Below are 72,089 nucleotides of genomic sequence, written 5' to 3' on the forward strand. Positions count from 1 at the left end.
AAAGTGCTCCGACATCCTACAATGGTACGAGAGATGCTATAAAAGAAATTAAATACATGAGACAACCGGGGATATGGAGTGATGAAAGACACTGTTGGAGGGTGATAATAAGGGAACCATCAAGAACCCCAACAAAGATTGCCGTATCCTGGTGCATCGTAAGGACTTCATTTACTATTCGTTAAAAGCTAATACAATTCAATAGATAATGATAAATGCCCCCTTAGTAGTCAGGGTCACTCACTGCACTTGGTGTGCACCATATGGGGACTGGTCTGAAAACATTTACCCAGGCTTCTTTGGGTTTCCAGTCTGGCCCTGGCAGTAGCAGGAGCCTAGTACTGAGAAACAAAACCAACCATTTAAAAGTTATTCACAAAGATGCAGCACAACCTTCCCATTAAAATTTTAGTTTTTTTTGCAAATTCTTTCAATATAAAATACTAAAGGGGATATTTACAACAGAAGGGGCGGAACATGTCGTTAGCCTCCTTGGCTTAACAACATGCTCCGCCACTTCAGAAGCGCAGGACTGGACCATATTTACAAGAATAAGGCACAGCCCTGCGTTTCCTCCCGTGCTGGCGCAACACTTAGCAGTGTAGCGGCAACACAGGCACCCCTGCACCATAGTGCAAGGGTGTCTGCGTGCAGGGGAAGATTGTTTATGTGCATCCTTTACATAAACAATCATGAAATGCAGTTTTGACACTTCTATATTTGCTGCTTAATGCAGCACACATGGAAGTTACAAAATGCTATTTTAAAAAAAAGATTTTTTATGTGCAAGAAAGGTCACCTTCCTGAACATAAACAATCCAACGAGTTTTGCTTTTTCCATGTGTACTGCACAAGGCGGCACAAATGGAAAAAGCAAAAACAAGGAGAAATGAAGCATTTCCCCTTGTTTAGCCAAGTTAAGATCTGGCTTTCCCTGGTCTTAATTTTGGCGCTGCCTCCTATTTACGCTGCCCTTTAAATAGGGCAGCATCAAAATCAATGGGTGTTGCGGTAGAACCCCCACCGCAACACCCACTGCCCACCCCTTTCACGCTAAGCATTGCATGAAAAGGGCGATTTACAAGGCAGTGTTAAGCCACTTGTGTGTATTTTTTGTCGAATTACTGTTATAATGTTTGAAATTTAAATCTTCCAAATTGCTTGGGGGTCCCCAGCTTCCAGTGGTTACTCAATGGGGGTCCTCAGGAGTCAAAAGTTTGGGAACCACTCGAGTAGATGATTGACTTTAGCTAATTGGTGCACTACCTAGATATTTTCCCCAATTGTTCCAGTCGGTCAATAGTCTGCTTTAAACCCTGGTGTACATCACTAATAATCAAAATATAGTTGTATTACATGGTTCCGCTGAATAACTGCAAACCATCTTGTCCACAACCAACCATTGTATAGTTGCTGCATGGGGCACCATCAAATCAATCAGGGAATTGTAAGTGCGCTACTCACCCGTGAGGGTCGCGGGTGGGGGGGGGATCCGTAGATCTGTCTAGCCGAAGAGCCAGGTCTTGAGGGTCTTCCTGAAGGTGTTCATGGAGGGGGCTTGTCTGATGGTTGCTCGTTCCAGGTTTTGGCTGCAATGTGGGAGAAGGATCTTCCACCTGCTCCGGCTCTGTGGATGCGTGGGGTTTTGGCCAATGCGAGGTTGGAAGATCGGAGGTTTCTTTTGGGGACGTGGAAGTGGATTCTGTCATTAAGGTATTTGGGTCCGTTGTTGTGCAGGCATTTGTAGGCTTGAATGAGGATTTTGAAGGTGACTTTTTTCTCCAACAGGGAGCCAGTGGAGTCTTCGTAGGTGATGGGTGATGTGTTCGTGCTGGGGGATGTCGAGGATGAGTCTGGTGGCGGTGTTCTGTATTATCTGGAGTTTGCAGAGTAGGGGACTTGTTGATGCCGGCGTAGAGTGCGTTTCCGTAGTCCAGTCTGCTGGTGATGAGTGTGTGGGTGACTGTCTTCCTTGATTCAGCGGGGATCAACTTGAAGGTCTTGCGGAGGATGTTGAAGCAGCTGGAGGTGACGGCGTTGACCTGGCGGTTCATGGTGAGTGATGTGTCGAGTACGATGCTGAGGTTCTTGGCGTGGTCTGAGGGGTTAGGTGGGCTTCAGAGGGCGGTCGGCCACCATGTGCTGTCCCATGCTGAGGGGGTGGTGCCGAGGACGAGGACTTCTGTTTTCTTGGCATTGAGCTTTAGGTAGCTGTTGGTCATCCAGACTGTGATGTCTTGCATTCCTTTTGTGGAAGTTGAGTTTGGCGGTGGTGAGATCTTTGGTGAGGTAGAGGATGAGTTGGGTGTCGTCAGCGTAGGACATGATGTTGAGGCCGTGTTGTCGGATGATAGCTGCGAGAGGGGCCACATAGATGTTGAAGAGAGTCGGGCTCAGTGATGACCCCTGTGGGACTCCGCAGGTGATGTTTGTCAGGTCGATGAGGAAGGGCAGCAGTCTGATCCTTTGGCTTCTTCCAATGAGGAAAGATCGGATCTAGTCCAGGGCTGTTCCTCGATTGCCTGCTTTGTGTAGTCTGGTGGTTAGTGTGCGGTGGGAGACGGTGTCAAAAGCGGCTGATAGGTAGGATGAGGGCTGCGGAGTGGCCTTGGTCCAGGAGGGTGCGGATGTCGTCTATGGGGGCCAGTAGGGCGGTCTCTGTGCTATGGTTGGTGCGGAATCCGGATTGGGACGGGTTGAGGACGACGTTCTCTTCAAAGAATCGTGTCAGTTCTTCTTTGACTGTTTTCTGTGCAACTTTGAAGGCGATGGGCAGATAGTTCTTGAGGTCAGTGAGGGGAGTCAGCTGTGGGTTTCTTGAGCAGGGGTCTAACTTCCGCACACTTCCTGATGTCTGGGAAAGTGACTGTTTTGAAGGTGGTGTTGATGGTGCGCTGTAGTTCAGGTGCGATGGCGGCTGTGGTTCTGTTGTAGATGTGAGGGGGGGCAGGGGTCAGTTGGGGCCCCCCGAGTGGATGCCTTTCATGGTCGAGGCAGTGTCTTCGGCCGAGATCGGTGTCCAGTTGGATATGGTGGGCTGGCTAGAGTCTCGGGGGGGGGGGGGGCGTCTGTGGCACCTGGTGGAGGGTCGACAAAGTTGTCGTAGAGGATTTTGAGGTGGAAGTAGGTTCCGAGCTTGTCGAATAGGTCTTGGGATGGGGTGATGTCTTTGGCTTCACTGCTTGGGTTGGTGAATTCTTGAATGATGCAAAAAAGTTCTTTGGTGAAGGCGGAGTTGGCAGGGATTTTGTTGTGGATGAAGTTCTTCTTGGTGGCTCTGATTTGGTTGTGGTAGTCAGTCATGGTGTCTTTGTAGGTGGTGTGGTTTTCGGTTGTCTTGGTGTTGCTCCAGTTCTTCTCCAGGCGTCTGGCTTCTTAGAGAACAGTGGTGAACCAGGTGGCTTTCCTGGGGTGTTGTACGTTGGGGTTGTGTAGTGGGGCGAGCTTATCTGCGCAGTTGGCTGTCCAGGTGTGGAGTTCTTTGGCTGCCTTTTTTGCGTTGGATGCCCAGGTGTAGTTGTCTTGGGTGAGGGTGGAGTTGAGCTGCTCGTCGGTAACCATGCTCCAGTTCCTTCGTGGTGGGCATGGGGCTGGTTTTGGTGCCTTGGGTTTGCAGACGGTGAAGTGTATGCAGTGGTGGTCGTTCCATGGTTGTTCTGTTGTGTGGCTGAAATGGATGTGGTTACCTGCCGTGAAGATGGGATCTAGGGTGTGTCCTGCTCTGTGGGTTGACGAGTTGTTTAAGTCCGATGCTGGTGAGGTTGTCCCAGAGCACGGGTACTCATAGTACGGGCCGCCAGCAGCCCGGCAAACCTTCCATGGCGGTCTGCGGACCTTGCAGATATTGTGCCCGTGTTTAAAAAAAAAATGGACTCTGAGAGACTCTGCTCTGTGGGGGCCGGAGGATTCCAGCGATTGTCAGAGGAGATGCAGGGGCACTAAGAAGAGGTGAAATACAACAAAGCTTTATTAACATGTAAATGGTCTTTGAAAGCCCTGTGAAGTACTCTGGTGGCTCTGTGTGCGCGCCAGGGAAGCTGTCTCAGCCCGGGCTGAGGGCTGACACACACACACACACTCTGACACACACACGGGGCGAGATGACAGAGGGAGGGCGACAGAGAGAGGCAGTCAGGGGGAGACAGAGGGAGGGAGACAGAGGGAGGGAGGCGGAGGGAGAGGGAGACGGAGGGGAGGTAGAGAGATAGAGGGAGACAGAAAGAGGGAGACAGCGAGGCAGTCGGGGGGTGACAGAGGGAGAGTGACAGAGGGAGGGAGACAGAGGGAGAGAGGCAGGGAGGGAGAGGAAAATGGAGGGAGACAGACAGGGAGGAAGGTAGACAGTGAGGGAGGGAGGGAGATGGGGAGGGAGACAGAGGAAGGGAGGGAGACAGAGGGAGAGAGGCAACAGAGTGGGGAGGGGTACAGAGGTTGGTAGGGGTACAGAGGGAGGGAGGGATACAGAGGGAGGGAGGGGTACAGAGGGAGGGAGACAGAGGGAGGGAGACAGAGGGAGGGAGATAGATATATGTATATATACACACACACACAGCAATTGAGTTGTCCTCTTGTAGGAAGCTACACAGCAGGAGGTAGGTATTTAGCAATTTATTGGTGAACAGCTTACAACAGTGAGGCGAAGACCCTCCATTCACATCTTCCCGACGCGTTTCGTGCTTCCTCAAGCACTTCTTCATGGGAAAGGTCAGCAAGCATCAAGCCTCAAATACCGGCACCTTTTCAATAGTGACGCTCGCCTCAGTGGGCGTGGCTCCTGAACAGCCTGCTGGTCATCGTAGTGCCGGGCAAATCATACTTCAGTGAGCAGTTTGTACACTAACGCACAAATACTGCATACCTATGGACATGGCAAAAATCAGCAGGTATGAGGAGAACCCTTCTCATACCTCTACTGTATGACACATCTCTGAGATCAGTCTGCTTGTATGCACCCTAACTATTGAGGCAGCATTTAACCATTGTCATTGTCCTAGATGCAAAAAGCACTCAGTACTGCAAACGTGTACTACCACCTAAGGCTGCTGAAGGTCTTTTCAAAGGTTGATTGCTTCAAAAGCAGATTTTAGAACCACCACCACTCTTCTTTCTTACAGAATGAATTGATCTGTATAAACAATTCCTCAATGGCGGATTAGTTAAAGAAAAGGACGAACAGCATTGCAGTACCAAATGTGTGGCCAAATATATATATATTTTTTTTAATGAAAACTACAAGTGTGGTTTATTTCTGCCTTCACAACCCTAGACCTAACGTTTGCCCACATTAACGGTGTCAATGGGTGAATGTCCAGGTACCATTGACACCGTTGATGTGTGCAAACGTTAGGTCACGAATCTGCTCGGGCAATGACTGACGCATCTCTGTTCCAATGGCTAGCCTCCATTTATGGAGCTAGCCAATGGAACAGAGAGGCGGGACAAAGCCCCCTACTGCTTCTCAAAAGATTTCGCCTGTGCGAACGCTGCTGCGCAGCGAACGCCAGGTGAAACCTAAAAATGGGGTGTTTGCAGGAGAAGAGCTTGAGGTAAAAGAAGCCACAGGGAGAAGCCCAACCCTACATTCAATTAATAATGCTCCAGGTTCTGGAGGATTAATGTAGTCCAAAAATTCTTTGTATAATTGGTCACTGTTGAAAGATAAAGGGATCTGACGCTGCCAGGCTAAGGGGATGCTAATAATTTCCATATGACACATTCCCACTGTCTTATTTTTAAAGGTTTGGGACCAGAACATGAAATCGAGGTTGGATCCTCTGCCATTTATTTATCTGTTTTCAAAACCAACACATAAATAAAAAGTTTGTCATTTACAATGCCAATAGCTCTAACTTTTGCAAAGGCGAGACCGTTACATTGTAAATGCTTGTTCTGGCTTGTTATTACATGGAAGAGAGCAAGGAACATTTCTTGTTCTTTTGCGGGATACACCACCAACTTATATGCAACTGGATTGTTCTCTTATGTGACATTTTTCAGTTGACGGTGGCTTTATGGATTTGTATAACTGATTCTAATGTCTGTGTGAAACTTGCTGTATCCAGATTTTTTCAGTCTGCATAGTACACAAGAAAGAAAATCTACTATATTGCACTGTCTGCAAATGTTGTACATTCATTTCTTATATTTTTCTCATCTAGTATTTGATGTACCTATTTTTTTTTCTTCAAAACTCTTTTTATTGACAGATCTTATATGAGACACAGCACTCCGTACCCCGGAGGAGCTGCAACAAGTACATCATAGCATAATCAGCGATCCATAAAACAATTGAATACATAACCCCTGCCCCCCTACCCCTTTCCCCCACCCCTATGGCCCATGTCCTCCCCCCTGCACAACGTCTCTACGTTCCTCAAGAAAGTCTGTAGTCTATATAGAACATAGTGTGTATGATATCGCCACCATGACACCATCATATCAACCCCGCTTCATCTTCCAGCGGTGCCGGGGGGTTCCAACCAAAGACCCCTGTAGTCCGCCCCCTTTTTCCATATTTTGTGGTGTTTCTTAGGGCAGCCCCTGACTTCAAATATCGGTCGCTCTCACCCCATACAGAAATCCAGGCCTTTTTTCCATGTAACCACTTTGGGAGCCCTGGGATCTTTCCAAGCCTGAGCTACATCCCTCTTAGCTTCTGTAAGACCCAGTAAAAGTAAATGTCTCTTGTAGATGTTACCACCCACTCCCTCAAGCACATGGAGCAGTCCTAATTTGGGGGTACGGGGGAGGTCCCAGCCCAGCACCTCCGACAGACAGTCCCACACCCCAGTCCAGAATCCAGCTAAGCGTACACAGCTCCACACAGTATGTATGAAGGTACCCTCTTCATGTCCACACCTTAGGCACATTGGAGACTCAATCAAATCCGCCCACCACAATCGCTCCCTGGTGTAATAGGCCCTGTGTAAGTACTCGAATTGTATAAAGCACAGGTGCATGGCAATGGCCGCTCCTCTAGGAGCCTCAAGGGCTTCCCTCCAATCTTCCTCCTCCAATTCCCCCACCCAGCGGTCCCGTAAGGTTTGTAAGTTGGAAGAGCAGTGTGTAACTAGTGTTTGGTAAATGCAGGATATTTTCTATTCCTCTAGGTCCCCCATGAATATCTTCGCCTCTATCGGGCTGAATTCAGGCACGGAGTCAAGTCCCTCCAGCGCGGGCGTGATGGCATGCCTGAACTGTAGGCACTTAAAGAACTGTGTTCGGGGCATACAGTATTCAGTACTAAGCTCTTGAAAGGATTTGAGTATCGTGCCCTTCAGGACCTGCCCCAATGTGGAGATTCCTATCGAATCCCAGCCACGGAAGCCCCGCAGCGATGCCAGTGCCGGCAGTTGTCCATTGTGCCAGAGCGGGGTCACCTCCGGTAGTCTCCCCCACCATCCCATACGACGCAGCGACTGTCACCAAATCTGAAATACCACCTGGGTTGCCCTGGGCAGCCCCTTCCTCAGCTTTGCGGAGTATAAAATAGTGTGTAACGTATCCGGGTCCATCAGATATCTCTCAAGGGCATACGCTGGGTCCCCTCTGTCTCCATACCACCATTTATTTAGGACCAGTAGGTCGGATACTGGATAATAGGACAACATATCGGAGGTCGCCAGACCTCCGCAGTATGTGGACAAAAAGCAGGTACGCAAGGCCACTCGCGCCACCCCCCCTGCCCACAGGAACCGGCCCAGAGCCGAGTTGACCTGCCTGAACCATTGCGACGGGATCGTGTAGGGGTGACTTTGCAGCTGGTAGAGAAGGCGCGGAAGGGCAACCATTTTGAAAATAGCTGACCTACCATAGAGGTTGAGGGGCATACGGGACTAAGCCTTCATCGCATTCTGGACCTTGTCCCAGACCGGCAGTATGTTTCGTTCCCAAGCCACTGCCGGCGAGACCGTCAAAAACACTCCCAGGTATTTGAGGCCCCCCGCTGCCACCTGCAGCATCGACGCCCATGCCCCAATCCCCGTGCGGTCACCTAGCACCCAAAGGGTGGATTTCCGCGGGTTCAGATACAGTCCTGAAACTTCACCAAATATTTTCATTATTTCTAGGACTCTAGGTCCCGACCGATTCACATTCGTGATGAAGAACAGGACATCGTCCGCATATAGTGTGATTCTGTCTGACGGCCCTGCCTCCCATTCGAATCCCCGCAGCTGCACGTCCATCCAAACCCATGCGGCCAGCTGCTCCATAGCCAGAGCGAACAGGTATGGCGAGAGGGGGCATCCGTGCCATGCCCTATCGGGAAGGCCTCCGATGTCGCTCCCGCCACCCTCACCGAGGCCGTCAAACAGGTATACAGTAACTTTAGATTTGACATGAAGTGCGGCCCTAGATTAAGAAGCGGGAGGAGCGCAAACAGATAAACCCAGATCAGGGAATCAAAGGCCCTGTCGATGTCAGCCAGTAGCAGCGCCGCCTGGGCCCCAGTTCTCTCCATTGCCTCTACCGCCACATGTGCAAGTCTGATGTTGTGTCTCGTCGCCCTACGAGGCATAAATCAGGCCTGATCCAGGTGGATCAGTTCCGTGATATAGGGGAGGAGTCGATTTGCAAGCGCCTTGGCCAGTATCTTGGCCTCGATGTTTAGGAGGGAAATTGGCCGATAGGACTCATGTCTGTCAGGGGGTCTTCCAGGTTTACAGAACACCACAATTTCTGCGAGTTGCCAGTCCGCTGGCAAGAGACCATGTTCCCTCGCCGCTTCCAAGGCCGCCTTGTAGTGGGACCCCAACTGGAGATGGTACTTCTTAAAGAACTCGGCCGGAAACCCATTGGGCCCAGGGGCCTTACCGGTATTAAGCTCCCCCAGGGCCATGCCCAGTTCCTCGGCCGACAACGGAGTCTCCTGCGGGAGCGCGCAAGGCGGAAGGTCGGTAATGAACTTGGCAACGTCTAGCTCCGGGAGACATTCCCGTGGAGCATATTGGGCCGCGAAATATTGGGCGAAGCTGTCCGCTAGCTTCTTCGGGGCTAGGATTGATACCCCAGCATCATCTCTAAGACCCGGCAGCGCCTGCGCTTGAAACGTATTTTGGCAGAGCCTATGCAGCATCGTACTCGATTTCTTCCCCCATTGATAGATTCTGCTCCTTGTCGACCCTCGTCCAGTAGCAGGGACGTATATGACTGCTGTGCCAGGAGTAGATGTCCCACCTCCCCCCCGTCTCGCGCAGCCCCGCACCGAGTCTCCAACAGCTCCACCTCCGCTGCGGCCCTCATCAGCTCCTCCTTTTGTTTTCGCCGCGCACCAAGCAATATCCACCCCACGGAGCGTGGGTTTCGAGGCCTCCCATATCGTTCTCACGTCAGTCACCGTACCTATATTCTCCTCCCAATAGTGGGCTATAGCCTTCCCCATATGACGCTGGTAAGCCTCCTGTTGCAGATTCCAAGTTGAGAGGCGCCACCGAAATGGCTGTCGCTCCTTATCCAATGTAACGTCGATTGTAACGGGAGAGTGATCTGACAGTCCGCGTGGCAAGATGGTCGCCGAGTCAACCATCCCTATTACGGCGCGAGGGACAAAGATGTAATAGAGTCTAGAAAAGGATTTATGTACAGCAGAAACATATGTGTATTCCCGATCTTGTGTATGTAAATAGCGCCACGTGTCCACCCATCCCATTCCCTGCACCAAGTTTCCCAGTTTGGTGGGTGTATCTGCATGTTGCTCACTGCCAGGTCTACAGCAGTCTAATCGGCATTGCATTACATCATTCCAATCGCCTCCTATCACTGCCAGACTATCCAGAATTTCGGCCCATATGGTAAACAATTTCTCAATTAATGTCCACTGTAGTGGGGGCGGGGTGTAGACACTCCGGAGTACAGGCGACTCCGTACCTATCGCCCCTTTAATAAACACATATCGGCCCGGTAGATCGATCAATTGCGTGGAGTGGATTTAGGACAATCTGCGTTGCACCAGAATCGCCACACCTCTCGACCCCCTCACAAACCCGGCGTGGTAGACCTGGTCATAGCCATAGCGCGTCAGGCTTAGCGCCTTATTACCAAACAGATGCGTCTCCTGTAGCAGGAGAATGTCCGCTCTTTCTCTCTTCCCCTGTCGTAATACTGCACCTCTTTTTAGCTTATCTAACATCCCCCGCACATTCCAACTCATCACTCTCATTGAGGCTTTAGTCAGCCTCCGTCCGGGGTCCTCAACCGCCATCCAATCGCAAGCATAGCAGTGGGTTCAGCAATGGGCATAAACACATTCTAATCAACAAACGAAACAGCTTTGTGCAGTGCAACTCGCCCCCCCCCCACACTTCCCTTCAACCTCCCCTTCTCCCCCCTCCCCCCCGTCCCCAACCCCAAAACTCCTGACCTGGTAACTTTTCCCTCAACACCCTCCCAACTCCCCCCATACCTCAGCAACGTTGTAGTAACTGTCGCAGCATAGGGTATCGCCAACCCCCAACGGGAGGCTGGAGACCATCTATCCCAATGGATCCCCATAAACAGCCCCCCCAATCCCCAACTTACCCCCCTGAAATACGAACTCCTCTAAACCTGGGGAATGCGTCCGCCCTCCCTCCCTCTCGCTCGCTCCCCCCACCCACACCTGCATCCCATGTTTGCAAAATCATAGGCCTTCACACCATTCTGTCTGTGAATGTCAATGTCTCTTGCCATTTTCTCAAGGGTCTCGCTCAGCACCGCATGCCACAGATTCAAATCATACTTTACCATCTTTCACGGGTCCAACTTCTGAGCATCTGGAGCTTCAGTCTCCCCAGCCCCCTTCTCCTTTGAGGGCGATCGTTTCGACGTTTGGGATCTCCAGTTGCTCCTACTCCGTGAGCGTCTGGGGGTCCGCTGTGGTGCCGCTGACGAGGACAAGTCAGGATCTCGGGCAGGCGGAGTATGCGCCCTGATTCGAACCGTTTCATCGGTCCAGGTGAACACCTCCTCAGGAGAGTTAAAGAAATGTGTGCGGGACTGATAAACTACCCGCAAGCGGGCCGGGTAGAGCAAGGCATATTGAATCTTCAAGTCCCAGGGGTGAGCTTTAGCCGCTGTAAAGGATCGCCGTTGTTGTTGAACCAGTTTCGTGTAGTCTGGGAATATCAGGATTCTCTGGTTGTCGCACATAAGGGGCTCCTTCAGTCGCGCTTGCCTCAGGATAGTGTCTCGATCGTGGTAATTGAGTAGTTTGGCTATTACCGGCCGAGACCGCTCCCCAACCAGCGGTTTCTGTGTAAGCGCTCTATGTGCTCGTTCAATTATGAAACAGCGAGAAAGGGACTCCGGCGGGAGCCAGCCCTCCCAGCCACCGAGTTAGGAAGGCCTCCATGTCTCCCTTCTCACAGCCTTCCGGAAATCCAGCAAACCTCAAGTTGTTTCATCGAGCCCGCCCTTCCGTGTCCTCTGCCCGGAGCACCAGGCCCCTCTGAATCCCTTCCATGTTGGCTACCTTCTTCTTCAGGATCGCCACGTCGTCCTCTACTCCCGGGTTTCTGGTCTCAGCTTCCGTTATGCGGGCCACAGCATTCCTCAAATCTTGTCGCAGAAGGGTAACGTCCGCCCCAAGGGCCCCTATTTTGGCATCCAGCATGTCTCTAGATTGTGTAATTGCCGCCATAAGTGCTGCGTTGTCCGGCCCCGGCGCCTGGTGACTTCCCCAGGCTCCCGCGGTCCCACTCGGGCCGGTAAACTTGTCAAGTGTCCCCTGTTTCGAAGTGCAGTCGCCGCTCCCGCCTCTGGTCATTGTCAAGGACGGTCAGGGTTGCTCCTCCGGATTCCGCTGTATTTAGCTCTCAACTCCCAGTACTGTTCCACCAGAGGGGGGCTCCTCGCTAGTTTTTCGCTCGTCCTCCAAGGCCCAGCCGGTCTCGCCAGCCACCCCCCCAACAGGTTTCAGGACCCAGATGGTCAGGCAGCCGCTGTCTCAAGATGCTCTTGGTGACTCAGAAACGCAAATGTCCGTCTCTAGGTGTTGCTCTGCCCGCTCGTGGTGCCACTCAGCTCCTCTTCTGGTTCCCGCAATGAGGCGTCTCCAGGTCCCCAGACTCGGGACTCGCACCCACTGCCCCCGGGCCCTGCCCCTGTACGCCCGGTTTAATCCGTTGCACCGCTGCTACGCTCCATGCAGGCCACTTCGCCACGAGCCGGGCGTTTTCTTAGATTTTGCGCCACGGTTCGACTCAACCGCCGAGCGGCTCAGCACACTTCCCTTCCCGGGGAGGCACACTCACCCCCTGGGAGCTAGGAGGGGTGGGGTCCCCTTATTGTCCGCCGCCACAGGCCCGTTCGTCGCGGTCCGATACCACCGCCGGGCCCCTGCTAGTCGCCCCTCCGCTGTCACCACTCCACTGGGCCACCACACCTTCCTCCCCGGGTCGGCTCACCGTGTGGAACGCTGCGTCGTGCCCCAGCCGTACCTCGGAGATACAACCATCGCCTCCGGCCAGCCGATTCTCAAACTTTAGGGCCCGGCTGCACAGCGCCTCCCAGGCCTCTCCACCGCCGTGTCTCCGGGCTAACCAGGCGATTCCCGCTGCCGTAGGCGCCTCCGTGACCCACTGTGTCAAGGAGCAGTTAGCGCCACCTAGGCATCTGCCGCTGTCGGTGATACCGCCTCCGTGCCGCCGGCCCACCACTGCGCGCCGCCGGCCTTCAGCCGTCGCGAAACTCGAGGTCCCCGGAGCCTCGTCTCGATAAAGGCCACACCACCTCTGGACGTGGTTTTCGGTCTTCCGCACCTCTGATTTGGCTTAGCTTCGCTCCAGGTCCGCCAGCCCCCTTCAACTACACGGCACCTCACCGGGACGCCCTTGGGTGAGGGGAAGGCAGGATATTTCGTTGGATAGTGAATCGGTGGGACGGAGCTCTCCTAAGCTGCGTCCGCCATGCTGGCTACCTTGGCCACGCCCCCTGATGTACCTATTTTAACTTGGTTTTGTTATTTTGTACAGTCTTCCTGGGATGTAACTGTTCTAGCCAAATAAACATTGCATAAAACAATTACACTAGCCACTTAAGCATAGTGAGATACATGTAGAAGGGAAAAATTATCGAAGTGTTTAACATACGGGGGACAACGAAGACAGTGTGCTACTTTACTATTTAATTGTATAACCTGTGCACCTCTGGGACAATACCAACATCACAATTCTCACCTCGGCCAGCAGTTCCATTATAATTTATAAAGCAGAACATTGTGCAAATCAAGGAAAAACAGCTATGCCTTTGATAACATTTATTAGACTATTCAGAAGAGATTTAGAAATCCGGACTAATAATTTTCAAATATTCACAGATTGAATCCGAGCATTTTTAATGAATAATAACTTAAACACATAAGCTTGAACTATTAATCCATCTCTCTTGTAGGGAAAATGATATGAAAGTAACCAATGGGGAACATTACAAAGGAATTCATAATACAGTTACCAATTAATGACAAACTGCTTGGCTCATAATGTAAATGATTCCGATCACATGTACATAAGAAGGAAATTTCCAAGAAAACCCGAGTGAATAAATAATTATTTAGAGTACTGCCTGAACACTGAATTGCTCCAGTGAACAGAGAGATGTGCAAGAGTTTTTAGGTAAGAGACGTTTATCTGTATATATCAAATGCGAGTACACTTCCTATATTCATGACCCAGTAATGCAACGGTCTACTTAAATGTGTCTGGTGAGATGGAAAGGCAAAGTATAAGTTTGGATTGCTCCAATATTGCAATTCAATTATTTTGAAGCAAGTACATGATTCCATAACAGCAAGATAAAGTAGGATTAAGAATAATCTGATCTTCATTTTTTGGTACTACAGAATAAAACAAAAGAGTTTTCCATTGTAAAGGTCATTGCTAGCAGTTTTACTTTTCATTATTGCACTTTTGTCTGAAACGTTTTTCTTACTGTCTCCAGCTCAGATTATTTCATGCTGCACTCTTTACATAGGTAGATGAGTGGACTTTTTTCAACGTTATCCTTGATGATACTGTACACATCAAGTAACATATTTTAAAGGCTGGATCTTTTCTAATAGGTGCAGAATTGCAAAAACCTCTTACTATAAGCCATTTACAACACCCAAATGTTATCAATACATTTTTTCAACATCTGGATGATGTTGGAAACATTTCAGGTTTCCTTGCACACAGTGGTTAGGCCTATGTTTATGGGCCTGGAAAACTGTAAAAGTGGCAGTCTTATGGTGGAGATCCTCCAATTCCTCCAAAAAGCATATTAACATTCCTTTACTGTCCCCATTTGCCCGAATAATTAGTATAAATCATATCCTTGTTTGCTTTGTGATGAGTGTCTCCAAGATAGAGGGCTGTATAGCTGGTGTAACTGGAAAACGACTCATTCTTCTGGCAGAGTACTAGAGAGTTCTCACAAATTAATGGCAAGTCCTCATATGTTTTACTGTGATTGTGTCAAGAATAAATTCATCTCTAATTTTCACATGGCCACTATATACTGCAGTTATTAATATTTCTATTCAAACTTGTTATAAATTAACCAGCATTGCCACTGCAAAGGATTTCTTGGACATCATAGTTATAGCTATCTTTTTCTGTTTTGTGAACATGCAGTTCAGTGGTGATTGTATAATAATGATCAATTGTTATCAAGATTCAAGGCATGGTCACAAGCTCACGTTTTCATGTAATACTGTTTCAATCATTTCCGCTGTGTATTTTTTATAGTGTGTGTATATTACAGAACTTTCAGTTCTAATGGATCAATTGAGGTACTTTGTATTCTTCATGTGTGCATTCTACCACATCTGTATCGTTCTATCAACCTGCGTGTAATTATCATAGCTTGGCAGCTTCTAACTACATTACATACACCATGTCTAAAACAGGAATTAAACTTCTTGAGTTTGGTCAGGTTATATTAGTGCTCCCGATTTACAAGTGCAATGGAGAAAAAAGTTAATATATTTTTTAACACCCACGAAAATCAGTAATTGCTGGGATCAGACTGTTGGGTGTGATAAAGAGTTTGTGTAACTACTTTTACCCGAAACATGAACACTTCATGCACATTTAGGTTCTTTCTCTACCAAAATGTGCATCTGATGGTATTTACCCTCACTGAATGTTGGCATGTTTGACCTGCAAAGTTTACCACAACAAATGATGGGTGTTAGGTGTTTGCCATGAAACTCGTTGTGGGTTAGAAGCTGCACACATCCGAATTAACCGTGCCACCCATAATGGGATCCATTTTTCTGAACAATCAAAAACAAAATTGTAGATTTTGGTGGACTTCTGACACCTTTCTTGGAAAGATGCTGGTAATTAATCAATATTTATACATTCCTGAGGCTGTCTCTCTTGGAGTTTGAACAATTTTTGCCTCTCCATATGTTGAATGTAGTAGTCATTGGGAATTGATACTTCTATGAGTTTCACCATTGTTTTGTGTGGCTTTTTAAGCTTCTCACTTGTGTGCATGTTCTTGTGTGTAATCAGGTTCCCAGATTGACTAAAACACTTTCCACACTCATCACATTTATACTGCTTCTCTCCGGTGTGCGTTTTCTTGTGGGTCATTAAGTGCGATGACTGACTGAAACACTTTTCACATTGATCACAAATGAATGGTTTTTCTCCTGTGTGTGTTCTTTTGTGAACTATAAGACTTGATGAGTGCCTGAAAGCCTTTTCGCATATAGTGCATGTGTATGGCTTTTCTCCAGTATGCTTTCTTTGGTGAATGATGAGGCTCGATGTTTGCCGGAATATCTTTCCACATTCAGTGCATTGGTATGGTTTTTCTCCAGTATGTGTTCTCTGATGAAGAAGCAAGCTTGATGCCCAGCAATAACTCTTTCCACATTCACTACACTTGTAAGGTGTTTCGCCTGTGTGTCTTCTCTGATGAAGCATCAAGCTTGCTGACCGACTGAAACTCTTGCTACATTTAGCACATGTCCAGGTTTTCAATTCTTTCGCTTTTTTCTTTCTTGCCATAGTTCTAGGTGAATGAACAATTGTTTTAAATTCAGGGCGGAGAGTTGTTATGATTACTGCACAGCTCATTGACGTATTTTGTGAAAAGAGCTGTGCTCGGCTTGCTTCTTTCTCTTTTAGGCATTGTATGACCTTCTCTTTCATGTTTCTTGACAATATCTCACGTGTCTCCATTTTACAAGTTCTGCTATTCCAGTATTTATTCTTTATCTTGACCCTAGATCCATTCACTGAAAGATAAAAAAATCTACATATTAATTTCAACAGACTCATCACTTAACTTCCTCATGTAGTACCATCTTAACATTTGGTTTAATAAACTAAAACTCCAACAAAGGATTCATCTGTGAAGGAAAAAAGATTATGCGTGATTCTAGCACACTGAGTAGCTCTTATTGTAAACACATTCTCAACCACTAGAAGAATGAACCCCACTTACAAGACAAGCATCTAAATAACTATGGGTCTGATTCAGAGTTTGGCGGATGGTTTACTCCATCACAGCTCCAGTTAAACGAAGTGCAGAGAGTACCCAGTCCATCGGTCCTGGGGGCAATTTAAATGTAACACCAGCTAAAGCCCCATTGCAAGTATACCCTATTTTTTTTTTAAATGCAACATAATACATCTAGCATCACAGGTTTCTCGATTAATCCCCATTTTATTGAAAAATCCACTGTTCCTTTAGTTGCTGTGCCCCTTGGGGAGATTCCCCCCCTCGAGAGAAAGCAACGGCCTACAAGTTCAGAGTGGGAAGAAGAAGAAGAATGGGATTCGACGTATCCCTAAACGGAAACAGAAAAAAACTGCGGTTCCCCACCGTACTTGAGGAGTTAGATAGCACAAACCCGCCATCAAGTAGAAAAGTCCCTGGGCCCTCGGGCCACCAGTATTGTCTGATGGCCATAACTTAGGGCCTGTTAATGAAAATCAGCTAACCCTTTTAGACCCCTTGCAGAACAAGTTAGGGAAGCAGGGAGGTAGAGGGATGCCTAAAGTCACTATGGATGGCACAGAGAATCTGAGGTACTCCTTCAATCAGCTTACCAAGGACCCAGTAGAGACCCTGCACCAAGAAATGTATTAACACATACTTATGCTACGGTGTTAGAACAGGGCTCGGCTAGCAGAAGTGCCTCTCTTTCCCCTTGCGGGCGGGATACTCTCCCAGTACGGTTTGACCCCGGCCAGGAGAATGTTAGGGAGGAGGGGGTTCTATCACAGCTACTAGTAGTAATAAGTTTAGGTCAGTGAGGGGATCGGACTATAGGTCAACTGATAAGAGGCACACTGGGCCGAGTACCAGGCAAGTGACTAGTATTTTGACTTCTGTTTGATACTGATTCGGCCCTAGTGAATAGAAGTGCCCTTTTGCAGCTCTATTTAGAAATAGAGGACTTGCAACTGGTAGCAAGCAAAGACATTGAGTTGGTTTATCGAGACTTTAGGAGTGGCACCCCAAACACAAGAGTCACATTTACTTCAGGGGTAGTTGCAATGCTAGTCGTGCCAATGTAGACACTTTTAGGAAAAAAGGGATGGATGCGTTTCCATTTGAGAATCCCCGGATGGTTCCGTTTGAATCCCCTGGGAAAATCTATTAGGAACCAGGTAGTAGGTTCCCTATTCCCATGGGCATCATAAATCCTAAAATATCAGTAGGGAGTAGTTTAGGAAAAAGAGAGATCAATATTATAGGCCCCTAGTTTCAAAGGCCCAGTAGTCCCGTAGTGGACCAGGGGAGTTGGGTAGCTGGTTCCCTGAATGGTTCAAAAGAAATTACAAAATTGCCCTTGCTGCAGAGGTAGCCAATTGGGAAGAATTTTATCCTGGAACCTAGTGGGGGTAGGAAAAACCAATTGTAAGCTTCGCTTGTTATTAGAACACAACCCTAAAATAATTTGTCTACAGGAAACATGGAACTGTGGCGATTTTCATTTTGAGAATTTCTTTGTATATTGTTGTGCAGCAAAACCCTCCTTAGCTATTTTACTTAGCTGTACCATAAAATGGAATCCTGTGGTTTATATTCATCCCTCTAAGTGCTGTATGGGAGTGAAGTTGAGGATAGGTAAAGATAAACTAGGGCAGACTGTTTCCCATTGTCTGGTAAATGTGCATATTCCCCCAGGGAGAGCATCCAATTCACTGGTTGATTCCATTTGCCCCATGTGCAAAGGATAAGTAGCTCTGAAGAGTGCTCCTAAATTATGATGGTGGGTGCTTTCAATGCTGAATTTTTTTTACGGTTCTGTCACGTCTTTCTCAAACCCTGAGTTAGAGGAAGTATGGTCCATTCCAGAATCTTTACTGCCCTACCATTTAAGATCGGATAAACAAGGCTTGTCACTCTTGCATAATCTGAGAATGTTTGACCTTGTGATGTTGAATGGCAGATTCCCATGCCTCTTATACTTATTGGGGCCCATATGGACACTCACTAATTTATTATATGGCGGTGTCATACCAATTATTTGGTGTATGCTCACAATTCAAGATACTGCCAACAAGTGTGAGTGATCATGGAGTTTTGGCTGTGGATGTTAATATGAATTTGAGCAGCCGAAACTTTGGAATCAAAGGGATGAAAGCATTGTATATAATTGTACTAATGGGCGTACTTTTTGGTCAAATAAAACGTTTCGAAAATGTGGTCTCCAATCACATACAGGAATCCCCCATTGCCGGGTTTGAGAGAATTCTGTCTGTAATCAGAAAGTGGGGAAGTAAAAAACAAGTTTTCAGTTCTGCATTAATTAATCCCTTAATCAGGGAACAATTTAGGCAGTCCTCAATACCCAGACAAAGGGAAATTACTAGATTAAAACAGGTAAGGAAAAGGAAAGTGGTATGAGACCGTGGAAGGGTAGAAGACGCAAACTGGGTCAAACTATGAGAGGCCGTCCAGTCCGCTGACACCAGGAAATATTGGATGTTAATAGCAAAATTTTGAGATGAGAGAGATAAGGCAAAGACCATTCTGGTATCAGTTGAAGAATGCAAAACCTAAGGGGAAGAGGGGCGGAGTGTTGAACATTGCAAGCACTCACCCCCAGTCAACAGATCTGGGTTTAATCCATCATCATTCTTTAGCTCACTCCGCCACCCCAGTTCAGACATGGCCATATGCAAATCAGTCTGACCCTGTGCCTCATGGGAACAGTCCAGTCCGAACTGCCAAGGCATGGCTTCCCTGGCCCGGAAACAAGCTTCCTGGGACCGGTTTCTGGCTAATCAGCCAGGCTAGCTTGAATCCAGTGGCAAAGTGAGCAAGGGACCCGCTGCCTGCTATACGTGGATGACGCCATATTAATGGATTTAAGCCCAATTGTACTCCAAAGACAACTTGCTGAGTTAACTAGGTACACAAAAGAATACTACTTAAAAATAAATATTTTGAAGAGCAAAGTTGTGGTTTTTAGATATCGGGGATGTAGAGTCAGAAAGAACATGCATTGGGTATTGGAGAACGAGAAATTTGAGGTAGTAAAGTTTTACCCATATGTAGGAAAAAAATTCAAACAGGTGATCCAGCAGCAATCATATGGATCAATGCGGAGGCAAGGCAATTTCTCAGGACTCTGCAATCAATCTATTCTAAACATACTGCGGGGAAAAGACATTTTGCACATATTTTATCAGTTTATAAAATAAAGATACCGCCAGCACTGAGCTATGCCTGCGAAACAGTAGATGCACAAGAATGGGATAAATTTGAGAAAGTAGAGGGAGGGATTTGCCGCCAAATTTGTAATCTGAATCGCGCTGCTCCTATAGCAGCGGTTCGGCTAGAATTCGGTTTACTATCCAGGTACATGCGCTCTATGGCTGCGTGTTTAAGAAGGAGTAACGCACTAGGGAATAGCACTGAACGCCGAACGGGTAGCATTGTGCGAGGACATTTTTGTCATCATAAAGGGAAAAAGTGTTCTTTTTAGGAATTATCAAACAGCCAAAAAACTGTTCGGTTTGGATATGGACAGTATGGTAGTGCTTCCCAAACAAGTTCTGAAAACCAAAATTTATTTAAAAAAACAATCTTTGAAGTATCTCGTAAAAGAGACATTTTATTGTGCGCAGAGAATAGTAATAATGAATGTATAGCAGGGAGTAGTATCTTTAAAAAACCACTACCTTTATGTTTTATGGAATCTCCAACTTGTAGTATGTAGAGCTTTTTTGCTACTTAGGTTGAATTTAATCCTGTTAAGAATTGTAACAGGAGCTTGGGAGGGCCTTAATAGATATGAAAAACTCTGCCACTTATGTAATTCCTGTGTACAAGACTTAAATCATGTTCTATTTGTTTGTCCCATATTATAACCTTTACACCATAGATACGTAAGAATTTTTTTTTTTTAAAGTACAACATTGCAACAGCAGAAGAAGCCCGTAACGGTCTGCTGCCCCCCCCCCCCTCTGAACTAGTTTGTTTTAAAATGTTTAGCTTTTTGAAACAATTCTTAAATATATTCTAGAACAGTATTGGTTTATTAAGAATGTATCCGAGCACTTGCACTTTTTTGCTACTCACTATGCTGCTAGTTATCGAGTACTGTATTCTGAATCGTAAAACCTTGTTTTTATTACGAGTCTTAATTCCCGCGCACTTTTACCATGCTGCTAGCTATTGTGTACTGTTCCCCGAGTCGTAAAGCCCTGTTTTTTATTATGAGGTTTTTAATTCCCATGCACTCTTATTAGGCTGCTGGCTATTGTGTACTGTACCTTGAATCGTAAAGACCCCAGTTTTTTTACTATATGTCTTTAATCCTTAAGCTCTTATTGCAGTATTGTGTAAATATATATTTCTGTAATTACCCAAAAAATGTAACTAAAGTTCTCTAAGAATCCCACTGCGGTAATCTGATTGGTTACAGCTCTGTATACTTGGCACTTGAAAGGTCTTTGGATCGGTTTCTGTACATATGCTCTTCCTCTGTTTTTATACAGAATGATGAATTTTATATGGTAAAAATTAAGAACATTCTTCTTTTATGGAAGGGTTGTGATGACTTTGGAAGTATATCTTCTATTTTATGTGGAGCTCATCGGAGACCCGAATCATAATAAAATAAACTTGAAACTGTTCGCCCACAATGACTGAACAAACCACTGACCATTTCATACAAGCATTTGCAATGCAATAGGTCTCGCATTTACGAACGTTTGAGCTATTGGCAATGCAATAGCTTAAACTCTTGCAAATGCGAGACCTATTTCATTGGAAATATTTTTTAGTTTACTTGCGCCCATGCAGCACTTTGACATTTATGGAGAAACAATGGAGACTATAAATATGTATAAACCGGAGGTCATGGCAGAAGAAACTTGAAACCCAAAATGTATGTGCATTGGACAGAACACACTTGAGGCTCTAAAGCGGTTTGCACTGGAGGTATGTACCTATAGGGTATTTCTGTCAAGCAAGCCTAGCCAAATCAATCAGGACATTTGTTACGCGCGCTACATACCCGTGAGGGTTTCAAGGCGTTGGGAGGGGGGGGGGTGCTTCTACTGATCGAAGAGCCAGATCTTGAGAAGTCGTCTGAATGCCAGGAGGTCTGCCGTAGGTTGGTGGGGAAGGTGTTCCAGGTCTTGGCGGCGCGGTGGGAGAAGGATCTGCTGCCGGCGGTTGTTCTTCGGATGCGTGGCACTGTGGCGGGGGCGAGGTCGGCGGAGCGGAGTTGTGGGTAGGGGCGTAAAAGCGGAGTCGTTTGTTGAGGTACGCTGGCCGGTGTTGTGGAGGGCCTTGTGTGCGTGGATGAGGAGCTTGAAGGTTATCCTCTTGTTGACGGGGAGCCAGTGTAGGTCTCAGGTGGGGTGTGATGTGGCTGTGGATGTCGAGGATCAGTCGTGCCGAGGCGTTCTGGATCCAGTGCAGCCGTTTCAGGAGGTTGTTTGACGTTCCTGCGTAGAGGGCATTTCCTTAGTCCAGCCTACTGGAGACGAGGGCCTGGGTTACTGTTCTTCTCGTTTCGGTGGGGGTCCACCTGAAGATTCTACGGAGCATTCGTAGGGTGTTAAAGCAGGATGAGGAGACGGCGTTGACCTGTTTGGTCACGGAGAGGGTGGAGTCGAGGATGACCCCCAGGTTGCGTGCGTGGTCAGTGGGTGTCAGGGCTGTTCCCAGCGATGTCGACCACCTAGAGCCGTCCCATGCTGAAGGGGTGGAGCCGAGGATGAGGACCTCCGTCTTGTCCGAGTTCAGCTTCAGTCGGCTGTTCCTCATCCATTCGGCGACGGACTTCATTCCTTCGTGGAGGTTCGTTTTGCCAGTGTGAGGGTCTTTGGTGAGGGAGATGATCAGTTGGGTGTCGTCAGCGTAGGAGATGTTGAGGTTGTGCTGGCAGGCGACGTAGGCGAGGGGTGCCATGTATATGTTGAACAATGTTGGGCTGAGGGAGGAGCCCTGGGGTACGCCGCAGATGATCTTTGTGGCGGTGGAGCTGAAGGGGGGGGGGGGGGGGGGGGGGAGGGGGACGCTCTGTGTTCTGCCGGAGAGGAAGGATGTGGACAGTCCAGGGCCTTCTCTTGGATCCCGGCCTCGTGTAGGCGTGTTTGTAGTGTCAGGTGGCAGACCGTGTCGAAGGCAGCTGACAGGTCCAGGAGTATGAGGGCTGCTGTTTCTCAGTTGTCGAACAGGGTCCTGATGTCTTCGGTGGTGGCGATGAGGGCGGGTTCGGTGCTGTGGTTGCTGCGGAAACCGGACTGGGATGAGTCCAGGATGTTGTTGTCCTCGAGGTAGCGGGTCAGTTGCTTGTTGACGATTTTCTCGAGGACCTTCGCCGGGAACGGGAGCAGGGAGATGGGACGGAAGTTCTTGAGGTCCTTGGGGTCCGCCTCGGGTTTCTTGAATAAGGCCTTGATCTCGGCATGCTTTCAGCTCTCTGGGAAGGTTGCTGTCTCGAAGGAGGTGTGGATGACTTTCCGGAGGTGGGGTGCGAGGCTTTGTTGAAGACGTGGTGTGGGGATGGGTCAGACGGGGATCCAGAGAGTACGGAGTTCATGATTTTGATGGGGTCATAGTCGTTGACGTTGGACCATGCAGTCAGGCGGCAGGTGATCGCGGTGGAGAGGGTCTCGGGGGTTAGCGGGGTGGTCATGGCGTTGAAGCGGTCATGGATGTCTGCGATCTTGCGGTGGAAGTAGGTGGCCAGTGAGTCGCACAGGTCCTGCGAAGGGGGGGATGTCGTAATTGGAGCTGGGGTTGGAAAGTTCCTTCACGATGTTGAAGAACTCTTTGCTGTTATGTGCGTTGTTATCCAGTCGGTCCTGGAATGCGGTCCTCTTGGCGGTTCTGATGAGTTGATGGTGTCTGCGGGTGGCGTTCTTGAGGGCCGTGTGGCTGTCTGCTGATCGTTCGCGGACCCAGTTTTTCTCCAGTTTCCGGCAAGTATGCTTGGAGGCCAGGAGGTCTTCAGTGAACCAGGTGGTTTTCTTGCTGGTGTGGCTGTTGGAGAGTATCTTGAGCAGGGCGAGGGTGTTGGCGCAGTCGTTGATCTACTGTTGGAGGTTGAGGGCAGCGGGGTCGGGTTTGTTGGGGTCGGCTGATGGGCTCTGGGTGAGGGCTGTAGCTAGCTACTCTTCTGTGACTTTTCCCCAGCAGCGACGAGGCATCTGTTGGGTGCTGCGATATGCGGTGGGCTTCCTGATGTTAAAGTGGATGCAGCGGTGGTCGGTCCATTGGGGTTCGGTGGTGTGGTTGAAGGAGACGTGGGGGCTAGCGGAGAAGATGGGTTCTAGCATGTGACCGTCGGCGTGGGTGGGTGTTGTCACAAGCTGTCTGAGTCAGAGGTTGGCGATCAGGGTGGTGGAGTTGATGTCATTGTTGTTCTCGAGGTGGAAGTTCAGGTCCCCGAGGAGGATGTAATCTGTGGATGCGAGGGTGTGGGTGCTGATGAGGTCAGTGATGGAGTCGCTGAACTGTGGTCTGGGTCCAGGGGGTCTGTAGATGAGGGTTCCTCGGAGGGTGGTGTTGGGGGTCGGTGTGAATCTGGAAGTGCAGGTGTTCCGCGGTACTGAGGGTGTCGTCGGTGCTAGTCGAGACGCTGAGGGTGTTCTTGTGGACAATGGCAATTCCACCTCCTGCTCCGTTGGTGCGGTCTCTGTGGGCAATCTTGTAGCCTTCCGGGATGGCTATGGAGATGACAGGTGCTGAGGCGGGGGTCAGCCAGGTTCTCCTTTAGGAATGCGACGTCTGGGGCAGTTGAGTCTAGGAGGTCCCAGATTTCGACGGCGTGTTTGGGGGTGGAGCGAGCGTTGAAGAGGATGCAACTCAGGTGGTTGGGCTTGTTGGTTGGTGGTTTCGCGGGTTGGATACTGTTGAAGCTGCAGTTCCGGCAGGTGAAGGGCCCTTGGGTGCGCTTCGGGGTGGCCCGGTAGCAGGTGTGTTCTCGTCCGGGGTTGAGTACGTGCAGGGTGCTCGCGTCGTAGTGTAGTCGGGTGTCGTGGTGTCTTCAGGGTCCAGGGGTTCTGGCGCTGGGCGCTGCCCAGGAGCGGACAGGTACAAAAGGGGGTGGTGATGGACGGAGCATCTGAATCAATCAAACACTCACACCCAGTCAAAAGATCTGGGTTTAATCCATCACTGTTCTTTAGCCCACTCTGCCACCCCAGTTCAGACATGGCTATATGCAAATCAGTCGGACCCTGTGCCTCATGGGAAAAGTCCAGCCCCAACTGCCAAGCCATGTCTTCCCTGGACCGGAAACAAGCTTCCGAGGACCAGTTTCTGGCATTCCAGCCGTCTTCAGCCCAGCTTGCTTGAATCCAGTGGCAAAGTGAGCAAGGGACTCATGTCTGAGCATACCCTGCCACACTTATGGCGGCCAAAAGCAGTACAAAAGGGGGTGGTGATGGACGGAGCATCTGAATCAATCAAACCCTCACACCCAGTCAAAAGATCTGGACAGGAGCGGACAGGCGCAGACGGGCTTGCCTTAGGCGAGCCAGCGGCGCGGCCGCGCAGCGGCCGCCATATAAGGGGATGTGGGAAGGAGGAGCAGGTGGGAGCGGGGTGGCGAATGGGAGGGCAGGGAGGCAGCAGCGGGAAGGGGACGGCGAGATACAGAAGGCAAAAGGGGCGGGGCAGGGGCGCTAAACATTCAACAATGCAGGGCAACAGAGATCAGTAAAAAATAAAGAGGCACAGTACAGTAAGGAGAAAAATGACAAAACAAGGAAAAAAGTCACAGTACAATTTTACCAGCGGGGGGGGGGGGGGGGGGGAGGGGAGGGCGAACTCACAAGGCGGCAGCAGCTGGCTTAGGATAGGCACACACATGCGGAGCTGTGCGGTGTGAGGGGCGGCCTGACCTGCAAGCAGGGTCAAGGGTCGCTCCCTCTATCGTGCAGCGGCCGCCATATAAGGGGATGTGGGAGGGAGGAGCAGCTGGGAGGTGGGAGCGGTGTGGCGAATGGGAGAGCGGGCCGCAGGGAGGCAACGGCGGGATGGGAACGGGACGGCGAGATACAGAAGGCAAAAGGGGGGGGGGCAGGGGTGCTAAACAGTCAACAATGCAGGGCAACAGAGATCATTAAAAAAAAGAGAGCACAGTACAGTAAGGAGAAAAATGACAAAACAAGGAAAAAAGTCACAGTACAATTTTATCAGCGGGGGGGGCGAACTCGAGGCGGCAGCAGCTGGCTCTTGGCAGGCATACACAGGCGGAGCTGTGCGGTGTGGGGGTGGCCTGACCTGCAAGCAGGGCAGCAGAGCACTGTACGTGGTCAAAGACAACCATCATAGCAGCAGAAGAAACTTGAGACTTTAAACATGTATGCACTGGAGGTCATAGTAGAAGGACATTGAAATATGCGCTTTTGCTGTGTGTTTAGAGATGTGTGCACTTGTGAGCAGTAGACCCAACTGTGTGGCAGTTCTGGGCTGTGTTGGATGTGTGCGAGGTGTTTCGTGCAATGTACCCTGGTGCTTGAAAATGTTGTCCACATTGTTCTGCTAAATAAACAGTAAAGATGGGAACCAATGAAGGCAGTGATTGAGGAGGGGCTCACAGACCAGTGGCAGCAAAAGAGGCAGTCAAGAAGAAAGCTCACAGCGTTGAGGGAAGATAGAAGATAAAATGGGAAGACTATCGACAGCTAGAAAATGGGGAGAGACTGGACATCTGTACCACAAGCACATTCTAGGTATCCCTTCAGCACGCGAAACCTACAGGACTGTGGGGACAGGCACTGGTCCATAGTCACATAAAATGCATAATCTGGACACCCTAGCAGGATATGACAGCAGATTTTTCTTCCAGCAATGACAGTAAGAATAACACATCTTCTATAAAGCACTTTAATCCCATTGGGCAAGCACTGAAGTAAGAAGTTAGCACTGCTTATCTCAGCTGTAACACAGATTGATGTCTGAAAGGCTTTGTCAACCCCATCAACAGTTAACCCAGCAACCTGCAGGTTTTATAGGTAGAATCCTGCAGCAAGCACATTATGTTGTCTTAACATAACAGAGTGAACTGACCTTTTTTTAAACTTGAAAATATTACAATAAACACATTTTTAAATACATAGGAGAGGCAGAAAATGTTGATTTTTACTGTGCTAGGGCATTGCCCACAGCGTATGAATGAGAAAATCTTTAAACTAAAAAGTGTAGAACAACTTTTTTGGGGGACACGCTAGTCAGCCGATACTTCCTCTCTGCCCCTGCCGACCCATCCCCTCCCCCCCTTACTTTCATTCCTCCCTTCTTCAGTGAAAATATTTTTTTCCACATATCACTTACACACACTCCGCAAAATTTCAGAGAAGCACAGTTTTTAAGTTTCTTTTGCGCTTGCACTTTGCATCATTTAGTGTTTTGTCTTCCAGCTGAACTATGCGCCAGGACCCGGAACTCAACGGGCACCTAGATATGCCGCCCCTCTCCCCCGGGAGTGCGTGCAACGTTTGGGTGTGCAGGGGCAGACAGCCTGGCTCCAAGGCCAGCGTTCACTGCTCGGACTTTGCAACACAATAATTATGATGTGAAACGGTTGGCAATAAGAGATGGAAAGTTTGGGAAATACAAGATATACCCCCTCACCCGCCCTAGAGTGTTCTCGACTGCCCACAGAAGAGTTGCAACTTGAGGGAAGAATAGATGCTTAAAAAATATTTGCAATGCCATACGTTTCGCATTTAAATGTCCATTGTCCCGGCTGCATAGAAAGTGAAAGTGCGCATGGTACACTGAATGTAAGCAAAGCACGTTGTTGTGCCTGAGGTAGGAGAAACTCAATGTAGAAAATAGGGCTTACAAGACTAAATGACAAGTACTGTGTAACAACCGAAGTAAATGGGCCAGCCGCCATGGGAGACAAGGCTGTACTAAGGAGGGACTGACAAGCCTATTAAGGAATCAGAAGCCAGCATTTATGAAAGACAATGACACAAGCCAATAACAAATACGGGTGGAGTGTGGGCAGGGCTTCGATTCCATACTCCAGTACAGCAAGTCTCGCAGAGCTGCTTATGCGCGCTGACTCTAGGCCTGACCTAAAAACCCTTTAGTGACAATAGATAAGATGTCGACAATACACAACCAACCAATGCTTTTAAATACTAATGGTTGGATGCGGATTGACAAAAGTGGCAGGATAGGCATTATTAACCAGGCACAAATTCTGAAAGTGAGATTCAATATGGACCTGTATTTGTACTAGTTTGTTAGTTTATGCAAATGTTGGTGATCACATTCTGCATTTCACTGAGAACTGCAGGTATCCGAATATCTATGGCACTTGAAATCTTTGTTTCTTTCTGCAGAAACTAGTTACCTTTTTCCAGCACTTGCCCATAGCATGCCACAACTATAGAAGCAGACACATGCTTGTGTTTTGGGAAGGACAAGCAAAACACAGCAACATGCATGTCCAAGCCAGAGGCAGAAAAGGCCACCAAAATTAAAATGAAGAGCGTTGTTCTCTGGCTTGATAACTGAGAAAAACTGGTACAGATAACTAAGACAGTCACCGAAGTACTGATGGTCCCTGTTACATTGGACCCGTAACGCCACCGGCGAGCTGTCGGATGGCCTTCCGCCCAACAGCTGAGGCATCAGTCTGACCGCAGTATTAGGATGCAGGTGGTCTGACGGATGTGTGTGACGGATGTGTGTGTGTGTGTGGGGGTGAGGGGGGGGGGGGGAACCGAGGAGCCCGCCGGGACAGGAGGCAGTTTGTTACCCCCCACCCCCTAAAATGGAGGCGTGCCTGCTCAGGCACCGCTGTGGGGATTACGATGCAAGTTTTCTACAGCCTTTCTATGGAGATTCGACCCCCATAGAAAGGCTTCGAAAATTGACTTTGGGGGGGGCCCTTAGCAGGGCCCTTTCCCCAACAGCCTCCGCTGTGTGTCCTGGGGGGCACATGTGGTGCCCTACCCCAAACATTCATGCATCGCATGGCAGGGGACCGCATGGTGCCTGCCCCACAATGCACTGAAGTTTAAAAAAGTGTGATTTACCTATTGCGGCTTGTGCTGCAGCCCGCAGTGCAATCCCCAATAGGAAATACGCACTTTCCGACCACCATGAAGGTGGTTGTATTCTAATTAGGGAAGTAGGACTGCCGACCCCTTGTCAAGCGGTCCATTTTCTGACACAATGCCATCGTAATGAGGACCATTGTTTTTTAAATGAGGGCTATTGGGGAACATGGAAGAAATATTTCTGATATATGCTTGAATGCCGATAGGATTAGGTCTTTTATTAGCAAAACACGATAGCGTCAAACGTTGGGCATCCTGTGCAGCCCCAATGATGTGGGAATAGCCACAGGGTATGGCTAGGTGTGCTGTGGGGCAGCCCACACAAGCACTGAAAAATTTGAGGCGCATGCATCTCTCTGATAGACGTCAGTGAATAATGTTATGGTGGATACTTTTGATGTGACCAATAAGTTCCTTAATAAACCCTAGTGTTGACTGGATTTCTTATTTTTATGTAGTTTGGAAAGTCCTAATGTACAGGTGTCGTCTGCAAGGTTTATGAAAAATCCAATAAAAAGAACTATAAAAAAATAATTTAATTAAAAACAGGTAGCAGTAATGTAGTGACCACAGAATAAATCCTCCTCCCTGTAACAATGCTTGCGGTCAGGGACCCTTCAGGCATCCATCCCTAATTCTAGGGAGTGGCACACCAGCTGGTAGGCCCCAGTCCAACCCTTAAAGAAGAGTTTTTTTTATGAGGCTCACATGGCAGTTGTAAGTCGCGGAGCCTCTGGTGAAAACACACGTTTTACCACGTGGTTATCCAGCTGTTCAAATGTGGTTATTAGGCACTGTGTGGTGGAGGGTCTCAGAAGGGAGGTATCCAGGTGAAGGAGTCTAAGACATTTCATTTAAAGTACATCAAACCTACATCAACTGATTAGTGATAAGCTTCGGCATTCGATCTGCTTTAGTGTGGGAATTCACATCTAGAATCAGAAAGTGATATGAAATAGTTGTTGGTGAAGTCTGAGTCAGTTAGGTTGTGTTCAGTTTTTCTTACAGTATTCTCTACTGCTGCCAGTTAGAAACCAAGAGGCCCATTAGCCAGAGTTGTCCTGCAGATTATCACTAGAAAAGACAATGATTTTGTGTTTCTTAATTGGCATTTCTTTTATATTTCTATTATTGGTGTCTGATGGTGTTTTACTTTTTTGTCTCTTGGTTTATAACCACAGACCTAGTCCTGGCAACTTTAAGTTATCTAGTTACATCCAATATATTGTTTAAGTTATTTAAAACCATAACAATATCAGAGTACAAATATGGTATCCATATGAACTGTATAAAAAAGTTTTTTTTAAACGTATTATTTTAGACCTAAAAACAGATAGCGGTGTCCTTATCATGAGGCACTTTAAAAATGTGTTTAAAATTCTACAACATGATATTATTGTCAAATTATGTTTTTTGCTGCTAAATGAGGTACAAAACATTTTAAATTTTTTTTTTAATAAAATTGCAATAAAGTTCTGAACATCATTGTTATTATGATCCTTTAGATTACTAGACATTATTGATCTTGTAGTGCGACATAATTTTTCTCATAAGGTATCATTTTTGCACCATTTTAGCTGTGCACTTTTTTGATTATTCCAATGTAATGTATGAACTCATTTAAATCGCAAAACTGCTTGGGTGATTCAAGGTTACATGGTGGAATACTCTATATATGAAAGCATTATTGTACTTGACATCTCTAGCACTTTCTACTTCATTGAATAGCTGGTGATTCAAGCAGGCACAGTTGACATTTCGATTCTATGTTGAGTGAAAGAATGGGTACTCAAGTGCAAGAGTTTGTACAAAAACCATCAAATCATAGAGGATTATCTAAATTAGCTTCTTTAAGACATTTGTATGTTAAATTGTTTATCTCCTGAACAATTTTAGCGACCGATTCCCTGCTTTACAACTGTACTCCAAAATGCGTTGGTCCACCTCCACAGTGTGCTTTGACAAGGCGTACTTTTCCATTAGGCTCTTCCATTGTCTTAAAGACTATCAATGAATGCCACTTGATATGCTTTGGTCTAACAATTTTCTAGAAAATATTCCAATTTGAACAGTTGATATCAGTAAATCCTACACTTTTTTGGATAATGTTAGGTTAGAACAATGAATTAAAAAAAATTTGCAGATACATTTCTCCCACTGTTTTTCTTTTGGGTGGAAATTTTTATGTTGAATATTGATGGTTTTTTCAAACCAAAGCAAAATATTTTTTTTTATATAATAAAAATATATATATATTTCCTCTCCCTGCCTTTACTTCACTCTCTAGCGGTTGCAGAGAGATCTTGCACCTCATTATCCGATCATGCCCATATTTCGATATCACTTCAGTCCCCCCAATCCCTAACGCATTACCCAGCCTAGGTGGAGGCTAACCCCTCAGGCTCTTCAGGGCCCAGTTGACCTACCAGATATTAAGAAAGAGATCGAAACGTTTTCTTATCAGAAACACCACTTTCGACACTTCTGAAGCGGTTAGATGGGATGCTTTTAAGGAGACCATACGTGGTAACCAGATCCTGTGAAGCCCGCCTAGTAGAATCCTCCCTTACTAATGATATCAATACTCTGGAACACAAGGATCATCTACAACCCTCCCTACATAACAAACAGCAACTTGCCGAACTGCGTGGCCAGCTTCGCTTACATCGGACCAATAAAGCTGAGCAGCTCTTGCTCACTCTAAAACAAAAGTTCTAGTCAGGGGGTGATAAGGTTGGGGCATGTCTAGCCTGACGCTTGTGGGTCCAAAATATGCGAGCCCACACCTCCAAACTTCTCCGCCCCAATGGTACCTGGGCCATATCGGAGCTTGATAAGAGCTTAACTCTTTCAAATTTCTATAGAGATCTATACGCCGATGAACCTGGTCCCCTTGAGGATATCAAGGCCTCTCTCGACTCCTGTCCTTGGGATCCTATCAGCTCTCATCACATGACGATACTAGACTAACCAATTACTTCAGAGGAAATTGCTAAGGCCTTGAAACAGCTTCGAACAGGAAAAACGCCTGGTCCCAACGGCCTTCCGGCTGTCTTCTATCGCGCATTCTACCAGCAGCTCCAGGATTACCTTCTCCAGCTTTTTAATAGTTCCACAGACGTTCTCGGGCCTAACTCCTACAATGTCTGAAGCTGAAATAGTGCTTATCCCAAAGCCGGGGAAAGACCCACCCCCATCTACTTCGTACCTTCCCATCGCCCTTTTAAAATCAAGCGCGAAGATTTATACTAAGATTCATGAGAATCGCTTGGAACTCTATCTCCCAGGTGTCATAGATCCGGACCAAGTTGGTCTTATTCAACACCGCCAGGGGCCGGACAATATTCACCGAATAGCACACCTCATTGAAAAAGCCCACTACAGAGATATACTTGCCTGCAGGGTGTCACTAGACACTGAGAAAGCCTTTGACCGGGTGGACTGGCGCTTTCTCAGGGAGGTTTTTAAGAGAGTGGGGCTGGGCCCCACCATGATCTCCAGATGATTGCTCTCTACACACTACCTACTGTTCGCGTTAACGGCCGCCTTACCCTCCCCATCCCTATACACCATGGCACCAGGCAAGTTTGCACACTGTCTCCTCTCCTATTTGTCCTAGTGGTGGAGCCTCTGGTGATCGCGATTCGCCGCTCGCTTGCTATCTCGGGCATTCCCCTGGGAGGACACGAACATAAACTTTCTCTCTTTGCGGATGACCTCCTCCTATCCCTAACTGCCCGCCCTCTTCTCTCCCAGCATTAGCCGGGGTCCTGCGCTCCTTTGAGGGAGCTTCAGGTTTTAGGATCAACCTAGCCAAATCTCAGGCTCTTAATATCACCCTACCGGCCTTGGAGATACGAGACTACAAAGTCTGAAACGGCGTTACGATATTTAGGCGTAAACCTGACCCCTTCGCTCTCCTCCTGGACCCAAGCCAACTGGCCTAGGTATAGATGCGCCATTCTGGAAGAGGTTCGCAGATGGTGTGGCCTTCCTCTTTCTTGGCTAGGACGCATTAAGACTGTTAAAATGTGACTCCTTCCAAAGATACTGTCCTTATTCCAAACTCTCCTTAGCCCAATCCCACAGAGTGACATTTTATCTCTCCAACGAGACCTAACTAACTTCATCTGGGGTAAGTCTCGCCCACGCATTCCTAATAAGGTATTGATGTTGCCCCAGGCCCGGGGGTGGCTAACATGTCCCAATCTCCTGGAATATTGGTGGGCCTGTCATCTTCGTTCTATTTTGGAATGGGTTGTCCAGGAGAGTGAAAAGCATTTGCTTCATATGGACCGGGCTATGGCCTGTAGACCTCTAGGGGACCTAGCCTGGCTCACACAGGGGGGCTCACCCCCGTAGTGTGTACATGGCCACTCCCACAAAAACAGTCTTAGACATAAGGGACAAATTGGCGATACATTGGGGCTTGACCTTGTTCCCTTCCCCTAACACGCCCGTAGCATGTGATCCCATTTTCCCGCCACCTCGAGCCTTTAGTGTATGGATGGATGGCGAATGTCGTATAATACAGGATCTATTCCAGGATTTTATATTTGTCAGCAGAAGCTATGCTGGATTAAAAATATTTCGGTGATGATGAGTTACTAAACTCTAGAAAGGTATAAAGAGCCAGTTACAAAACAAATCTTAATGATGAATTACCAACTACACATTTCTGATGTGAATGAAAGTGAAGAAGCAAAGTATCTGGAAACCAAGAAATGTAGTTCTTTCCAAGTTTCACATAAATTCTCCACTGGAGCTGTAATTACACCAGGGAACTCTGGCAAAAAAGTGAAACGTAGTAAAAGTGAGACGTATGTCTTAGAACAACATTAAAACTTTTCATTTCAATTGCTACAATGTTCTCGACTGCTTTTCTCACAAACTTCCTTCCCATTATCAGTACGCTGCCAAGGCTTCTAGGTGCTAAGTAGACTTTAATCACTCCCAGAAAGAAGTGCACAAGTCAAAATATATCCTCTAATGTCCGGGAGACTGGCTGACATGCAGATAACAGCCCTGGTCACAAAGCAGCACTCTGTACTCTGCAGAGCACTGCCCCCTTGAGCAATAGGAACGGAGTTGAGTGGTTTAAGTACCAATTTTATAGACTGGGCAGTAGATACACTCTGTAAGACTTTGGAACCAGTTTGGGTTGTGAGTCACAGCTTTGTGTTCAAAGTGATGGTGCTTAGAGCAGGCAGCACAATGCCGGCTCCAAGGAGGGGTATCCAAAACAAAGGCTCACGGAAGTGTGAGATCTCTGTATCTGGCTGTTACCAGCCCTGCTGAAGCAGTAATCGGGGACGGAGAAATTGGATAGGCTGCCTAGAAACGTCTCACCTTGAACATCAGACACTTTAGAACTACCCCTCACGCCTATCAAATGACTGTATTCAGGAAGAAGTAATTAGCCACTTTTTGCTAACAAAGGTCTCACTGAATGTCTGTGGATTACTCTATTCCCTCTCCCATCACTTTGGTGTCCAGGTTTCAACCCTCCAGTCACCGGAATGCACTTGATACACACCTATAATCTGGGATGAGGTATACAACCTTTGTCTTGTACCTTGCTAAACCAGAGGCTATCCAAAATGGATGCATGGGTCCTGGTATTCAATCACCATAATACACAGACTAGTACTGCTTTAACACATCTGCTACACAGAAGCACACTCGAGGCGCACACGGAATGTCAGTGCAAGAGTCTGTGTTTCCACAATAAAATTCAATGGTCACTAGACCACAATCTTCGTTAACACAGAACAAAAGGTCTGGTCATAACTAATTACTCACAAAACTTGGTAGACTGCGCCCGCGCATTTACGTGACTAACCAAAAGCATGTACAGTAGTTTATGGTGCATCCTTCCAGGTCACAAAATAGTTCGGGGCCTAATATTATCGCACCCCAACAATACGTCATTTACCGAATTCAACCCCGAAAAAAAGATAAAGGTAAAAACTAAAACTTTTGTGGAGAAATAGTCATTTAACTGCTCCAAAACGTTGCAGGAATAAAATAGAAAAAAAGTTAAAACGAATCCGAGACTGACTGGCCTAACAGAAAATGCAGACCCTACACGTGCGTACTCCCAAAGTCACAGCGGTTTCAAAAACCTAGAGAAAATGTCGTAGAAGATGTGCAACTTGTCTACATTAGCTAACAAACTTAATATTTATAGTTGATTTTTTCCAAATGCATTTGCTCCACTACGCACTCCTCTCTGTGCTACAACGCCCTTGCAAGATGGCATTCTAGTAAGGCGATTGGTGAAATTAAGTGTAACAAATAAATTAAAGCTGTACATTTAGGATAAATCTCTTATCATTCATTAGTGCCCCAAAATCAGTTTAACTATAGATCGTACAGGAGACAGCCTGACGGTCCTGTTTCCCCCCTCAAAGATGGACAGTGATTGGCAGGGTATCCCTCACATTTAACGCATTTACTGGACATGCTTCTGTGGCTACAGGCGCCTGAGATTTGGGAATTCCTTTTAAAGAATCGAATCAATTCAAGAGATTTAGTTCACTTAAGTTACTATGGAAAAAAATATTTTTGTTAAAGGAAAGCCCATGAGTGAAAAATGCAGTCCTTGCAGAAACTGGGCACCGGAAAATCTATTATCTAACATTTTAATATTATGCAACTTCAACTATATGTCAGAGCAGGCGCCCTTTGGAAATGCCTTACCTGAGCAGAGATCTGTTATTTGCGGTTTCTGTTACGGTGATTGCGGTTTTAAGATGTAAATTCGTTGATTTCTGGAATAAAACGGGATATAAAGACTTGTTGGGCAGTGAGTTTGGCAAACGAAGCCAGCGCGCTGGGCACACAAGGAAGCTGGGTGGGCTCATAAAATGGGGAATAACTACACAGGGCAAAAAAAAAAAGCACACACACCGGGAGACGCGGGAACGGGCGCAGCTAATTGAAAAAACACTAAAATACCTTGTTACAATATCAGGCCACAATCTGGCACCCTCGGAGCCCCCCACAAGCGAAGCAGTCGCCCCAAACGCAGAGTGATCCTTGTACCAAGGGCAAAGGGAGCCCGTCTCCAACCAGGAAGTGACAATGCAGTATTTCTAACTCTTCCGGGTCATTAGACCTGCAAACAGGAAACACTTCCGGTGCACCGGAAAGCTGTGCGTTCAGACCGGAAAAGCCGAAAAAGAGCTGCTGTTTCCGGTGAAGTTATTCTTAAAGTCCGTCTTGTCCAGAATTTATGTCATGTATTCATTTGTTATAGTCTATTAGCTGACAGCCCTATTCATACTGGAATTTACAGGTTTGCATTGCTGGGAATTTAAATCACTCGCCTTTAGAAGCCTACAAACAAAGGCATAGCTGCCAAGGTTTCAGATTGCTATGTGTGACATTTTCATAATGTCAGTGTAATTATGAGTGACATTTCAACGACTATGAGTGACACCTTCTTGCGAGCAAAATCAAGCACTAAATACTAGGGAAACGTATCAATATCAGAAAATACACCCATTTGAGCAACGAGATACTCTTAAGAAGTCAGTGAACTAAAGCGTGCAAAAGAACTAAATATTTCCTGACTAGGTAAAGCACTTGGTACATGTTTCACTGAGAATTAGATTTGGTCCCAAAATCTTACTATATAAACAATAAAAAACACTTCAAATTTTTGTTTGATTTTTTTAACAGCCTGCACTTAATGAGTTACAGATATGTGTGCCTTCCCACCATATCTTTTTACACACCCTTGAAGCATATGTTACAAAAAGAGCTTCATTTTTCCCAAAGACCCATTTGGGTGCCTGGCCTGATAAAGAACCAAAATATTGAACAATCAGGGTGAAATCCACAGCACTGATCTTAGTCAAGGACAACAACTTTTTCTTTTGAGTCTGGGCGAGGCAGAGAACTGCGACCATACTCCTAATAAGACTGCACATGCTGCCCACTGTGTGGAATCGGATCCTGAAGCCCAGTCTGCTCTAATTTTTCTTTAGAATTATTACTTTCATCCTATGCTAAATATAATATTGTGGCTGTATTGCACTGATTATGAAGGCTACTCTGCACGAATGAGGATTTCCACTTTTCTCTAATTCTCTGCGTTATTCTGTCTTTGAATTTCCACTATGAGACTGAGAAGCCTAGGCCATGCCAACTCGGTAAAAAGAGCCAAACCAACCGTTTCTGCCTGGAAATAATCTTCTGCACTGCATAGTAGTGACGTGACAGGGGGTGCCTTGCTAGCATTTAAAACAGAAGACAAGGCACCACCAGATCTGCCTGGGGGCCGCCGCCAGTGCCCCGTTCAGATTACGATCCGGATGCTGTTCTTTTTGTACACTGAAGAGCACGTGATTCATGAGGAAAGTGTGCGAGGCGGCCCCGTTTGGGGCTTAATTGATTCAAAGTTCTTTTTTTTCTGTGCTACTTTAGAGACATTTTATTAATGTTGTCCTTACAGTTTTACAATAGAAGTAAAACACCCAGAGTGAATTGCCGTCTGATGTGGGCTGTCTGTAGGGCTTTTCCCTATGAAAATAAACGCTAAAGAAAGTATGCCAGCACTCACCTCACCTCTCCGAGCCAGGCCCGGCTGAAATCTAGATGAGCAATGATTTCATGCCAGAGAGCAACACTCCTCCAATAATTCCAGCTTTCTGAATCTGGACGGACCTCACTTCTAGGACCAGTCGGGAGGTGAGGTCACATGACATTCCCCCCCGCAGCGCAACAGCCACTAGAATGTCGCAACGCGACCAGTGCTGAGGGCAGCAGGCCCCGCCCGAGTGTATCGATTTTGTGCGCACACAGAATTAGTGCGGGGGGAGGTGACATCATCGGGTGGGAATTTCCTGCAGCCAGAGTTAAGATAGCTTGTTCGGCGAGCGCCCCGGCCGGCAAAAAGGTAAGAAGTCTGCGGGGAGCACAGGCAGAGCAGGTGCAAGTGTCACAGGCGCGCTGGGCGCGCTGTCAGCCATTTCAGCGTTGGAACCTGCAGCAGCAGAGTGGTATTAAAATGCGTGACAATGCATTTCAGTGCGGTGATGCGGAACACCGCACTGAAATGCGATAGTGTCACACCTGATGCGTGACACTTGACAGGCCTGCAAAGGACTTTGGCTAGGGTTGCCACCTGAACTTTTTTTTAACCGGCTTAACCAGTATATTAATGCCCCCAGCTGATACAAACAAGCATTTGCAATGCAATAGGTCTCGCATTAGGAAAGTTTGAGCTATTGGTTTTGTAAATGACAAATTTTGTATTTATGTGTTGGTGTTGAAAATAGCTAAATTAATAGCTTTTTCATTTACAATGCCAATAGTTTTAACTTTCGCAAATGTGACACCTATAGCATTTGTAATGCAATATGTGTTGTATTTACGTGACTTAGATGTATTGATATTACAAATAGCAATGGCTTTTATTTTTTTGTTAATAATTAATACTTAAATAAAAGGTATTGTAATTTATAATGGCAATAGCTTAAACTTTTGTAAATAACTTTTGTGAAGATTATGTTCAGTGTATTTTATTGTGACGAAAATCCAAGAACAGAAGTGAAATATTAACATCTTTTTGTTACATTTGTAATAAAGCTTGAAACATTGAGAGAACATATTTGAACCAGGTGTTGTTGAATGGTTGCACAGATTGATGCTGTGGTGGCCCTCAGTGATGTTGTGATGGCGAACGAGTGATGCTGTGGTAGCACATAGTGATGTTGTGGTGCCCCTTGGTGATGCTGTGGTGGTGCGGAGTGATGCTGTATGCTATGCTATGTTTTGTTTTGTTATGCTATGCTGTGTTTTGTTATGCTATGCTATGTTTTGTTATGCTATGTTTTGCTATGCTATGTTTTGCTATGCTATGCTTTGTTATGCTATGTTATGTTATGCTATGTTATGTTATGCTATGTTTTGTTGTGTTTTATTATGCTATGCTTGGTTTTTCTATGCTATGGTTTGTTATGCTATGCTTTGTTGTGTTTGGTCTGCTATGTTTTGCTATGATATTATATTAAGAGAAGTGTGGCTCAATGGTTAGAGCGGCAGACCCTGATGCAGAGGTCTGGCCTGGGACCAGGGTTCAATTCCCCGCCTCGGCGGGTCTTGGGCTCAAAATTCCACGGTCCTGATAAATCTTGCCTCGGTGCCTATTCTAATCATGGGTCCCGCTCTGCAACTCTGGGCAATAGCTTGCTTAATCTCCACAACGGCCCCCACAACGCTAAGGATGCCTGGCCTCCACCTTGGGGGTGCCCAGTAGTGGACACCTCACAGGGAAAGCCAGGATGGGTTCCACAGCGGTATTCGTACAAGCGCCTTGAGACCCTTGCGGGTGAGTAGTGCGCTATACAAGTATCAATTTACATTTACATTACATTACATTACATATGTTTTGTTTTGCTATGCTATGTTTTGTTGTGTTTTGTTAAGCGATGCTATGTTTTGTTGTGTTTTGCTATGTTTTGTAATGCTATGTGTTGTGTTTTGTTATCCTATGTTTTGTTATGCTATGCTATGTTTTGTTTTGCTATCCTATGCTTTGTTTTGTTATGCTATGCTATGTTTAGTTTTGCTATCCTAGCCTATGCTTTGTTTTGTTATGCTATGTTTTGTTATGCTATGTTTTGTTGTGTTTTGCTATGCTTTGTTATGCTATGCTATGGTTTGTTATGCTATGCTATGTTTTGTTGTGTTTTATTATGCTATGTTTTGTTATGTTATGTTAAGCATTGTTTTGTTATGCTATGCTATGTTGTGTTGTGTCTTGTAATGCTATGCTATGTTTTGTTGTGTTTTGTTATGCTATGCTGTTTTGCTATGCTTTGCAATGCTATGTTTTGTTATGTATACTATGTTTTGTTATGCTATGCTATGTTATGCTATGCTTTATGCTATGCTATGTTTTGCTGTGTTTTGCTATGCTTTGTTATGCTATGTTTTGTTACGCTATGCTTTGTTTTATGTTATTTTATGTTACGCTATGTTTTGTTCTGCTATGTTTTGTTGTGTTTTGTTATGCTATGCTATGTTTTGTTCTACTATGCTGTTTTGTTTTGCTATACTTTGTTATGTTATGCTTTGTTATGTTATGCTTTGTTTTGTTATGCCATGTTTTGTTGTGTTTTGTTATGCTATGCTATGCTTTGTTGTGTTTTGCTATGCTATGTTTTATTTTGTTGTGCTATGTTTTGCTATCCTATGCTTTGTTTTGTTATGGTATGCTATGTTATGTTATGCTATGCTGGTGATGGTGTGTGAGTGTGTGTGAGGGTGAGTGAGGTGAGTGAGGGTGAGGGAATGTGAGGGTTAGGGTGTGTGAGGGTGTGTGAGGGTGAGAGGGTGTGTGAGTGAGGGTGTGTGAGGGTGAGGGGGGGTGAGGGGGTGTGAGGGTGAGGGTGTGTGAGGGTGAGGGGGTGAGAGTGAGGGTGTGTGAGGGTGAGTGAGGTGAGTGAGGGTGAGGGAATGTGAGGGTTAGGGTGTGTGAGGGTGTGTGAGGGTGAGAGGGTGTGTGAGTGAGGGTGTGTGAGGGTGTGTGAGGGTGAGGGGGGGTGAGGGGGTGTGAGTGTGCGGGTGAGGGGTGAGAGTGAGGGTGTGTGAGGGTGTGTGAGGGTGAGTGAGGGTGTGTGAGGGAGAGGGTGTGTGAGGGAGAGGGTGTGTGAGGGTGAGGAGTGTGAGGGTGAGGGGGTGTGAGGGAGTGTGGGGTTGAGGGGGTGTGAGGGTGAGGTTGTGTGAGGGTGGGTGAGGGTGTGTGAGGGTGAGGGGGGATGAGGGGGAGTGAGGGTGTGTGAGGGTGTGTGAGGGAGATGGCAACACAGGAACAGCATTTGAGGAGCAAGGCTACTGTAAACAAGCACGGTAGGCTTTCACTTTTGTCAATAAAAAAAACCGAGAAAGGTGCAGAGAACGCCGAACAGAACACGGCTTCCCTGCGAAATGGATGCAAAAAAAACCCAAGCTCTCGGTATTGCTGTGGCGGGGGGGGAGCGGGAGCGCATTCCTTTGAAGTCTGATGCCAAGGCTCAGACAAATGGTGGAGTGGGATGTGCATGCGGGGGGGGGAGCGGCAGCCTTTGAAGTCTGATGCCGAGGCACAGACAAATGGTGGTGTGTGAAGTGGCTGGGTCTGTGCACGTGCATAGCTCACATGAACTGTACGCGATCCGCAGGCTAGGTAGACTTTTCTTTTCCCCTTACTATAATCTCACCTATTTATCCCTGCGGGATATAATAGGCGAGACCTAAAAATGCCACAAAAGTGGCGCAAGGGCCTTGTAAACAAGCCCCTACATTGCTTACTTTGGCGCAAAAGAAGTGGGCTCCAGTTCTGGCAGTCTCCTTGTAGTCCTTTATATGTAGGGCTCCCGGATTTATGGTATTTCTGTTTTGGCCATTTCCGTCTGTATTTATCCATATTTATTTTTTGGCCATTTTATCTGTATTTTTCCATGTTTATTTTGTGTTTTGCGTATACATGAAGTTGTAAAAATGTACATTTCCATGTCTATTTATCTGATAGACACGCACTTATACTTTGATGTCTGTCGTGTTTTAGCTATTTAAGCTGTCATATATTACATAACAATACAGCCATTGGTAAATACTAGCATTATACCATAAATGTATGTTGACATCTGCCATTATTTAAAAAACTTTCATCCTTTTTAGGTTTTGCTTGGCAATGCTTACGAAGTACGCATGCGCTAGCAAAATCCTTATGTTTCTCTGTGGGGTCGGGTATCCGCCCCCTCCTCGCCCCCTCCTCCCATTGGCTAGCTCCATAAATGGAGGCTAGCCATTGGGAGCCGGATCTGTCCGTCAAGGCCGGACCAGATTCGGGGGCGTTCCCGCGATTTTTTCCCTCTCCACCCACTTCGGATCGTCATCGCGGCGGAGGGTGTGTGTTATTTATTTTTTTTTGAGTCGGCTTGTTTTCGTCTTTTTCAAGTGTCTGTTGTTGGAGTTGGCTGCGAGATTCGAGTTCCCACGAGGCGATCAGGTAAGGAGCATTTTGTTTATAAAAGTGCGTGTGCGCCGTGATCCTCCCGCCCCCCCTGTCCGTGTCTTTCCCGTCCCCCTGCCGCTTCCGTGTCTTTCCCGCCCCCCCCCCCCCCCCGCTTCCGTGTCTTTCCTTGCTCTTATGACCGGTCACATGGCTTGGCTTCACATTTGACGGTCTTAAACCCTATTTGCCAAACCACTAAAGTAGGCAGAGTAAAGACACGTTTCCGGAACGCCTGCAGAAATACTTAATCCCTGGTAGCTGGTCCGCCCACAATGATGGGCCCGAGCAGAGGAGCAGAATGAGGTGACCGACAATTAAAAGTGATTAATACCCAACTGCATTATGCAACAACACAACAAACACCCGCTACCCGCCCTCAACAAAGACAGGCATGCAAGCAACCTGTGGCTATCTGCAGCATAGGCTTGCTTCGCACTCACGGAGTCTTGTGTGCAGGCAAATAGGAGTTAAATTCAGCAATCCCAGCATTTTGAGTGGCAGGGACAAGCTCTGCATTCCAGACAGGATGCCATTAAGCAATACAGGCCGCAAGAGCAGGCTTAAGCTGCTCATAAATGCACGAATCAAGTTGGAAAATGTTGCAAGGCGCCTGCCTAATTCCCACCTTTTCAAACATTTTATTTTTGGTGTTTACGCAGGTTGGAGAATTGTTTTGTATAAGATTCACTGGTCGCCAGCTTTACTTTGTGATGCATCCCTGACAGACGACGAACCCCCAACCCTCTCCCCCCCCATACACGCATCCTCGTCGTTATCGCAGGAACGCTGAAACTCAAACACAGCCTTACAAACAAAACCTTGACGCTGTCGCAAAAAAAATAAAAAAACACATCCCGAGAGGATGCTGGCAAGCAGCACCGCCTGGCCTGAACTGACTGCGAGAGGCCCGTCCGGCACGGCCTGGAGAAAAAATATACCAAGACAGCATCAGCGGCCGATAAGGTGAAAGACGATGGGTAACAAGTCGCATACACAGTTTCAGCACAGAAAACGCTTGTGCGTGGGGCTTTCCACAAGGCTTACCACTGGCATCCTCTCCAGGGAAAGATGACCAATGCAATCAATGCCTGCCCTGCTGCACGTGAAGAGATGGGAGCCCGATGCAGCCGGCACACCGACCCTTCAGCCGCAGGAAGTGCATCTGGCAGCAGCTTGCACACAGGTCTGACGGCCAAACGGAGGGGGGCCGTGCAAACCTCCTATTTGTGTGTTTTATTGCGAAGAAGGGTCACTACTGTCGTGGCATCGCTGCAATAGGTGGGGTAGGTGTGCAAACAATTTCACTTTCAAAAAGGTAGCACCAGAGCAGGTTCCACCTACCGTAAGACTTTGGGAGTTAAGTGTCACTGCTGTGCTCTGAAAGTGCAGATGGGTAATGTAGCAGCCACAAGTCAAGGAGGCAGACGACCAATAGGTACAAGTAGAAAAGTCTACACTCAACTAGCAGGCACGTGGCAAGGTACGCAGGACGGTGGTATCCAGCTGCCCCATCAACTGCAATAACCGGGATAAATTGAGCTCTGCTACTAGTTTTGATGACCCAGGTTAGTAAAGTGCTCAGTAATTGTAATAATGGGCCGTTAAGAAAGCAACAAAAAAATGCCCCTCAGGTCTTTCAGTTGTTGGTAAGATTGTCCCAGAATAAGGCGCTGTGAAATTTGCTGTTACTGCACCTATTATCTCCTCAAATAGTTACAGTAATATGTGCTTTGTGGGGCTCGCAGTGTGGGGGGGCTCTGTGTGGGTGTGTGGGGGGGCTCACAGTGTGGGGGGCTCTGTGTGGGTGTGTGGGAGGGCCTCTGTGTGGGTGTGTGGGGGTCCTCTGTGTGGATGTGTGTGGGGGGCTCTGTGTTGGGGGGGCTCTGTGTGGGTGGGGCTCTGTGTGGGTGTGTGTGGGGGGGCTCTGTGTGGGTGTGTGGGGGAGGGCTCTGTGTGCGTGTGGGGGGGCTCTCTATGGGTGTGTGTGTGGCATTTGCGAGAGATTAAGCTATTGCCATTGAAAATGACAATGCCATTTATTTATCTGTTTTCAAAACCAACACATAAATAAAAAAGTTGTCATTTACAATGCCAATAGCTCTAACTTTTGCAAAGGCAAAACCGTTGCATTGTAAATGCTTGTTTAAGTTCCTATGCTGTCCATCTGCTCAGCTGCTGGCCTTTAATTCATGAAAGACAGCACAGAGAGTTACTTTAAAAAACAACTTAATTTTCTTTATCCATTTTTAAAAACAAATGCAGAAAGAAAACACATTGTTTTCTGTCTGTATTTAGCTGTAAAAATCTGTAAAAACGGAAAACAGGGAGCCTTATTTATAAGTAATCTTTACTCGTGATTGGGGCAGGGCAAAATTTCCCTTACACCAGTGTAATTTACGTGATTTAACCTTACACTTGTTTCTCAAAATGATGCTGTTATGCCAAACCTCTTCATTACATACTCTTTGCAACAAACGTTTAGGGCAAGTGCAGTGAACAACTTAAATGACCATAACACGATCAGCAGTTATTTGCAGCGGTTGTCTTTTTTGTGATAGATTTTTTTCAAAATTAAGTGTGTTCATAAATGGATGGGAGGGCGGATAGTGTGCTAAAATACAGCATCAAAGGTCGAATTTACATTTCACATAATAACACATCGTGTTCCCAAATTTCCCATAAAAATAAGAAAATTTCATGGTGTCCTAATTGTGTTAGCATTATAATGCGACAGAGCAAACTGCCAAAACCCCAACTGGTCAAGTGCCATCATCAGACATGAAGGAACAATGAAAAAAATTCTAGCTCTTGCGTCAAGAATTTTCAGTTCTATTAAGGACACGGAGGTGAGGATTATGCTTCTCTTTCTTTACTGGTAAAAATACAGCAGCTAATCAACATTAAACAAACTTTAAACTACATTAACCGTGAGTCTCATTGACTTTTTTTTTGTGTGAAATATTTTTATTGTGGCGAAGATAGGAAAAAGGCACAAGGCATACAGTCATCAACCCAGTTGACATGTAAACAGTAGGAACAAGCTGTTCTGACGTCGATACACAGCCATAAATGGCCCACATCCCGGAGGCAGGGCGGCGCAGGAGTAAAGCATGTATGTTAGTAGGGAAAATTGCATATGTACTCCAAGAGGCATCAGAAACTTTATCAGTGTCTACGCCAGTTTTCGTATGTCGCACTCTTATACTACATAACAGTTTAACAGTAACTAATTACCCCATGAATGGCATTTCTAGTGCTGATCCGAATAAAGTGGGAGACACATGCAAGGGCCAACTAGGCCGCGGTCATCACAATTCAGTGTGGCCTTATGGGAATCTCAGCTAAATACAGACCTATCTATCAAGGAATATCGGCGTGACCACAAGGGACCCCTAGTCTGCTACCAAACTCCCCGCATCAGACTCCCCACCCCCACAGCCATACTCCGAGGACGCAGAGGAAAACAACTCAGCGCTAGTGGCGTCCTCCTCCTCCTCCTCCAGCCCCTCCATACACAATGTCCTCCAGGCGAGTAAGTCATCCTGGAGTTTCTCATCTTTGCGAGTGCTTTGCATGTGAGTTTCCTCCGCTAGGGCCCATTCTTTTGCATCCCTCAGCCAATGAGAAATCTCAGGCACCCTCTGACCCATCCAAGTAATGGCCACCCGTCTCCTCGCCAGAACCAGTAAAAGTTGCAAAAATTTATACGACAGACCTTTCTTTTTTGGCTTAGGCTCTAACGCCAGTAGACAGTGGAGTGGGTCCAGATGCAACCTGAGGTGTGAGGCACGGGCAATGTACACCACCACCCTCCGCCAGAAATCCTGAACTAAAGGACATTCCCACGCTAGATGTAGGAAACCCGCCCTCTCCATCCCACATCTAGGGCAATTATGACGTCTATCTGTCGATATACGATGGAGGGAGACAGGTTTCATGTAAGTGCGATGGACAAAATTAAAGTGTATAAGTTTAAAACGCGCATTGCAGGAGACTTTGCGAGTCAACAGTCCAATCCGCTTTCTCTGATCAGGACCCAGCTCTATCCCCAGGTCTGCCTCCCAAGCCACCCATGCCGGCGCTAACGGGGGGATCGAGTCCCTGCGCATGGCAGAGTAAAGGAGGGAGACCAGACGCTTACCTCTCCCACAGGATAAAATGATGTCCAGGGTATTAGTGAGCGGGGGCGCCTCTGGGAACTGGGGCCATGTTGTCCTGGCCACATCCCGAAGACTTCCGTAATGCAGGTATTGGCCCTCGTCGAGGTCAAAGGAGTCCACGGCACTCTCAAAGGACACGAAGGAGTCATTCGGGTAGAGATCTGCAAGGGTCTCACAGCCGCCCGAGCGCCACTCTCGAAAGGACATATTTTCCTCAAGTTTGAGCATCGGGGCCAATATCCAAAGTGGGAGTTCCCTTTGGAACGGCGCACGCCACAGCACCTTCTCGACGAACCGCTGCCAAATGCTAGCTGTGTGCCTCACCACACATGGCAGGGTGCCATCAGCGCCCGACCCTGCATTAAGGCCTTCTATAGGTCCTGATCATTGGCCGTACCAGCCAACAGTGCCAGTTCCCAATTCTCGGCTCCAGTGAACCACCTGGCGGCCGGGAGAAGCTGCGCCGCATAGTAATACAGGTCAAACCTCGGGGCCTCGAGGCCGCCTTCGTCCCAACATCTCGTTGCGGTGTGTAACGCGACTCTACTGCGCCCACCTGCCCAGAGGAGGGAGGTGAGGAGTGAGTTCAGCGTGCGAAAGAGTCTCATTGACTTTGACCTCATAATTCCACCAATCACCATCACTTCTTTGAAAGTCCCCTGTGACTATCATCTTTCCTCTTTGCAAATATAGAACTACTTCAACTGTGTATGAATGACCTGTCTCCATCGTGGATATTAGGAATCAACCACAACCTCCAGCCAATGGACGATCGATTTCAACACCTCAAAAAATGTAACTGTCAAACCAATCCATCAATTTGCAATCTCAAATGGACTTGTTCCAACATCGACTATGCTGGTTTATTGTCAGAACCTGTTGACAAGAAAAACATTAGTAAAATTGACTCCTAAGAGAAAGCTGAAACCAAAGGGTTGGTTAAGATACAGCACAATTGCAGATAAATAATCAGCATGGTAAACAATACCAATAAAAATCTTTCTAATAGACAGCATCAACAAGATATTCAGGTGGGATAATCCTTGCCTTCGTGTCCTTAATGGAATTGAAAATTCTTGACGTGATAGCTAGAATTCTTGTCTTGACCAAAGGCTTCGGATTATGCTAGTTTAAAGCTGTGCCACCATCAAGGAAACAATATCCATGATTGGTGATAAAACACCTTAAAAGTGGAATCTTGATCAATCTTCCCCTGCCATAATGTCCTCTAGCCTAGACCCGTGGAAAAAGCCTTACACGCCATAGAGCCTAGCACCACATGTGCTCCTAAGGTGGCCACATTGATTTCATCTTCAGCCAACAACTACTTGACCCAACAATCCAGAGTTGCCGAGGATACTGGCCAAAAAGACTTTTGTGAAACTCACGGGTTCAATCTTCATAGGTTCTAAGGCACTTTACCACACACAATTTTTGATCATCAGGAAAAGTGGGATAAGTCACACAAAGTGAGTAAGTTTTAGTTTTTTGGGGTATGCGAAAAGAAACTCCTGAGGGAGTTCCAAAAGAAACCTCGGATCTTCCAACCTCGCACTGGCCGAAACCCCGCGCATCCACAGCGCCAGAGCAGGTGGAAGATCCTTCTCTCATATTGCAGCCAAGACCTGTAACGAGCTACCGGCAGAACTCAGACGGTCCTCCTCCCTGAACACCTTCAGGAAGACCCTCAAGGCCTGGCTCTTCGGCTAAAAAGATCTGCGGACCCGTATCTCCCCCCTCAGCGCCTTGAGACCCTCATGGGTGAGTAGAGCGCTTACAATTCCCTGAATGATTGATGGATTGAGGGAGTAAATACTCTACCTGTGAAATCCAAAGCCTTCACTTCGGAAACTCGCTTATAAAAAATTAGGAACAGAAGCAGGGTCAGTTTAGTTGACAGTTGTTTCCTCATGAGGTCCTCATTCTCTGGCCAAGCCCTTAAAAATCGTAGAATCACACCTACATTCCACAAAACGTAATACTTTGTTGGGGGCAGACAAACCATCCTAATACCCGTAGGGGTTTGCAAATTAACATATGTTCACCTACAGACTTATCACTCACCTGCAGATGGCCCGCAGAAATAGCAGACCAAAAATTGTTAACCGTTCTATAGCCTCTGAGCTGCCAAGCCTGACAAGAAATTAACAGTCGCTTTAACACTTGTACCCAAGGGATCAGAATATGCGTGGGTGAAGCCTCCAGTCGTTGGAGTCGCAGAGTAACCGAGAGTTCCAATCAGCCACTGCACTTGCCTGGCCCAAAATGTTCTCTGCCACCACCGATATTTGATGCTGCAGGCAATAATGCCAAAAATGGTTGGCAATCTTCACTAGGAGACGTGATCTCGTCCCCCCAGCCTTTTTATCTATCAGACTGCCGAAATATTGTCCATCTGAAGAAGGATGTAACATTTCACCTTGTGTAAAATCAAAGTTCAAATCGCAAAAGCCCCTACCAGAAGTTCAAGAAAATTGATATGAAGATAGAGTTCCTTTGAGGAACCATCTGCTCCCATCACCACTAGACTACAGTGCGCTCCCCAGCCCCACCTGCTGGCACCTGACTCTATGATCATTTCTGGAAAGAAGGCAATGGCCTTGCAATTCGAGCATCCATATGGTTTAACTACAGAGATATCTCTGATCTGGCATCCTCCTCAACACGATGTGTTCTGAATAGGACAGGCCTTTCTGAATGTTTGACGTTACAACGCATACATTTACAACACATGCCTTTACAACGCAACATCCCTTACAATGCATACATTTACATTGCATGCCATTACAACACATTTTTTAAAACTACATTTACAACGCATTCAACTACATCGCATTTTACCTTTACAACACATACCATTACAACGCATACCATTACATTGCATTTAAGGTAAGTGTTGGATAGTGTAGGGGTAAAAATTACTATTCTAACTCTAGGGGGTGCAACAGTAGGGTAAGTGTTGGATAGTGTAGGTGTAAAAATTACTATTCTAACGCCAGGGTGTGCAACAGTAGGGTAAGTGTTGGATAAAGTAGGGATACTATGCGTTGTAATGGTATGCATTGTAATGACATGCGATGTAATGCCTGCATTGTAGTGTCATACGTTGTAGTGACATGCAATTTAATGGTTGCATAGTAGTGACATGCGTTGTAAAGGATGTTGCGATGTAATGACTGCGTTGTAAATGTAGTGCGATGTGATGACTGTGTTGCAAAGGTTGTTTCCCAGCCTTTCTGGAGACATTGGAGTGCCCAATAGTGTAGGGGACCTGGGAAGATGGCGTGAATGGAAGACGTCAGCCGACTCGCCAATTTGTCCAAAATCCTCAATTATATCATATGAGAGGCATGGGCTTTCCTCAACTCTCTCTTTAATGATATCATCTTTGGAAGAGGCAGTTTGAGCTGAGTCAATATGTAATCTACCTAAGAATTCCAGACTCTGAGCTGGAACTAGGAGAGACCTTTCCCCATTGATGATGAAGCCCATATCTTGGAAAGTTACACTGCCCAAGGTTGATGGAGCAAGACTGTCTCTCTGTGTTGTGCCATAATGAGAATATCGTCTAGGTACACAATTATGCGCACCCCCCATCTCTCTGAGATATTGAATCACTGGACGCAGCAGTTTGGTGAAACACCAAGGGGCTGATGAGAGACCAAAGGGAAGAGCGGTAAACTCATAGTATTGTTGACGCCAACGAAACTGAAGAAATCTCTGGTGTGGATGAAGAATAGGGACTGTCAGATCGGCGTCTTTCAGATCGAGACGCACCATCCAATCTCTTTCTTGTACGAATTCTGGTTGAAGGTGGATGGTGGATGCCGTCCATTTTGAAATGGCGATACACCACCCAAGAGTTGAACTGCTTGAGGTTCAGCACAAGGCAAAAACCTCAGTGGTTTTTCTGTACAAGGAAAATTGTGCTGATTATACCCCGGGGATGAGGTAAGGAGGGGACTATCTCCTGTTTGACGAGCAAGGTTTGAATCTCAGCATCAATAAATTACTCTCGGATTGAGAAGAAAGAGTGAGGGGGATTCTGCTGAGAGGGGGCTCGCATAGAAATCCAGCTTGAACACCTACACTCTTTCCAGAAACCAAGGGTCCTGAGTAATCGTCTGCCAATTGTGCAGGAAAAACTTGCCCCTTCCCCCCAGAGTAACCTCTGAATAAGGAATTTGTTTTACCTGAGTAGGAAGTGTCACCTGTTGTGTTGCCAGCACAGTAGCCGTTCCTGTGGGGACGTCCCTGGCCTCCTCTATTTAGTAATGGGTAGAAGGTATTCAAGCCAGAGTAGGACGCTGAATTCCTGCCTCTGTGGGGGTATCCCCCGGGGAGGCCTGTGAAAAACTAGTGTCCTGTGCGTGCAAAAAGGCCATCATGAAAAACTTTCTTGATGGATGACTGAGCTTTGTCTAATGCTGAGAAGGTGGCCGCGTACTTGCTCAGATCCTTTACAAATGTGTCGCCAAACAGCAGGCCGTTTACCAAGGGACCTGCTTCAGTAGTCACCAGTTCGTCCAATTTTGGGTTGACTTGCATCAGCAGGGATTTGCACCGTTCTGCTGACATGGCACAATTTGCATTACCAAGAAGGCATGAGGCTCATTGAGACCATTCTAACAAGATGTATGGATCTATAGGGGAGTGCGAGTCTTCGGCTTGAACAGCAAGGTCAAAAAGCTTCGTAAGTGGGCCAGAGAGGTCCAGCAATTTGTCCTAGCAGCTTTGCCGGGCAAATCAATCCCCTTTTTTGGGGTCTTTAGTACACTTCTTTAGGAACGTTGCCATATTTGTTTCCAGCACTGAGGGTGTCTGCAACAGTGGCATAAAATAGGCCCACGCAGTGCGGAGGTGCCCTGAGCTCCAGGAGACCCCCTCAGCACAGTACTCTTAGACCTCCTGACTGACTCCGCAGGGAGAGCCCTCCATGTACCTTGCAAGGTGCCCCGTCAAGTTTCATTACACCACTGGTCTGCCACCCAGCCTGTAAGTGACATGTGTGGACATTCTGAGCGTGAGGTATTGCGTACTGCACTCTTGAATCCCTTGCCCAAATGAGCTTGGACGTACTCTGCTTCTTCCTTGCAGGGACCTTAATATGTGGAGCCTGGATAACTGATATCCTCCTGAGTAGTAAAGAGCAGATTCCATATATGGGGTTCAGCCAGGGTGTTATTGGAATGATGTGATTTGCTTTAGTGTTTGGAGGCTGGTTAGGATTAATCTCGAGACTGATCAGAGTTGGAGGATTTGGAAGAGTGAGAGGAATAGTCTTACGTGACGCAGTCTTTTCCTTGAGGGAGGCCAGAAGGGCCCACCCCGCTCTGATGAAGCCTCATAATCATGGCCCAGTTGGACAGAGTAAGCCACATCCGCCGGCTAGTGGGGAAATGTTTTGGTGTACTAAAAACCCTCAACAAAACATTAGATCTGCTACCACTAGAGGCCTGGCAGACTATGACGCATGCTCTAGTTACTTCCCGCTTAGATTACGGGAATGTCCTTTTTCTGGGTGCTCCGGAAAAGAATCTCAGGCGGCTTCAAATTCTGCAGAATGTGGCAGCTCGTCTGATTTTGAGACTACCAAGAAGGGCAGCGTCTAAATCAGCCCTTGAAGCTCTTCATTGGCATTCATCCAGTCAAGAAAAGGGTATTGTTCAAATCCCTTCTCATTTGTCATCACATCCTCTGGCACAAGGCTCCAATGTACCTGGGAAACCTGATTACTAGGTATGTACCAGGTAGAACATTGAGGTCAGGCGGGACAGGACAGCTGGTAATCCCTAGGATTAAGAAAGCGAGAATGGGTGGTCGCTCATTTCACCTCTTAGCTGCGCAAAATTGGAATAAACTCCCGCTTTGCCTGAGGATGGAACAATCAGAAACCAGATTTAGGAGTCTTCTAAAAACTCACCTGTTTTCTGAATAGTCCTCTAGGATGAGCTTGGGCCTGTGGCTTATCTCTACTGTTTTGAACTAGCCTCTTCTCCACAGCGTGGGGACACGCCGGAAGGCGTAACCAGGCGCTTTATAAACTCCTTTATTATTATTATTATTATTATTATTATCTGCTCCACTGCCTCAGCCTGAGGCCTTTCAACAAGACCCTTTCTCGGTCAACCAGTGTCTGTGGTATTTATTTCTAGTGGGGTGGGAGGGGATTCCACAACGAGCCAGCGCTTAATTCCCTTCTTCTGTATCTTATGGGAGGGTGTCTCCACTAACCTTTCCTCCACCTGGTGTTCATATGGGATATCAGCATATTCCCCAAACGCATCATCCTCATCAAAATATTGGGCCTTGATGATGTATTACACCAATTGAGTCGAGTTTTTTTCCAAATATATAATGAAGGAGGAAGCTTGAAGGGGCCTCACAGGTGAATATCCTATGGCAGTGAGTACTGCCCGTGTTAGCAAATATTTGTATGCAGTGGAGGCAGTCCACTGATCTTTAGTGGACTTGCTCGCTTCTTGGCGCAGCTCCGCCTGGTAGCTGCTGCTGCCCTTGTTGCTGCTGCTGGCCTGCTGGTCAGGAGATAGAGGCCCTCCTCCACCCGCATGCTCCTTCCTGCGCCTCATCCCTGGTAGCCCAGTGGCAAAGTGTCACTTCTCTGCTGCTAGGGCTGGTCCTCTGTCTCTCTTTTCTGCCTTTTCTGTTGTGCCTTTATTTTTGCTCTTTTTTTCTGCCTTTATTCTGTTTTCCTTTTTTTTTTTTTTAAACAAACTTTATTCGTGGATGTTCATTCAGGGTATAAGCATACATTTTTAAGTACTGAGGATTAGAAACATCACGTTTTTCCAATTAACACCCATTCTATAAAGAAGTCGGACCCGATCCCTGTAGTCAGGTCGTCCACAGTCAGAGATCAACACAATATCAGGGTCCTCCGTGAGTGTCAGGACCTATCCCAATCCCACCCGCATCCTCCCCATCCAATCCCCCCCCTCCCACCATACCCGGGTGTCAATAAACTCTCAGCTGTTCCGTCTCCTCTCCATGGTAAGGACCACTCTCAATCTAGAATAATCAGTATATGCCTATCTAAACACGTCAGTTCCATCTCAGTGTCTATTATACTCAGCCTTTCTCCCTCAGGGTGTGGTGTGCTGTCTTTCGCTTTGGGACAGTGGCTGATCCGATCTGTTTAAGTCCAGTAGCATTACCTCCCAGTCCTGTGCCATGGGAGTTTTCCGCCTCCCACCCTCCTCCTCTTTTCTAAGGGCAACACATACTGCTCGGCCCCACCTCACTACCTCCGCCTGCCATGTCTCTACCCTGTGCGCTCTTGGAGATTTCCACCTCAACGTAATCGTCCTAATCGCCAAGAGGAGGGCAAAATCTACAAATCTTAGCTTGGTTTTCAACGGTTTGGGACGTGGGCGGGCTCCCACTAAGCAATATAAGGCAGACCCCCCAGGATATAGCGGCATGGATTAGCAAATTTAGCGGCACAAAAATGGAAATTTAGCGGCACAAATATGGAAATTTAGCGGCAATTTTGCGGCATTTTATGTGGCCATTTTTCCTACAACAAACACAGATATCTTAGTTTTTTTAGTTATTTAACAACATGAAGCTATGTATATTTGGTTTACTTACAATGTAGACACTTTGTTTCCCTCGAGCGTGTGCTTCACAATTATGGGCTGCTGCAGTTGTCCGCGGTATGTCCAGACTGCACTTTCTACAAAAAATGGCTTTGCCAATGTTTAAGTCAAATTGACCTTTAGAGAAATATATAGATTTTCAGAAAGGCGAGTACATATAAAAAGCCATTATGGCTTGGTGCGAGTAGTTCATGTAATATAGAGAACAAGGCTAGGGTTCTGTCCGACTAATGAGGCGATTGTTGCAGTTCAGCATTTCTGTGCCGTGGCCAGTGCCTTCTCAGACAGCAGGTGAGTGACAGATTCAAGTAATTAGTAGTAAGGAGAGAGTAGTAACATACATCTGCCCATAGCTGAGGGAGAAGAGATGCTATTTAAATTGAGTCTCCTTCCTGAATAATGTGTGTTTGCATCTATTCAGCGCGGACAATACCCATGAACAGGAGAACAAGAGAACCACAGCAAGAGGAACAGTCATGAACTGTGTTTCAAACCCAGGCTTCTCAAATGGGAAGGCTGGCAGAGACACCACAGGCATTACATGATGGTCATTCAGTAGGTGTAGGGAGTGGTTTAAACTTTGTAGAGTATCACGTGACATCTGGAAGTGGGGGGGGAAGAGAGAGAAAGAGAGAGAGAGAGAGAGAGAAAGAGAGAAAGAAAGAGAGAAAGAGAGAAAGAAAGAGAGAAAGAGAGAAAGAGAGAAAGAAAGAGAGAAAGAGAGAAAGAGAGAAAGAAAGAGAGAAAGAGAAAGAGAGAGAGAGAGAGAGAGAGAGAGAGAGAAAGAGAGAAAGAAAGAGAGAAAGAGAAAGAGAGAGAAAGAGAGAGAAAGAGAGAGAGAGAGAGAAAGAGAGAGAGAAAGAGAGAAAGAGAAAGAAAGAGAGAAAGAGAGAAAGAAAGAGAGAAAGAAAGAGAGAAAGAGAGAAAGAGAGAAAGAAAGAAAGAGAGAAAGAGAGAAAGGGAGAAAGAGAGAAAGGGAGAAAGAGAGAAAGGGAGATAGGGAGAAAGGGAGAAAGGGAGAAAGGGAGAAAGAGAGGAAGAGATCGAGATCGATCCTGACTGCCTGCCACTACCATCAGCTGCCATCCGATGCATGCCAGAGCTCACGTAGCCAGAGAGCTTCTATAAGCCCCGGCGCTTTGCTGATGCACGCACATGCGTTTCTCTTTCAGTAATCCTAATGAATTCACTTACAGCGATCATCTCCCTCTGTCAGTCAAAGATGACAGACTCTTTGTTTCTAGCGAGCACTAATCACCCGTCCCGTAGAGCGGGTAAGTGCATTCTAGTGGACAATGCATAGGTCCAGACTGCACTCCAGGAAGTATATTCTCAGCCATACCACCTGACCTCGATTTGACCCTGAAAAGTCACCTTCACTGCCTCCCTGTTGATCATCTTTATCGATCACGGAGCTTAGTCACTAACCAGACCCCCCAGGATATAGCTACTTTCGTAAAAATGGCGCGCGATTTCTACAAAAGTGCTGATTTCGCGGGCATTTTAGTAAAAATCGCGGCATTTTTACGAAAGTGCCGATTTCGCGGCAAACCGCGAAATCGCGAAATCGCGATATCCTGGAGGGTCTGTATAAGGCCTTCTCCTGCACCTGTATCTGCGAGACCTCCCTTATTGTGTGGCATACCTCCCTCCAGTAACTGCCCAACTGTGGGCATGTCCAAAGCATATGTAGGAGGCCCGCCTCATCTGCCCTGCATCGCGGGCAGTAATGGGGGGCATCGGGAAACATCCGGTGAATTCTCACCGGGGTGAGATACGCCCTGTGGAGTATTATTGCTTGGATGAATTTAAATTTCATGTTCCGGGAGACCCTTTTTTGGGTGTTCTAGGATCAATCGCCAGGTTGCGTCAGTAATTTCCTCCCCAGTATCTTGTGACCAGATCTCCCGTAGTGTGGTAAGGGATAGTGCCGCATGAGTTCTAATCCCCGTGTACAGCCAGCGGACTAAGTGGCCTCCCGCCCCCATGTAGTGGATCAGGTGTACTAGCTCATGTTGTTGTGGCTTAATGTGCTGTGTAGCCCAAGTCGTCCTGATAAAGTGGGACACGGTGGCATGCAATAGGTAGTGTCTGTTCGAGGTCCCAGTCACCTGCACAAAAGTACGGTGATCTAGCATTAGGTCATCTCCAAAGAAGCTACCCACTCCCTCAACTCCGCTCTCTGTCCAGTGTCTAAGGGTAGTTTTGGTGAGTCTTCCCTGTGGTGTCGGGATGCCCAATAAGGGGATGTTATCTGCATACGGCAAAACAGATGACGTGTAGGCCAGCGCCTTCCTCCAACAAAGGAGCGCAGTGCGTAGTAATGGGTGGCACCGTCCTGGTATCTTACTTTTGGGTAGCAGTAGAGTATGTAATTCGCCTCTGTCTAACTGGTCCGCTGTCCATCCGATCTCATGGAGGTTCCTTCCAGCCAGCCAGTAAGCCAACCATTGGAGTTGACTGGCGTAATAATACCCTTGAAAATCGGGGGCGCCTAGACCTCCCAGAGAGGTACCGAGTTGTAATTTTCGAAGACTAATCCGCCGTCTACCCGACCCCCATATAAGAGTGGTCAGTAAAGTGTTTATTGTCGTAAAAATGCGTGGTGGGAGACATATGGGTAGATTCACGAAGTGGTACAATAAGCGGGGTAGCATCACCATTTTTGCTATTGCAATGCGGCCCATGACGGACAAAGGCAGCGAGGTCCAAAATCCGATGCTGCCACGGAGACCTGCGATGATTCTAGAGATATTACCGTCTAGCTGGTCCTCCATTTTTCTGTATATGCAGACCCCCAAGTACTTAAAGCTGGACTGAGCCACCGGTATCATATAAGTGCCGAAGGGTATAGAGGGCGGATGTGGTGCCTCCCAGAAATAGAATCCCACAGATTTTTCTGGGTTTATAGCCAATCCCGAGACCTCTTCAAACTGACGGAAGGTATCGTACAGTAGCGTATGATCTGCTTCCAGGTCTCGGAGATACAACAACATATCATCTGCATATATGGAGAGTATATGGGGTGACCCTGCCATTGGAATACCTAGTGCAGGTGTGTACTTCCGAAGGGCGATGGCCAATGGCTCAAGCGCCAAAATAAACAACATTGGGGACAAAGGGCACCCCTGTCGGGTGCCTCGGTAGACCGGGTATCCGGCCGATACATAGCGCCCCGTCATTGCCCGAGCTGTGGGATCAGTATATAATAGCCTGATCCACCTTAACAGAGGGGTCGGGAAGCCAAATCGTTTCAGGGCCTCAAACATAAAGGGCCAGGAGAGTGAATCAAACACTTGCTTGAGATCCAACGCAATGCATCCCGCCTGTTGTAGCTCCGTCGGTGCTGCCGCCATTAATGCGTGCAGGCGTCTCGTGTTTAGGGAGGTACTACGCCCGGGAAGGAATCCGCACTGATCGCGATGTATGAGCGCGGTCAAATGAGGTTGGATACGCAGAGCAATAGCTTTGCTCAGTATTTTGTATTCTGTGGACAGCATCGATAAGGGCCTATAGTTTGTCAGTTCCGAAACATCCCTGCCCGGTTTAGGTATGGAGGTCACTAATGCCTGCATTGTTGATTGTGGCAGATGACCCTCGTCGAAAGCAATCTTGTATATCTTTTCCAGGATTGGTACTAATGTGTCGGCATAAGTGGAGTAGAACTCCACTGGGAGCCCGTCCATGCCTGGTGTCTTATTTCTGTTTAAGTTCTTAATCGCTGCGCGTATTTCATGTTGAGTGATAGGTCCCTCAATCGATTTCTGCGCATCTGCTGTTAACAGGGGGAAGGGGAGATCCCTCATAAAGTCAGTTATTTGTGTGGGGTCATCCCTCTCGGTCCGTTCGTACAGTGCCTTCAAGTGATCATGAAATGCCATGTTAATGTCAGATTGAGTGTTCACTAGGGTGCCCGCCCGGTTGTAGACCTGGGTAATGACCGGGGTTTCGGGCCTATCCCGCACCAAGCGGGCTAGCAGAGCGCCCGAGCGATCCGCCTCTGTGTGTTGCCTCTGTAAATAAGCTTTGCTGTCAATGACGCGCAGTGTTTCCAGCGTCTCTATATTGTAAGATGTGTTGTTCTTGTAGGGCCTAGTTTTTTTCGGGGTCCTCGACTGCCTCCGGCTCCAGCACCGTTAATCGGGCTTCTACCTCACATAATTTTTGGTGTATCTCCTGTCTGGCACCAACCAGCTGCCCTATCGCAACCCCACGCATTACCACCTTCAACGCATCCCAGACCATCAAGTTGGAGGAAGCAGATCCCCAGTTAACCTCCCAGTAGTGTGTCAGGGTTTCTAACAGGGACGCCCTAAACGCCCGTCCTCTAAGAGTTGTGGGTTGAGTCTCCATGTAGGGACTGGAGTCGGGACTCTACCCCAGAAAATGAGGCACTTCAGGGGCCTATGATCCGAGAAAGTCTTTGCTAGATATTCCGGGGCACTTATCAGTGTAACCAGTGTGCGGGAGCAGAGGAATCGGTCAATGCGTGTGTGTAGGTCGTGTACCGGGGAGTAGAAGGAATATTCCTTGTGCGTTGGATGTAATGTTCTCCAAACATCGCTCAGTCCCCAGCCCTCAGCCCATGTTTTGAAAATGTCCGATAGCTTCGCAGCGCTAGTTGCCTGTAGGGGTGGATATGATCTATCCAAAGCCAAGTTTAGCACAGCGTTCCAGTCCCCTCCCAGCACCCAGGGTATATCAGCCCAAGTGGACAGTGCCCGCCCAACTCTCTGAAGGAACGATTCTTGGTCATAATTCGGGGCGTATATGCTGCCCAGGACAATCAGTCTGCCATCCAGGGAGCCTTTTATTAGAATGTACCTGCCCTGGTCATCAACTTTCCGTTCTATTTCCACGAACAGCGTCCCGTGTCTCACGCAGATAGTGGACCCCCTGGAAAAGACAGAGTACGACGTGGAGTATATGGCCCCTCTCCACTTGCTCCTTAACTTCTGTGCCTCAGTGGCCGTGAGGTGTGATTCCTGCAGAAAGGCAATTTGTGTCTGTTGTCTGAGGAGGTATGAATGGACTCTGTGTCTTTTCTGTTCTGCGCCTAGCCCACGCACATTCCAGGTAATAATTTTGTATACTTCAGACTGCTCAGCCATAGTCGTCTGGGGGTGGAACTAATTCTGTCAGTGGTCGTGAATTAGGAGCACTGGAGAGCAGAACCCAGGAGAGTACACCTCTAAGTACATTTAACATAAGCAAAACTAACTTGGCGCAGCAGTAGAACAAAACTGGGCCCAACATTAACAATTGAAACAGAAAACCCCAAAGTCTTGTGCATTCGCCGGTGGGGGGGGGTGGCCTAGCACACATTTATGCATCTCGCTGTCAACTCCGGGCTCTACTTGCTCAACGATGGCCCGGCCGGGGTCATGTGTCACATAAAAGGAAATCAATGTAGTGTTTAAACAGTATCTGTGGGGCTATCAGTAGATGTCCTCTGGCACTGCCCAGGGACACCCATTGCAGTTCTAGTTCTGGTGGCTCGGCTTGCATTGGGGACAGGGTCAGTGCCATACTCCACAGTTACATTCTACCACTCTCATACATTAATTTCAGAAATAAGAGGCAGATTCTAAATATACAAATTGCATCAGTAAAAGATACCGTACAGTGTCCAGAACAGAGCTATCAGCACCAGCCTCCATCTGCCGACTCAACTGTCTATTAGATCATCCGCAGCTCTAGGCGTAATGGTAGGGAAGAGCAGCACACTGTTGTACGAGTCCGAATGTACCGTGTTGTCCTCAGAGTCTGTGATTATTTTTGCAGAGTCTTTCCTGAAGGTGCCGGCGATCGAAAGGGCCACCAGTTGATCCTTCTTCTGCTGGTCCCGCGACGGTCCTCGCCGAGCATTCCCTTTCCCGGATCCAGAAGATGGGTGGCGGCTTCCCCCGGAACCCCCTCCGCACGCCCCCGCTCCAGCTCCCTGGGACGCCTCCCGATCACCGTCCAGCCCTATCACCTCCAGCCACTCCTCAGCATTGGCTGGACTTTCAAAGAAGTTAGTTTTCTTTCCATGAATAACTTTTAGACGGGCTGGGAAGAGTAATGCGTATTTCAACTGTGCGCTCCTCAGCTTCTTTTTCACTTCCAAGTAAGAGGCCCGCTGTTTTTGTACCGTGTTCGTGTAATCCGGATATAGTGACACCCTCTGGTTCTCAAAGTGAATGATGGCTTTCTCCCGGGCTTTTCTTAAAAGAGTGTCTCTGACCCGGTAATTAAGGATGCGGACTATGAGAGGTCGTGGAGGGCGACCCGGCTTGGGTTGTCCGGTCGGGATCCTGTGCGCCCTCTCCACGCAGAAGTATGGGGAAAGCCCTTCCGACGTCACGTGATCTCGGAACCACTGCTCCATGAACTCCGCGGCTTGCGATCCCTCGCATTTTTCGGGCAGACCGATCACCCTTACATTATTACGTCGGTTACGCCCTTCCGCGTCTTCGACCCTTTCCATCAGTGCAGTGACCTGGCCCCGTATGTCTCTGATAGATGTACTGTGGTTCGCCAACGTGGGCTCAAGGTCCGCGAGCACCAGTCCTTGGTCTTTGACTTTGCCCGCTAACTTGCCGTGATCAGCCTTTAGGAGGGATAAGTTAGTCTTGAGGGCCCCCATTTTCTGCTCCATGGCGTGGCGCGATTCCCGGATTTCCTGGAGTATGAGGTCCAGTTTGTCTGGTGGATGACTCCCCGGCGTTGTCGGATCGACAGCGCCCGCTCCGCTGCTGCTCGCGCCAGCCCCCACCTGCGGGCAGGGCCCCATCAGCTCCCCTTGACCATCCGCTAACTTCGGGCCTTTCCGCACCATGTTGTTCCAAGCCCCGTGTGTGCTCCTCGGCCGTGAGGGCGTCACAGTTCAGGCCACAGGTCGTCACTCCCTCGCCTCGGACCCCCAGGCGATGTCGTGCAGGGGGGTGTCTGAAAATAGGGAGTCGAGAGTCAGGCACCCCAGGCGCAGGCCAGACTCACCTTCCCGGGGGTCCGAGCCGCCACCCCAGTGGTCTCACGCCCTCGGCGGGCCTCCACCCAGCAGGATCCCACACCACTGCAGAGCGAGCCCCCCTGGATCTCCAGGCCAGGCAGGAGTGGAAGGGCAGTTGACAGGAGCTCCTCACTATGTCCGTAGCGTGTGGCTGGTAACCAATTCCCCCAAAGGTCTCACCGGGTCCCGCCGTGCAGCTTCTCCCCCCCGTCGGTCCCTCCGGCCCCCAGCAGAGCTGTCCAGCAATGAAGAGTGGGGGAAGGGGGGTGAGGGAAGAAGTGGGAGTCCAAAGACATCCTCCAGCTGCGGGGGTCCGGCCGCGGCTCCGGGGCGCCTCCCGGGCCAACGGCCCCAAGATGGCGACGCCGGTCGTCACCAGCGTCCAGTAGGCCGGGCCGCGGATCGCAGCTCCACCGCTCCGCGCCGTCTACACGAAGCAGCTCCCGCTTTCCCTGTGTCCGGCAATGCTCCGGAGGGCCCAGGCGATTCCCACATCCGCACTCAGGTCACACGCCCGGCCCCCCACAGGCCCGATGTCGCCCGTCGGGCGGGCCCCGGAATCCTGGTCTCGATGCCGGGTCGCTGCAGCACTCCACCTCCCGGCTCCCGAGGCCTACCTCGCAAGTCCGGGTAGCCTCGGAATCAGGCCGTCTCGCCGCCACACCTCGATCGGGGCTCCGTTTTTCGGGCTGTAGCTCCCAGGGCCAGACTCTTCCTCCGGTCCGCCTGTACTGGGTCCGGAATGTCGCCCACAGCTCTGCTTGTACCCGGATAAGGCCCGGCCGGGCTCGGAGCTCTAGTAAGAGCCGTCCGCCATCGTGGCTGTTCGGCCACGCCCCCCCGCCTTTATTCTGTTTTCCTCTGCTATTTTTCCTTTTTCACTCCTGCCGCTGTGATCCCCCGTGGCCCTGTCCCCTCCAGTGATCCTTCCCGCGTGTCCCGCCTCCCAGCTGTCCAGCCACCACGCAGCCCTACTTAATGGCGGGCGCTTTGCGGCCACAAGCAGGGGGGCATGCCAAAGACAAGCCTGTCTGCACCTGGACCACGCCCAGCGCCAGTGACCCTGGTTCTCGGAATTTCCACCTCTACAACGCGAGCGCCCTCGTCACCCTCAACTCAGGACACCACGCGCCTGCCAACTTGCATCGCTGAAGGAGACTCATGGACCCGTTGCCTGCCGGAACTACAGCCACGCCTTCACCCACGCCAACACACCTGCCCCTCTCGCTGCCCAGCCGACCAACAGCACTCCTGACCGGCTGAACTGCATCTTCCACAATGTGCGATCCCTCCACAAACACCCCACAGAAATCTGGGATCTCCTTGACGCCGCCTCTACTGACATTGCCTTCTTTACAGAAATCTATACCAACCCCTGTTCTGGACTGGACATCACTATCGCCATCCCCTACGGCTACAAAATCACCCGCAAGGACAGCACCAACTAACCAGGAGGAAGCATTGCCATTGTCCACAAGAACACCTTCCGACTGATCACACATTCAAACAACCCAACAACAACCATGGACCACTTCCAGACCAACCCCACCTTCCGCGGCACCCTCGTCTACCGGGCCCCCACCCGCCCTTCACCTACGCCATTGTAAACCTCATCGTACCCCAGGCTCTCGCATCCACCGATTACAACCTACCAGGAGACCTCAACTTCCACCTGGACAACCCCAGTGACCAGAACACCGCCTCCCTACTGGAGAACCTCGCCAACATCAGACTCAAGCAGCTAGTCACCGCACCAACCCACACAGCTGGGCACATGCTCAATCCCGTTTTCTCTGCCAGCGGGAACATCACCTACAGCCGTACCACTGAACTCCTCTGGACCGCCACCACTGTGCGCATCTATGGAAGATGTGGTACGGGCAAAGATCTGATGGGGCTCCAGAGTGGATGCTCTTCATGGTCTTAAGTGTTGTTATGAGGTCTAGAAAGCCCATTTACTATTGACCCTGATTCAGTGGTTCGCAACAGAGCCTTCCCAGGATTAATAGTGGAGTGACCTAACTAGTGACAGGCGAGTGGCCCAGGAGAGGCTCATTTAAGTGATCTAAATTTTCAATTGAGCAGCAATGAGAAGTAAACCAGCCAGAGTAAAGGCTCTTAGGCACAACCTAGCAGAGAGAACGGAGCAATGTGCAGGCATGCACCAGTTACGGAAAGCCAATCCCTTAGCTCATAATGAAGCAAGCAGGCCCATGAACAAAATAACCTGGACAAATAAGACAGATGTGGCATGTCACAGATCAAAAAGGATCTTCTGCAGTTCCCAACATTTCCTAGTAGATTGTAGTCTTTCTGCTGCATGTCCTGGTTGCAGGCAGCCATGCATTGTTTTGCAGGATTATAATGCAATGCAGACATATATTTTGAGTTCCAAACACTAAAAAATAGTATTTGCAAATCAATCCAAATTATGAGATGCAAAGGAACAACATTTCCATTCCTGCCTGACTCACATAATGAGATGGATGAGTCGCAACTACCTTAAGATCAATATGGATAAGACCGAGGTGATAGAGTTTGGCAACGGTCCATCCCTGTGGAACCCAACTTGGTGGCCGACATTGGCGGGTCAATATTCTATTCCGTTCAACAAAGTCAAGTACCTGGGGGTCATTTTTGATGACCAGCTTAATTTTGCGGCCCAGATAAACAGTGTAACCTTTTCCTGTTTCTTCTTATTGAAGCTTCTTAGAAAGATGTTTCCTTTTATCCCCAAGAATTTAGGAAATCAGTACTAGTGGCCCTTATCCTCTCTCGGCTAGATTATTGCAATGCGCTTTATATTGGCATTGATATAGCACAGAGGGTAAAATTACAATCAATACAAAACGCTGCTGCTAGGCTATTGTTAAATATTCCTAGGGGTCACTCCACCTCTGCTGCCATCAGGTCATTACGCTGGCTCCCGATTCAGCAAAGGGCGGAGTTTAAAGCCTTATGCCTGGTCCATAAGGCATTATTTGGCGGAGGGGCAGCTGGTTTTCGGAAATTCTTCTCTTGGTACACCCCCACCAGAAACCTCAGATCCACAGACGGGGGTTTCATCTGTATCTCTAAAATTGGTAAAGTTAGATGGGGAGCTAGGAGCCTATAACATTGTGAAGGCAAACTATGGAACCAGCTGCCAATCTCCATGAAATTACTGTTGAATAGGCTTCTTTTTAGGAAAGCGCTAAAAGCATGGTTGTTTCCAGCACTCTAAGGTGAGGTATAGCTGTTGCGATCCCTTTATTTCACTTCTTAGCCAGTGGGTGGGGGCAGGTATAAATACCAGACCCCAGCCCACTGCGAACCGGAAATGCGCTGAAGGGGTGCCAGACCCGAGGGGGAGGACTCCCAGAGGAGGGGTTCCCAGAGACAAGGTGCGGGGAGGTGCCTGAAGCGGCACTAGGGGGCCGCCCTCTTAAAGGGCCCACTGCGTGCACCGCAGAACGTAAGTATAACAAGCATTTACAATGCAATGGTTTTGCCTTTGTTAAAGTTTGAGCTATTGGCAGTGCTCTTGACATTTTAATTTATGTTTTTTTTAACATAAATAAATGGCATTGTCATTTGCAATGCCACTAGCTTTATCTTTCGCAAATGACACCCACAAACACCTACAGAGAGCCCCCAACACACACCCACACAGAGCCCCCCCACACACTGCGAGCCCCCCACACACTACGAGCCCCCCACACACACTGCGAGCTCCCTCCACACACTGCGAGCCTTCTCCACACACTGCGAGCCTCCCCCACACACTGAGAGCCCCCCCACACACTGAGAGCCTCCCCCACACACTGAGAGCCTCCCCCACACACTGAGAGCCTCCCCCACACACTGAGAGCCCCCCCACACACAGAGAGCCCCCCGCCCACACACAGAGAGCCCCCCCCCTTGTCTGGCAATGTACATCAGGCCCTCAGAGTTAATTGTGAAGAAAGACAAGAAGGAGAGAGAAATGGAGAGATGGAAATGAAGGGTAGGAAGAAGAGAGAGATGAAAAAGGAGAGAGGGCAAGAAAAGAAGGAGAGAGAGTTGGTGACTGAAAGAAGAGAGTGAGAGAAGGCAAATAGAGAGGAAAGGCACGCGAGAGAGTGCAAGAGAGAGAAGCATGATAGATAAGGAGGAGGAGAGAGGACGCATGAGAGAGAGATCAAGAGAGAGGGAAGGCAGGAAGAAAAGTAAGGGCAGAATGGAGTGAGAAGGCAGAAAACAGAAAGAGTAAAAGATAGAAAAAGAAGCCAAGATGAGGAGGGAGATGGAGAGAGGACGCGGGAGGTTGCTCCATGACATGTCAGCTTCCACCATTGACAGTTGTGGTCACCTGCCCCTGACAGAGAAGGGCATGCTAAACATACAGATAAGGGTTTAGCCCCTCATGCCACACTCACCCCCTTCGCAGGTCTCCAGGTGGTAGCCTGCGCACAGATTAACGATGTAAGACTCGGAGAAGAGATAGTCCAGGCGGAAGTCAGCAGGAACACTTCTGTGACTTCACGTTCGCAGCTGTTATATGGGCTGGAGTGGCTCACGGTGGTTGCTTGCACCACCAAAGCTGCTGAAGGGCGGAGTAAGGATGATCAGGTAGGAGACTGCTGCATTGGGTCCGTGAAGTTGATCTTCGGGTGGATTCCGGTAGAACTCCTACCCTGGATGGTGGGATGGTGCTAGCAGTGATCTCTGGTGCTCTTTCACCGCAGCACTGACCATTCACCAGGGTGGATGGCAGAGCGAGGAGCCGAAGTTGGGCAGCGTGCAACAATTGTAAATTTCCTGAATAGCATTAGGTCCCATCTTCAATCAGTAAGTAATCCGTCTTCCCTTTCTGTAGCTCATCGTCCTGCCTGGAACCGGAAGCAGTGTGTGGGTCCTGGTAGGGTTTCCTGTGGCTCAGCGGGGACCAGGGAAGTGAGAGATCCTCCGTTTGCACCGAGGAAGCAAGATGGCGGTTGACTGAGACCGTAATGCACACAAGCTCAGGGCTCCAACGGCCAACCTAAGCAACGTTGACAAATCCTTTTGAAGAAATGGTTTGATGCCATAAATGCGGATGCTAATATAGAGCCCCTTGATTTGGAGATGGGTCTGCCAGAGAATAAATGCCAAGAAACTGAGAAACCGGCATATAATAGAATAACCGCTCCCAGCACTGTTATCAGTTTGGCGGTCCTTCGTTATATTTATAAAGCAATTCCTAAGGCGAGTGAAGGGAACAGGATAAGAACCTACCTTGCTGGGAGCAGTGAAGGCGAAGGTGAAGGTGAAAGTGACACGGATATGGTGCCTAAGATTGCAGCAGCTTCAGCAGCAGCAGCGGCTCGGGCTCGAGCTGCGAGACAGGCCCGCAACCCCCGATGCACAACATCAGCAACAGCCCGCGGAGCCAGCGAGTGAAATCCCCGATGTGGGGGTTGTACAGTCGGAAGGGGCGATTCCACAGGAAGCAGGAAGGCAGGCGCCGGCAATGCCGGACCAGATTCAGGGGCGTTCCCGGCTTTCGGCTGACGTCGCGTGACGTCGGCAAAAGCCAAAGAATCTCGGGAACGCCCCCGAATCTGGTCCGGCATTGACGGACAGGCCCCTCGTCCAATGGCTAGGCTCCATTTATGGAGCCAGCCAATGAATGACGAGGGCCGACCCAAACCCACACTACAGTTCTCATTAGGTTTTCGCCTGCGCGAAAAAGATGCGCAGAGCGCATCTTTTCGCCAGGCAAAACCTAAAAAGAAGCGGGTAACAACATTTCTCCCACTTATTACCATCATGTCTATTGAAAAGGAACATCTGCATACATTTTAATTTCAGTGATATCGTCAGTGTCTGGATATTTTAAGGTTTTATTTTTCTCATATCTATATAATGTGTGTGTTTTAGCCATTTGTCACAGATATATCTTCCTATGATATACTAGTGTCTGTTGTCATTCAACATCACTTCCTGTGGTGCTGTCGAATGTGACACTAGTACCTACTTATTAAGAGTATTGAAAATGTGTCAGCTGTGCTACATAGGAATTTTCAAGATATGCTTAGCCATTTCCTCCATCTTGTGACTGTCTCGTTTGGGACATTCTCTCTTGCATCAGAAAGTGTGTGTTTTTCATCCTATGCCACACTTTCTGGGACCTCCTAGAGCACATACTTTAGACAAATTAATGTTCTTTTGCTTCAAACATCCACATCTGTCCAGTGGGTTTTACAATAAGATTTATTCCAGAGACAGTGATGTGCTTTCATTCACAGAATCCCGACTCTGAACAATGTAGAGAACGGATGATTGGCAAATGGGGACTAACACCAAGTACTGGCTGCTAATCCAGGCACAAACGATAAACTAGATGTACCCTCTACCCACAGTCACCCGGAACCGGAAGTCATCGGTCTCCACATCTCTTCATCCGCAAGTAGCCGGACCAGCTTGTGTGATGCAGAGGGAGAAAGGAGCCGGTCTCTCTGCTTTTATTTCACATATTAGGAACCTCCCGGCAGCAAATCTGCACATATACTGTTTATTCAGCAAGACAGTCGCCGGAAATGCCAGAACCGGGATTGTTTTAGGTAGGGTGAATACTTAGTTACTGAATTCTCCGTTTGTTTATTTATTTATTGTTTTTTTTTTATATAGCGCTAACTTTACCCGAAGCTGTCTGAGCGCTTTACAAAAGAACCGGTTACATTGCATTAGGACTTCAGAGTACATGCATTCCATATTTATATAATGAAGCAATATGCTCAGTGCTCGTATAACATTTGCATTACGTTTCAAAACGGCGTGAAGTACTGATTTAAAGCGTTTAATGGGCCACGCCATCATTGGCGTTTGCACTGATATTTTTTTTAGATGTTTATAGAGCGACGCTGTGATATGCTTTTCTTCGCATAAACCTTTTATATTAAGCAATGGCACAGCATAAAAATAAATAAATAATTGCAACCCACTTTCCCAAGAGTTAGAGCCCAATGTTTTCAGTACATCGCAAGATGCGATTTGTGAACTATTCATTATTTGTGCATCGCATTTCATTACTGTTAACCTATTGAATACGAAATGCGTGTGATCTCTGGCGTTCTAGGAAGTAATCCAAGTAGTCGAAAGGGTCACTAACACCAACCAAATGTGGGTGAGTTTACAGATGTGTTACTTAATTACATTGTTTTTGCATTTTAAACGATGTAAATACGAGTTATTACTTAGTATAGCTGTACTTAATTTATCAGCTTTGAAGGATGATATGCTAAGCTGACCCTGCCAGGATCTGAATTTGTGATCCTAACCAGTTTATGTTCTGATTTTATTTCCAAATCCGTCAGTAACACACCTGTAGTCAGGGTTTTGAAAAAAGTGGAGTGGTGTCTCTAAAAATGGCATGCCTATGGATTTAGGAGGCTGGCTTGAACTATATGTATGTGATTCCCACAGAGTGACACCCGACCGGAATTTTGGTTCCTCTAAGCTTTCTTTTATTGCATCCAGATAACAGAGCAACTTACACTGAACACCAGCCAGCCAGCCAGGACTATTGCTTTGAAAAGGTGTAAGATGTTTAAGATAACTGAGTAACAACAATCATTTTCTTGTAAATACTATTGAAAATGTTTCAACTCTGTATTTGGGAGACTGTGAATTAACCCCTTGGCCGCCGCGGCGCTGGGGGGGCGCGCGGCGCCACCATGCTCGTGACGGAACCACTCCGACACGAGCCACGGGTGCGCTGTGCTTGTGACGGAGTGGTTCCGTCACGGCCACGCCCGCTCAATAGAACGCGCCGCTCAGGCGTGGAATTCTATTAGCGTAGGCGGGGCGGCCGCGCCGTGACAGAACCACTCCATCACCAGCACAGCGCGTCCGTGGCTCGTGATGGAGTGGTTCCGTCACGAGCATGCCAGGGGTTAAACAATTCTGAGGCCTTTGGGAGGGGCAGTGGTCTTCAGAGTGCCTCAGTCATTCCTGTTATGTTTACTCTATGTTACACGGACGCCCTCTTTCTCCATATCCCACCCATCTGCGTATCTTACACCACATCTCTGTTCAGCTCCATCTTTTCACTCCTCTTCTGAATACACTTCCTTGCATCTCCTTCATCACCACAAAACGCACAACACCCCCACTCACCTGTAAGCAGTGCATTTTCCCTTACTTTAACCGTGTCAATATTTTGACCACTGCGTACTTCCCACAAGCACATTTACACAGAATTTCAATGGCAACTGCAAGATGCCCCCATTGCTCTGTGCGCCTTGCAGAGAACCAAGGATTTGATGACCATGTATTCTGAACACTTTTTTAACTTGCTGACAGGCACTCTGAGAACCTCACACCGCCTTCAGCCTCAACTTCAGACCTCTCAATCTTGGCTCATTATAAACCCCCGAAGGCAATGCAGTACAATGTATGCACTGTAAAAGAGTAATATTCTGCATGAAAGAAATACAGAAACACAACATCCTGTAAATACGTAATACTATTAGGGATCCGTAAAACATGTGAAATATAAAAAAAGATCTGAGGGCCTGATTACGAGGTTGGCCCAGGCCCTAAGTCACTGACATGTAGTAGTAGTAGTAATTACTTTATTTGTTGATTAATAAAAATCGTTACAATCGGAAATAAAACACAATAGGTTAAAACATTTTTCGCCCTTAAAATATGAATACAGCTTTACACTGAAAACTTTAGCAGCAATAATAGAGAGCAGCAATGAATAAAGTGCGTTTGTGCTAATGGCTAGAGAACAATATCCAAACACTATTGTAAAAAAAAAAAAAATGTAAACGCTTTATCTTCAGTATTAAACTTGATTAACCAATCCTGTAACTATGATGTAAGGTTATATACAAAACTTTTAAACGCAGAATTTGAAAGCCAATTTTCATTTTCTTTTCATTTTTGCATTCAAGTCAATAATGAATGTTACTGTATTAATGATCAGTATCAGTTTTGGCTAATAATTTTTTTTCGGCAATAAAAATAAACTTTACAAATTGAGAGATCAAGCCGGGCATAGTCCCAGTGAGAGACATGTAATAATGGCGTTCCGACATGTTCTCACCCCGAATTCATTAAAAATAGGTCTTAACAAAGTCTTCCTCTCTTCTAGCAGTTGGGGGCATATAGTTACAATAAGTATTAAAGTTTCGTCATAGGAGCCACATAACCTTCAAAGTTTAGTGGGACATTTTTTTTCCCATTTAGGTATTCCGTCCTTAGTAGGATATCTCCCAAACCGCAATAACATAGATGTATTCTTTAAGAAAGATTTTAAGTGGGTCAACAAGTATAATTGAGGTTCTAATTAATAAATGAGTTGGTAACTGACCAGGAATGATACTTTTTTCTGAGCTCATCTTTATTTTAAAGACTCGATAGTAGAGTGACTGATCAATTTATTGTTTCTTTAAAAACAGCTTTGCTCCTAACTTCTTCAAAGGTTGAGCACTCAAAATTATTTAAACTCTCACTTAAAAAGGATCTCCAGCTACTAGCGTGCTCATACCTCGTTATCTCCTGCCAGCACTGATTTGCAAGGGTACCTTGTTCAGAGCGATATAACGAATATAGAAATTTTAAAAAGGCAGATTGCTGTACCAGAGATTGCCTTTTCAGACCAAATTCTAATCTTACATTAGTATGGCCTATATACCTGGGGATCCTGAAAACTAATTTGTAGACTTTTATTTGTATGCCATCAACAATTTTTGCGTCTTTACCACGAAAAATCATTGAGCCGTAAGCTGAAGAGGGAATCAGTTTTGCTTTCATGACCTTCAAAAGATGTTCATGATTTGGACATGACAACTTGTCCCTCAACTTTCTAAAAGCAAATGAAAAAGCTGTTGCCTTTGCTTTGAGGTTAATAAAATGTTGTCTAAAAGACATATTATCGTCAAATGCTATTCCTAGATATTTATAAAATGTTACCATTTCGATATGTAACCCATTACTGTTCCATTCTTTCTTGTCTGTTTTTGTTCCACTAATAGTCATTATTTTTGTCTTTTTGCTATTGATTTTCAAACTGTTAAGGGTGATATAATGATTAAAAGAATCAACTAATCTTCTTAGACCTATGACAGAATGACTCAATAATATAGTGTCATCGGCGTATTGTAAATATTTAATGTCTTTGCCTAGGAGGGAAGGTGAGTGAGCATTAACTTCTTTAAAATGTAAAGAAATGTCCGCCATAAAAAGATTAAAAAGGCATGGAGCCAGAACACAACCTTGTTTCAGACCAGTCTTAGTTTCAAGTCGTCGCGTTGTACTTCTGCCATCTCAGACTTTGATCTGAACCCATGTGTTGGTATATAACAATGTAATCATATCAAGCAATTGTTTTGGAATGTCCCAGTCCAAAAGTTTAGCCCTAAGTAGGTTTCGAGGAACAGAATCAAAGGCGGCTTTAAGGTTAACAAAACAGATATATAACTTTTGTTTTCTATATTTAGCCCTTTCGCCTAATAAAGTCAGTAAACTTCAAGTTCGTGCTGGTTGATTCGCCTCTTCTAAAACCATTTTGGTAGCTGACATGTATTACATTAATGTCTTTTACGTTAATTTTTCAGAAATCTGTCGGTGTTTTTGCCAGTAAAGTTAAGGACATAAATCTAGGGCCTGATGAGGACTCGTTTCAATGTCCGTTTTTAAGAACTGCAGGGCCTGACATGCAATGGGACCCGTCCAGCTTAATGTCCTGCTTCTAACAATGTATTTGTTATGGACACCAAGTTATCTTTTTCATAAAGTCATCAAGAACCAATATGTAATTGTAGGCCCACAGGCCTTGTAGACCAATGTCACTGCATGTTATTGCTTCAGGACCGCATCAGTTTTCCTTGCTTATTATTATATAGTGCAACCCTTGCCAAAGGTTAACAGATAGGATTGTCACCTGGCAAGATAACCAGTATTTTAATATTCCAGCTACTACAAAAAATAGGGGAAGTGCCAGTATTTTTCTACCATATCAGTAGATTCTTTAAACAGTAAATCTAAAATGAAAGCACTTTAAAATCCGTTCAAGAAGTGTCTTAATAATCCCTGACTTGTAATTAAAGTAAACAAAGACAGAAATGCCATGTTAAAACGTATTTCATAAAGTTCAATTAAGTATTATGTTTGGGCCCTTCCAGGTACAGCAGTTTTTTTCTCAGAAAAGGTGGCAAGCCTATTAACAGAACCTTGAACAAATGCAAAAATAAAACAATATATTAAATACGTGTAGTAAGCTGGCTCTCTATATAGCGTACCAAAACGAGGTACACCGTGTAGAGAGTCCAGGCAACCCTTATTGGTTTACAGAGGCAAAAATGATAGCACTAAACACTCTTTTGTGGTAGTGTGGACGAGCAGTTTAGGCTTATCAGAGGGTAGTGCTAGACATTTGTTGTACTCACAGATGCAATAAGTGAGACACACTCAAAGAATAAATCCAAGACCAATTTAGAAAAATAAGTTTTATTTTTATATACATTTTGATACCGGAGCTTTGTAAGCAAGTAAGTACTTTTTAAAATATCGACTTTCACAGGGAAGTAAAATTTTCACTTAAATGCGTCTTTTTACGCATAATGCTTTCCTATGGAAGAGAAATACATATATGGTGTACCGGTACTTGCAGTAGGTTTCCAGGGCTCCCCTTCAGGACTTAAGGTGGTAGTAGGGTAAGGTCCAAAGTTGTACCAGCAGTTAGTTTACCTGCCCTGGGGCATCTGGATGTAGAGGTGCTGGTCAGGTTTATAGCCTTATGCTCTCCACCAAAGGAGAGGGTGACCACCCATACACAGGCTGCAGAGGAGGACTTGGGGACAAGTCTAGGCACTCCTAACG

General features: G+C 47.2%; 1 protein-coding gene and 1 long non-coding RNA gene across 2 annotated transcripts in view; one reads left to right on the top strand and one right to left on the bottom strand.

Annotated features, from left to right (window-relative positions):
• Positions 1-13,219: 13,219 nt before the first annotated feature.
• On the bottom strand, positions 13,220-35,545 carry LOC144798982 (uncharacterized). The gene is made up of 3 exons (XR_013603719.1): positions 35,436-35,545; positions 35,178-35,248; positions 13,220-16,207 (listed from the first exon to the last, which is right to left on the bottom strand). It is a non-coding gene; the product is annotated as an uncharacterized LOC144798982 (long non-coding RNA).
• A 31,098-nt stretch (positions 35,546-66,643) lies between these two features.
• Positions 66,644-72,089, top strand: part of LOC144798976 (uncharacterized) — a 14,476-nt gene continuing 9,030 nt past the window's right edge. The window contains exon 1 of the mRNA XM_078670118.1: positions 66,644-66,820. The gene's annotated coding sequence lies outside the window, so the exon portion shown is untranslated. The remainder of the gene's footprint in view (positions 66,821-72,089) is intronic.

Source organism: Lissotriton helveticus, chromosome 12 (assembly GCF_964261635.1).
Source record: "Lissotriton helveticus chromosome 12, aLisHel1.1, whole genome shotgun sequence".
In the NCBI taxonomy this organism is placed as follows: domain Eukaryota; kingdom Metazoa; phylum Chordata; class Amphibia; order Caudata; family Salamandridae; genus Lissotriton; species Lissotriton helveticus.